The sequence below is a fragment of the Pseudorca crassidens genome, chromosome 7 (genome assembly GCF_039906515.1).
Source record: "Pseudorca crassidens isolate mPseCra1 chromosome 7, mPseCra1.hap1, whole genome shotgun sequence".
NCBI classification, from domain to species: Eukaryota; Metazoa; Chordata; class Mammalia; order Artiodactyla; family Delphinidae; genus Pseudorca; species Pseudorca crassidens.
In genome coordinates, this window is record NC_090302.1 from 63,277,438 (window position 1) to 63,349,526 (window position 72,089).

A 72,089-nucleotide genomic window follows, 5' to 3' on the forward strand; every position below is an offset into this window, starting at 1 on the left:
AGGGGCATAATGTGTAACAGAGGACTACAGTTAAAAATACTGTATTGTATATTTGAAAGCTGCTAATAGAATATACCTTAAAAGTTAACACAAGGAAAGAAAATTTGTAATTATGAGATGATGCATGGTAACTAATCTTATTGCACTGATCACTTCACAATACATACATATATCAAACCATTATGTCGTACACCCTAAACTTATACAATGTTATGTGACAATTATATGTCGATAAAATTGGAGAAAAATAAGTTAACAGAAAGTCAAAAAGAGAGAGAGAGAGAGAGAAAAGAATGAGCTATAATTAGAGAGGTATTGTTGGATGGAGCAGGGAGCCTTTCAGACAGAAAAGCTGAATGAGGCTCTGTTGGGAGAGATTATAGCATATTTAGATAACTGCAGTCAGGATAGATGGATTTAGGTGAAGGATCCAGGGAAACAAGGGAGGTGGCTGAAAGGTCAGCAAGGACCAGATTGGGAAGGGTCTCGAGGGTTGTGGCAACAATGCTAGTTTTTTCGCCAGAACGAGAAGTGGCCTTTTAAGGGTTTTAAGCTGGAGAGTGACAAAATTGGCTTTGCATTCTGCAAATATTATTCTTACAACAACAGAAAGAATAAATACAATATGGTTAGTTATTAGGTTATTATGTTAGTTGTATCATATATCTTTGTATATAATAATCTTCATTTCTAAGGAAAAATTATAAACAATTTTAGGAGGATGATTCCATAAATTATGATACATTCATTATACAGCCATTGAGAAAATGTTTCAAAAGAATATGTTATAACATGGGAAATGCTTACATTTAGGTCAGGAAACACACACACATACACACACACACACAAATATACACACACACACATATATATGGACACCCTATGACCATTTTATAATCTATCATTTACAGCAACATGTTACTCTGAGTTACTTTGGATAGTGTAGTTATAAATGGTTTTAGTCTCATTTCTTTTTTAAAATTTTATAAACCCTTAATTTTGATCTATTATCTATATATGTACAATCTTTCATAAAGATTTTTACATTCCATAGCCACACTTTCATCACCAAAGAAAATATATTTCAAAGAAATTCTTTGTTGAAAGATTTTCAGAAGTAAAAATAAAGAGGTATAAAAAATATTTTCCAAAAGATAGCCAAGAGCTCATCTCGGCCCTCTAAACGCACACACACAAAAACAAGGCTACGGTCCTGTTTGTGTGTGTGCGCACACACACACACACACACACACACACACCTGCACACGTATCTGTGCAGTAACCTCAGTGGAAACTTCCTCTGTTTCTCTCTCCCTGCCCTCCAAGCTAAGTGGCTGATGTCCTCACCCACTTTTGCCCACCCAGCACATTCCCATGACTCCCCAAACATGCCCCAATTAATGTAGAGAAGGTTGAATCCCAGGCTGGAGGGCAGGAACCCTCCTGCAAAATAATCAGATCATGTCCTGCCAAATACCGAATCTACATCTTAAACAACTTTTCCACTGCCCACCTGAGTAACAAAACAGATAAAAGTTATCCCTTACTGAATGCCACTTAAATGCCAAGTATGTTATATGAATTATTTTATGTCTTTATAAAAACCATCCAAATTAGGTATTGTATTTTCACTTTAGGCTAAGCTTCTTAAGCGAGAACACACTAAAATAAGCACCTTCAAGAACAATGCTTCTTTTTCGCTCACAAAAAAAGTGTTTCAACCCATTAGGCAGCCCTTCAGGGACCAGGCTCCTTCTCTCTTGTTTCTCCATATCCTGTACTGGATTTGTTCTTGTATATGTGCTGAAGGCTACACTCCACCACGTCCAGGGTGTAAGCCAGCAGAATGGAGTGTGGATGGAGCTGGACTAGGCTAGAACAAGCACACATGCTCTCTGTGCATTCTGTTGATGAGATTTTAGCCGCCAGGGAGTGCCTGCTTGCAAGGGAGGCTAGGTAACATAGTCTAGCTGCGAGCCCAGGAAGAAGGGGAGGACAGTGATATATGCAAAGCTAATAACCTTGCCCTAGATATTATGATTGCCCTTTTAAGGAGGAGGACAGGGCAGCTCAGAGAAGTTTGGTAACTTTCCCAAAGTCATACAGGAGAAAGTAGCTGGACCAAAATTCACTCAGTCATCTATCTGACTCCAAATTCTTTATCTTTTCACTATACCACTGTACTCCTCATGTGATAACACTCCTGCCTTCATAACCTCCTCTCAGCTCTTGAGAAACTGTTATCCAAAGTGAGGGAAGAAAACTGGCCCACTTCCCTTGGACTCTCTGCACCATGGGTTGGCAAACATGGCCTGCCAGCCCAACTGAGCCCACTACCTATTTTTGTAAGATTTTACTGGAACGCTCCTTTACATATTGTCTATGGCTACTTTTACACTATGATGGCAGAGCTGAGCACCTGCAAAAGGACTACAAAGCCAAAAATACCTGTTATTTGGCCTCTTACAGCCAAAGTTTGCCGACCCCTGCTCTAGACCATCTCTGTTCATCAAAACCAACTTTTCCCCCCCATGGAGAATTTGTTAACCAAAGGCACTGTAAATTTTTCTCAGATAAATAGGAAAGTATAAGGTGACCACTTGCTCAACAAAGAGATCAAATTGCAACTCACCAAATAAAGTAAGAATTCTACAGTGAAGCCTTTTAAGAAATTAGTGTTAAAATCAGCCTTTCAAACAGGACCAAAGAGAGGCAATATCAGTGCCATGCTGAAAGGCAACAGAGTAACTGTAAGAATAACAGAAACACATTCTGGAGCTGTTCCCTTTATACAGTGTTGATAAAATTGGTTAATACCATATGTTAGTCGTATGGAGGGAGGCATGGTCTGACTATGAATTTTGGAATTTTACCAGCAAACTTGTAAGATCTGAAGTCGCAGATTTGCTGAACTGCTCATCTCTGTGCAGGCTGTGGCTGGAGGTTGAAGGAGGCGAACAAGACGGAAACAGGAAAGCTGTTCTGTGTGCAGCTTGAGTTGAGTGGGGCTGGGCAGGACACCTTCTTGTCAATCTCCATCAGCTCTACATGTCAGCATTCAGAGGGAGAAAAATGCTTCTGCTTCCTTTGTAGATGTTTTCTGATAAAAATGGATTTTAACTGAGTGATCTGATTGGCTGTCAATCTATCCAGCTGTGAGATTAATAGGACCATAGCCCCTAACTGGGACTTGTTGGGTACATCATCATTCATTAAATCTATATACCCTTGAAAGGGAAGAAAAAAATTAGGAGAATTCCTCTGTGAACTTAATTTTGTGCCCACTTTTTCACATGTGATATTGAATGGGCTCGTTCTATGTAAATCTTTATGCCATGGCTTTTGCACGGTTTCTCTTTACTTCTTCAGGTCAAACTGAAGCCTGGAGAATCAACCCTGCTTTAGTGCCTTAGTTCTGAACCAAAACCCAACCCCAATTTGATGCGGGATACAGAAAAGCAAGGGAAGTGGTTGGTTTGTTTGTTTTTTGCGGTACGCAGGCCTCTCAGTGTTGTGGCCTCTCCCATGGCGGAGCACAGGGTCCGGACGCGCAGGCCCAGCGGCCATGGCTCACGGGCCCAGCCGCTCCGCGGCATGTGGGATCTTCACGGACCGCGGCACGAACCCGTGTCCTCTTTGTCGGCAGGCGGACTCTCAACCACTGCGCCACCAGGGAAGCCCATGGGTTTTTTTTGAGGCAGAAAACTCAGGTAACTGGATCCCTGTCTCTCATAACCCATGACTGCTGATTCTTAGGACATTTATTTCCCCCAAATCAGAAGGCAGAATATGAAATCTCAAAAGTTATAAAGCGATGACTTATTTCCCCCTTTGAGTCAGAAAGAATCCACCGCACTTGAGCAATATCCAAGTGCCCATATTTCTGGCAAAGAATTTTCCTCAGCATGTTGTACCCAGCCCTAAATTGAAAGTTTGTGGTGTTTTCTCAAAGCTTTGAGAAATGACAGAAAGAATCCTGGTGAATGTCACCCCAAAATTCTTGTCACTAATGTCTTTCTTTAATGGGTTCATATATAAGTCTAAACAATGATCCTACCTTATCCTCTCTTGCTTGTTGGAGATCAGTTTTTATCCTTGGTTTTCTCCCCCACCACCCAACCCTGATTCAGTGGAAAACTTCAGAGCTTGAGTTATTACAGCATAATTCGTGCCTAGATGCTGAAGGGGTAGTTGGCCTTCGGGTTTGCACGTAGCTACACCGAAGTCGTGAGTTATTACATAATAATTCATGTCATGTCTTATTGCTTAATTAACTTTCCTATCAGACGAAAGCATTTTTGCATCAGCAAATGTGGTGCTCTCATGACCGAAAAGTGTTCCTTTATTTTATACGGTGGGTCAGGAATACGGTGGGACAATTTATTAAAGATGAGTTGAATCTCAGGACTAGAATAAAATCCATCATCTTTTATGTAAATAAAATGCCAAAACTGCTCTCTGGCTTAGGGGAAACAGATAAAGTCAGGACTGCTGTTCTTCCGTATGCTAGTAACAAGAGGATTTACTTTCTGGCATTTGTACATATAAAGGAATAGTGGAATACTTTTGCTTTTTTTCCCTGTCCAATCATTTAACTTCCAATTTCAAAACATCTGCTCTCCCGTTGTTTTTTTGTTTTGTTTTGTTTTGTTTTTTAACTAGTTTTAGGTCTGCAGGTGTGATCACAAGGGATAAAACATCTGTGGTTTGCCTTAGAAAATGAAGAGGAATATATGCAAAACTGGTAGATGATATCAGCTGGCTCTAAGTAACAAACGTCACAGTACTCATTATAGAGCCTCACAAATTCACAAATCGGGAATCTGTAGTTCAGGGACTAGCACGTTTTCCCAGCTGCACATCCCAAGCTTATGTTCCATTCATGCGCTGGGAGAGAACTCTATGTTTACTTTTAACTTCTCTCAAGCTTGACTCACTCTCTGCTCATTACATAAACTATTAGTCTCTTGCAATAAAAAGGAGCACAAGTGACATCTTCAATTCAGCGGGAAATGTAGGTGTAGTAACAATTGTGGCAGATAAGGGAGATTTGTCTGACTTACTGGTGACCAGCAGGAAAAAGCTGAGGGCTGAGGTGAGCCAGCTGGTGGGTCGTAACGAGGTCATGCCAGTCTCAAGGGCCCTTACTTTATAATCCGTGAGGAATGTTGTGAATAAGGAACAAAGTTCCCATTAGTCACCAAGATGGCCTTCAAATATTAGGGGGGAAAACATCAAGATTTATTCATCATATCATTCCTGGCCAGATAGTGTGGGTGGGAGGAACACAGAATTTGGAAACGGACAGACTTTGATCAGAACCCTAAAACAGCTATATGCTGACTACGTGATGTCAGGAGAATTATTTAATGTATCTAAACCTCAAGGTCTTCAGCCATAACAGAGGGCAGGTCATTGCCATCTTTTGAGGTCAAGGTGACAATTAAGTGATATATATGAAGTGTATACCAGGATAAGATAATTATCATAACTACCTCAGATCTCCAACAAAGGAACGTGAACGATGGTTCCTTACCAGCTTTATTTACGGGCTTAGGCAGAAAGAAGAAGTAGCCTATGACAAATATTTCCTATGAACTTTGGTAATTTTGCTAATGGCCTTGCTCTAGGAACAAACACGGACTGTAGGAACCAGGCAGAGTGTGTTAGAGAGAAGGAGAGTCCATCTCATCACATTTCCCAACAAATGAGTCCATTGATAAGTGACAGATATCATAGGGCAGGCTAGTGGGGGAGACCTAGGAGACCACTCCTAGGCTTAGGTTTCACCCTCAAGGAGAAGCCAAGGAGTGCAGTTATCCAGGGGATTCCAATATCAGTCATTGGAAGAATAGGTGTCCTATGGAGGGAGCAAAGGAGTAAAAATGCTGATGTCAGGAGACCAGAGATGTGTCAGGGCAGATTCCTTAGAGACTGGGAACCTGGAAAAGAGTCTTCTCATTCTCAGAACAATCAGAAAAATTGCCCCCTTCTTCTGAAATATTTCTTTCAGAGAGTAATTAATTTGATTGGCTACCTAATAGTGCCTACTTAATAGTCATTCACATCTTAAAATGAATTCTTTCATTCAAATGGTGTTCTCCAAATACCACATTGAGAGAAGAATTTTGATAGCAGTCACTGAAGGAGAGCAGTACTTTTTTCAATCCAAATACTTTTTAGGCTCTGTCGCTCACTTTCTGTCCAAGGAGGGGATCACATGGTGGGAGGATAGGATTTCCAGCTGCCGGGGGCAGATGGATTCGGCTTATGGATTTATCCACAGTGAACATGGACGCTGAAGTCAAATTGAGAAGGCAGCTGTTGCTGAGGAGATGGCCAAGAAGGAGTGAAGTCAAAGATGCGGCCAATTCTGGTGGCTGAATCAAAGACAAGGAGCAAGTAAGCTAGAAAGCAGGACAGGATGAAGGAAAGGGTGCTAAAGGGCTCAAAATTTGGGATATATGTGCCAAAGATGAACAGTTCACCCAACAGTTGGTTTTTAATTATTTGCTAAGCCTGGTGCTTTCTATAACCACAGGTATTTCTGCAGTCGCATCAGTGTTACAGATAAGAACTGGCCATCGAGAGCACTGTTCTGCACAGAGCAGCTTCATGGGGGCCTGTCAGAGAAGTGACGGAAGGACACTGCTCATTTAGGAAAGGGGGAAGTAGGACGCTGAAAAACTAGGATTGGGACATGAAAGTGGTAGAAACCAACAGCTGGTTGAATCTTATTAAAATAACTTTGGTGAACCTTTGCATTAAAGACCATGACCTTGGGTCTTGGGACTGCAGTTGGGGTTTAAATAGCAAACCTGGACCTTGCTGCAGCCTTACTTAGTGGTTCCCAGACATCGAATATTTCTGAAACGATTGGGAGTCCACAGCCCCACTGGCCTGGAATAAGTCATCCGGAGCAGGAAGACAATGGTGAGTGTGAAGTGAACCAGGATCTCTGACTAAATGAGATATCTGGCTTCTCAATGATAATGGGAACCTGAGCCTCACAGGCAGGTGAGGCTACATGTGAAGGCATCTGAGGTGTTTATCTGATCTCTGCTAACTCTCAAATTTTCCTACTGGTCAGAGATCTTTAAAGTTATCCCAGGTGGGCTTCCCTGGTGGCGCAGTGGTTGAGAGTCCGCCTGCCGACGCAGGGGACACGCGTTCGTGCCCCGGTCTGGGAAGATCCCACATGCCGCGGAGCGGCTGGGCCCGTGAGCCATGGCCGCTGAGCCTGCGCGTCCGGAGCCTGTGCTCCACAGCGGGAGAGGCCACAACAGTGAGAGGTCCGCGTACCGCAAAAAAAAAAAATAAATAAATAAAGTTATCCCAGGGGCAGTTGGCTCTACATACGTGAGTAAACATGTGTGCATAACTCAGTGTGTACTCTCACATGTATGATCACAGACTGGTTCTCACAGAGCAGCTCAGCCAACTTTGCCAGAGCCGTTTGACCAAAATCCTTCCCAAAGGGGTAGGAGAACCAGCCACCTCCTACCATGACACGCAGGCATCGGAGCAAGGTCCACACTCTGGGGAGCGATCTGGTGGCGCCTTCCAGACCACAGCAGCTGCTGCTTCTGAAGCTAAGCTCCACCATCTCATTTTCCTCGCATCAGCAGCACACAGCTGCCTTCAGTCAACTCCCTGGGAAGGGAGCAGAGCTTCCCACCTTCTTCTCGAAGCGGCATCAGCTGCGCCCTTTCTCCTCTGGCTCCACCCACATTCCATGGCTACATTTACTAGCTGCTCACTCAGCCACCTCTCACTCCGTCTTGGCGGAGTGTCCTGGCCAGGTTTCTGACCACAGCTGTTCCACCTAGAGTGTAGCTAGGGGTCAGAGAGTGACCGAAAACAGCTGTCTGATTCAGGGTAGGCTGGGAGGAGAAGGAAAGTGTGTTGGATCCCAAGGTTTGATGAAGATGTATTTGTAAATGTATGTGCCTCTGTTTGCAGGTAGAAGTGGGTTAGCAATGTGTGGCCATGTGAAGACAAGGGTGTACACATCTGGTGGGGGAAGGGGTGGGCGGGAGAGGTGACTGAAAGTATATGCAGCCTGTATTTATGGACTGGCTAACGTGTGTACATTGTTAAATCTGGCTCTTGGAAATTTGGCAAGCCAGATTAAATTTAGGTGTGTCAAGATGATCTTCCACATATATTTAGAGCACCATATACGTGCACCAGTCTCATTGTTTATAGGGTTCAGGCATGGGAAGGGACCTGTTTAAAGAATATCTAAGCCTTTATTCATATACATCTGCGATTTTCTATTTAGCTCAAGTCTTCAAGTGTTGCTCAGAGCTTCCTGAGCCCTCTTTGAAGCACTCGGCCTAAGGCTGCCCTTGAAGATGAAGTTTATCCAGAAGCTCTGCTTTGTCAGTTCCCAGATGCGTTGATGCATGATGGCACAGGCCACATGGCTGTACGATGCAGGATGTGCAAGCTGCCAATTGACATCCATATGGACTTCATTCCCCTACCAGGATTTGGCCCTGATCACTTCATTTTCTCCTCCGTTACCACCGCACAGCTGAAACTAGTGCCCACCCCCCAGCCTAGTATGAGTCCTGGCATCTGGCATGGTGCTAATTTCTGGGGGATGCAGGCTAATCTTGGGGAGCCACCACACTAGATCTTCTTTCAGACTTCAAGTCCTCACTTGTTGATTGTGCTTTAGATCTGGCAAACACGGTTTTAGTTTGTCCTCCAGATATGGACAAGCAGAGTGCCCTATTGGGTAGACAGTCATAATTTGTGAGTTGGATTTCTCACTATTGTTTTCGTGGTTTGCTTTGGGGTACATGTTCCCAAGTTATTACAATGTGAGCACTTTTTAACTAAATCGCAAAAATAAATAACCCTGGGAAAAGTGTGCCTCTTGTCCTAGCTCTTTAATGAATACCACCAACTGAACTAGTACTTAAGGTCATTTAAGGCTCTTCCCATAATCTGAATCCCCTTACCTATCATTTCAGTCTCACTGAACTGCTGAACATTTGCTAGGTTCAAGATACCTTGCCAGGCTCACGGTGATAATGTGATGAATAAGGTATATATCTGCTTTAAAATTTCTTATAATCTCTCAGTATAATAAGGCAGAACCAGAGAAGTAAAGCATAATGCAAATGGTATGGAAGGGATTAATTCCTACTGAGGAAAGGATAGAACATTATGGAGAAGAGGGCACGTGAGGTTGACGTAAAGAATGAGTAGAGAGTTTTTTTCGATCAAACTTAAAGAAAGGATATCGCAGGCAGGAAGCACAACGTGAGAAACAACATGGAGATGTGATAGAATAAGGCTTCTTTGATCAATGCCCATATTATTCGCGTGAGCTCATGGTAGGAGCAAAACTGCAAAGGTAGGTGGGATCAGAGTTGTCAAAGACCATAGACACCAGTCTAAGGAGATTTTTCTTGACCTTGGGGAGTCACTGAAGTTAGAAATATTAGGAAGGATGGATGGGAAAGACAAGAAATTCTATCATGTGTACCAGTTAAGAAGTTAGTAACATGAAGTTGTGGTACGCACCAGGACCCCTTGCTACTGGAGTTACCAACTGGAGACAACTTAAAAGCTGAAAAACAATGATGCGTGACATCACCAACGTAGGACTTTCTAACAAGGAGGACTTTTAAGAATCAGTAAAGCAACCCCCTAGGAAGTGGGTAGAAAGAGCAAGAGGAACCATCTTTTGGAGAGAACCAAGTTTGTGAATCAGCTCTTACCCTCTTTATCCTCCGTCCATGTGAGGGTGGGTGGAGGGTGCAGTTTGGCTTCTTTCTTCCTGCCTAACCAAGCCAGGTGTCCCCTAGAGAGTCACTCAGGACATTTGAAAGCATTTTTGGGAAGGGAAGAATGTTATGAACTTTTGCTGCGCCTGGATGCCACCAGAACACCTTGAATGTTAGGTCCTAGGACAGAGGAAGGCAGTAGTCAGAAGATATGAAGGTTGCTCTCCACTCCCTCCCAGTTGCACTCAGATGGAGGCAGATGTAGCAAGGATTCCAAGTTTCCTATAGACTAAGTTGAGCTTACCAAATGAGGAGTAGGCAGCAGCTAGCTGCTCATACTGATCAATGATGGGCTGGTGTGAGGAGGATAGAGAGAGCCACCCACCAAGAGTGAGGGGAGGAAGATGCACCAGCCCTGTGAGTCTGCTGGGTGGGCATCCAAGGTCACCTAAGACATCACACTATGTAACTGGAAGCTGGTTACCAACACCCAGAAGTCAGGCCAGGTAAGGCATCAGCCCATGACGAGGCAAGGGTACCCAGCTTGCTACCTCCAATATGCTGCCAATCATGTGAGTCAATTCCTTTCACTTACCCTTACCTACCTGCCACCCCCATCAGCACAATAGCTGCCTGAGATGGGAAGAAAAGAGGTAAAGAACCGATCACACCCCTATCCTCTGTGTTCAGCCTCCAGTAGCCTTGCAAGTCTAACTTTAAGGTAAGATGCTTTGAATTGAAGTGTCTGAGATTTTAATAATATGATCAATATGATTGTGAGTTGCAAAAAAAATCAGTAAACTAACTAAGCTGGTGATATTTATTTATTTTTTTAACATCTTTATTGGAGTATAATTGCTTTACAATGGTGTGTTAGTTTCTGCTGTATAACAAAGTGAATCAGCTATATGTATACATATATCCCCTTATCCCCTCCCTCTTGCGTCTCCCTCCCACCCTCCCTCTCCCACTCCTCTGGGTGGTCACAAAGCACCAAGCTGATCTCCCTGTGCTATGCGGCTGCTTCCCACTAGCTATCTATTTTACATTTGGTAGTGTATATATGTCCGTGCTACTTTTCACTTTGTCCCAGCTTACCCTTCCCCCTCCACATGTCCTCAAGTCCATTCTCTACGTCTGAGTCTTTATTCCTGTCCTGCCCCTAGGTTCTTCAGAACCATTTTTTTTTTTTAGATTCCATATATATGTATTAGCATACAATATTTGTTTTTTCTCTTTCTTACTACTTCACTCTGTATGACAGACTCTAGGTCCATCCACCTCACTACAAATAACTCAATTTCGTTTCTTCTTATGGCTCAGTAATATTCCATTGTATATATGTGCCACATCTTCTTTATCCAGTCATCTGCCAATGGACACTTAGGTTTACGCTGGTGATTTTTAGAAGGGACTGGCATGGATAAGGTTTTCTGCTATTCATAATGATGGGGACTCAAGTTCGTATAACTGGTAGTAGTTTAGAGGAAAAAAATGTATCTAGTTATATATACTGGGAAGTTGAGACATCCCAATAAAAAAAATAGTTAAAACTGTAAGTGGCAAAGATCTTAACTAGGAGACTAGCAATGAAGAAAGATGAGTGATTATAAATATCACTTCACCGATGTAACTGAAGATTCTGACTCATGATTAAATATAAAGAAAGAGACAAAGAGATTCCAACTCACTGATTCTTAATCTTTTTGTGTTTATTGGGGAGGGAGGGGGTCAAGAAACCTTTTGAAAAACCCATGAAAAACTATGGCTTACAGTGCCAGGAAAATGGACATATTCACTCATAGTCAAAATGTTGCATATAATTTCAAGGACATTCATGAATCCCATGAAGTTCATCTATAGTCCCCTTACGGAAGTAAGAGTTTCTAGCCTGAGCAACTGAGAGAATGGTGATGCCACTAAACAAAGTGAGCAATTTGAAGAAACCCCAAATCTATCTAGTCACCGCCAAAACTCTCTTCTAACTTCCAAGCTCATTTATTCTATATCTCCATTTAAATATCCCCAGATTCTGAAGCTTAACCTGTCTGCAACTGGACAATCATTTTTCCCCCAACCTTGTTCTTCCTCTCATTTCCCCAACTCAGTTAAAACACCATCACCCCCCTCACTTGCTTCAGCTATATTCTTCAGTATTACCCTTGAGCATTCTTACTTTCTTCTCCCCAAACCAGTAAAACACCAGTTTATGTTGTTCTTAACTCCACTTCTCTCTGTTCCCACCATCACTTACCATGAGTATAATGAAGCTTTTTAATGTACCCATGAGCTTTCAGTGTGGTCTCATTCAATGTATGCAAACCACTCCAGCTAAAGCAATATTTCAGAAGTAACAATATGATCATATCATGTCAATACTTAAGTCAATCAATGGCTATCATGGCCCTTACGATGAAGTCCACACTCCATTGCTTAGTTACATGGAAGTTCCTGATCTAGCCTCTGTTTTTGGTTCAACTCCTGTCTCTTTATCCTCCACACACATCAGTTACACTGCAGCACAGATTTTTCCTCGAAGCACCATGTTTTCCCCCATCTCCAAATTTTTTTTCCTTATACCCTTTCTTTACCTGACCAACTTGTAACCATACTTTAGTTCTCCAGTTAGCTGACACTTCCTCAGGGAGCCTTTTTTTTTAAACCTTCCCCCAACTCTGGATTTGTACCTCTCCTTTGTTCTTTCCTAGCACCCTATGCTTAACCCTTTCTGCACCATAACATCCCAGTATTAGCAACTGCCTATTTGCCAATCCATTATCTATCTGGGGAGTGTCAGTTCCTTGAGAGCAAAGATGGGCATTGTCTTCACTGTCCGATCCTGAAGACATAGTGCAGTTCCTGGAACAGAGTAGGTGCCCAAAACATATTTGGTAAATGAATAAGCAGTAAATAAAAAGAGGAAAGTGGGATGATAACATGATGGAGCAGCAAACTCAGGGGAAATTTTCTTCAAACATTCTTTATCCTGGCAAACACTGGCATCCTCATTACTGTCTCCACACCTTGTTCTTACCACCTCTTTCTCTTGGAATGGCCTCTTCCCCCTGCCACCCCCCCCCCACACACACACATACTCCTCCCAGAAGACTTGCCTAACTCTTCAATGCCCACATTGCTTTCTGACTTCTCTAAATTCTTTTGGAACTTACTACTTTACATTTTAGCCTGTGATCATATACTGTCTTGTAATTTCCCTTAATTGTTCCATTTGAGTAAGTTTTCTCTCACATTGAGATAAGAAGATTTATTTTACTTGTGAGATAAAAGGCACTTTTTCTTTTTTTCACCAACTCTACCACAGACCTGGTACTTAGTGACATGTTGAGAAAAGCTGGTGCTTCATTTATATGGACGAATTACCATCATTAACAATCATACATTTCTACTCAGCAACAAGCCTTATGAAATTTTCCTAGTCATTTCATTTCCAGTCCGGGAGTGAATCAGAGAGCCCGGAGCTACTTGAGAAATAGATCTTTCAATGATAGCTGTGCTATGTCCATCCAAGCATTGAGTCTGAAAAGCCATTCATTCAGCAAGTACACACTTATTAGGATAAATTTTGTGCTAAGCCTTCTCCTATCCCACTCTGACCCCCAGACTCCTACCTGCCTGCCCTGTTTACAATGATGGTGATTGTCAGGTTTCCTAGATACAGAGCCTGAGACAGGGGTTCTCGTGTTAGTGTTCTCATGGGAAGAGGAGTGAAGGTGGCAGGATAAGGCAGGAAAGAGAGCTAAGTATGCATGCGGTCCCAGCTGGAGTCTGACTTCAGCCTGAACCTGCAAAAAACTCTGGAGCATGAATTTAACTTCAGAATTGGCCCTACCTGAGAGAAGTGTTGACCTTTCTAATCCCTCAGCTACTGGATGTAGGCTGGTGAGGGGGTGTATCCTCCAGAGTACAGAGGCTCCCGTGTAGCCAAGGGTGATTCTACAGAGAAGGGACAGCTGTAAGCGAACGGCGATCATTCTCGGAAGCTGGAGTATGCAGGCACTGGTCTGATAAACAGCATCTGGATGGGACACCAAGAGTACCCGTAAAAGATGAGGACAAAACTGTTCTTAGCAAGATTATGCTCCAGCTGGTAAATCTGGGAAAGAATCGAGAGCAATCTTTAACATGAAACATAGTGATGGCCTGGTTTTAGCAGAAGATAGTTGAGGGTTGCATGAGATAAGAGATATAGTTAGAAAGGTCATACATTGCTAGGGACTAGTCCTCCTAAATAGTTTTCTGTTTAGAGAACAATTTTTAAATTGTAGATAATTCTACAAGAAATCTACTCTGTTTTTAATCATAAAAGAAAAGTATGGGGATTTGGAGAGATGATTTAAGATGTGATCAATGCCAAGCTAACTAAAACTATTCCAGATTTATAAATGACCTAACTTTATTTTCTGTTTTCACTAATGCTAGTCCAGTTACCCTCAGCCTTCCATGAGAATCTATATGGAGCAATGGGACCATCTGAAGAAGGGCTCATTTTGGTTTAATGCCTGACAATTTTCCATTGCTCTATCCATCACAGAGTTCCCATTATCAGGCCAACATAAGCTATAGTCATGTTTTTAAAAACCATCTTCAAACTTTTGTTTTAGACTTCCTTGAGAATAAGCTATTTATCTCTGATACAAAAATATCTTAACTCAAAACAGACACCCCATTAGGCAGGGAAGGGTTTACTTGCTGCCATTCTGCTCCAGTGCTCGGAACAAACTCGGACAGAAGGAAAACAGAATTTTCATGCCCATTCCCATGTGTGCCCTTGGCAGGTGGTTTTCTCCTTTGGCAGAACTGACTGGCTGTGCAGTAGCACCTTTCAGGATTCTGGCTGGTGAGTCTTCCCCTCACCAGCCGCTGTGTGCACACTGGCATGACAGAGCCATCTATCCATTTCAGGGTGTGGCAGGATTATGTTTCATGGGACCAGGTTGCTGCTAAGCTTCCTCAGGTCCCTGCATGCCAGCCAAACACTTTGTAGGCTGAGAAAGAACCATTCCAGAGTACAAAGAAATGGCAGTCACTGACCCTAAATTACAACAAAGAGCATGCCATTAAAACTGTTTGTAGCAGCTTATGGGTAGTGCAGAGCAATTAGCCAGAAATTGACATTTTAATGGGACAGGATACAGGGTATCCTGTAAGAGTGAACTTTACCATTTGCTGGGTTTAAAAAAAAAAAGGTTTTAAGCTGCTTTCTGAAACTCAAGTCTTTAATTGTCTCAGGGCTCTATGTGAAAGATCTAACTAATAACCGCATACGTATTCATACACCTACCTGGCAATGCAAAAGAAAAATGCAGGGATTAAATAAAAGCCAGGGTCCCCTGATGAGCAGAGACATGTCTTATTTGTGTCTGTGAATTCAATGCCTGTGTAGCCCAAGACTGGTGTAAAGTAGGCACTCAATAAATGCTTGCTAAATACAAATTCTTTATGCATGTCCATTTCCCTAAGTTTCCTGGGACATAATGAATTATCTCAGCCCTACTTTGGATTATTAGCTCTATAAAAACTGGGGGAAATGCCCAGTTTAATTAATCTTTGGAAATGACTATATAATTATTTATATCAACCTTTCTAATCATTGATGTTTTCTTCAAACGTCACGAACAAGGACCTCTCTCGTTTTGGCGGTTGCAGGTGAAGGCTTAAAATTAGTCTCCTAGTTGGACTACCATTTAGGATCTGGTTTACTCAGACATTGGGTGCTGCCAGATTTCTGAGACTTGCAAGCACTAATATACTTTAATCAAGGAAGTGGTAGCTTGTCCAATATATTACTTCCTGAGCTGTCTTCATCTATGCCAAGACTTTCCTTTATACTCAGGACATAAAGGAAAATAGTTATGCAAAAGTTTTCGGAGAGAAAGGAAATACTGTTTAGATACTTTCATAATAACCTTCAAGGCTATCTTAAAGGGGAAGGTTGTCACTTCAATGGGAAATGTTGACCTCACCATTTTGAAGCTGTAGATATTCTTTAATTTTTGTTCTTTTTTTGCCAATGATAATGACTGTTAGGACATACAAGAGAGGAATTACAATTTTCTTATAAATTAACCAAGAAATAAATTTAAAAGCTTTTTAGCTTAATTCACAATTAATAATGACCAGCAAAATTTTAAGTGGCAGTGGCCAAAATTGCACTTGGTAAAATTTGCTGGAGTTTTGAAAAACACAAAACCTGACCTGAAAAATAAAAATAGACTTTATAGGAAAAATAGCAGTAAAATGTAAAACTGAAAATTTACGTGGAAAATCTATATTTGACTAAAAAAAAAATAAATAGAAGAATCATTTTTTTTGGTTCAAATGTTATTTTTGAATTGGTAATATATGAATATGCATGTGTATAAAACTCAGAAAACAACAAATATACGAAAGAAAAAAATTTATGTTACTTATTCATTGACTCCAGCGATTTTTATTTCCTTACTGGAAATAGCAATTAAAGTAAGTTCTTGTATAAGTTCCAGAGATACAATTCTAATATAAATCAAGAAATAGAATTGCTATGTCAAAGGGTATGTTCATCTCAAATTTTGATCAATTTGGATAAATTGCCCCTGGAAGTTACCCCAAATTACATTTCCACCAGTGCATGAGAGTGTTGATTCCTGACACCATTGTAGATCTTTTCATCTTTAGTGGTTCATAGGCAAAAAAAAATACATATATATATATATATATATTTGTTGTTGTTGTTATAGTTTTAATATGTAATTCTATTATAAATGAGGTTGGTCATTTTTCTTATGTTTAAGGGCCATATGAATTTCATTTTTTATGAATTGACTACCTCAGCACCATTTATAATTTATCCCACAACTTTAAATGCTACCTTTATTATATACTATTTTATGCGTTTGGTTTTATGGATTTTGTGTTTCCTTATTGATTGATCTATATTCATAGTCCAGGACTATGCTACTGTAATTATTATAAATTATAATAGGTTTTAATATCTGATAAGGCTAAAACCTTTTCATTACATGTCTTATTCAGCTTTTTCCTGGCTATTATTGTTGTTTTTTTCTTCTAGGAACTTTAGAATCAAGTTGTTTGATTCGAGAAAAAAAATCTTATTTCTATTTCTAGGGGGTCAAATTTTCCTGATAAATTTAGACTTGTAATATTAAATTAGGTAAAGATGATAGCCGTAAAAAACAAAAAACAATGACAGAGGATACCTGATAAAATTAACATTGGCCTCATCCTTGTAAAATATACTGGAACATTATCTCAGTAAAAGTAATTTTATTAAAATAGAGATAAAATTTGGAAGTTGTTTAATGGCTCTAAGGGAAATTGATCAAGATATTTGATTAGATGAACAGGGGTTCTTTATTTATAAAAGTTGATCATTATATGTATAATTATCATTAAAATAAAGAGTAAAACTGTCCTTGGAGTTAAAAGGTATGAAAAAATAATTTTTTACCATTTCAAAATGATATAATTATATCTCTCCTACTAAGTTGAGGAATATATTTTGATGGAAGTTTAGAGACTAACCTAGAGTAGTATCCTGTTAACAATTATTTAGGGAGTTTAGGTTTCCCTTGTTGATGTAGCAAACATTTCTAAAAATCTTAATTTGGGTAAATATAATAAAAATCTATTAATTCAATAACCAGTGACTAACTTGTGAATGTTTTCTGAATTAAAATTGCCTATAAATTAATTAAGCCTTTTTAGTGGTGACCTCCAGCTGATTGCTAAATTATACTGGAAAGAATTCTGAAGTTAGAGTCAGATGATCTAGGTTTGAATTCCAATTTGACCTTTTATCACATACATGAAATTAGGGACTGAGGCTGGGTAAGGAAGTTGTAAGAATTCTATATCATGATATGAAACCCTACTAAACAAACAAAAAAAACAGATCAATATATGTTTATGGAATAAATCAATGAAGAAAGAAAGAAAGGAATTAATACAAGCTTTGATTTACAATCAGCAAGGCATGAATGAATTTCTTGCACTGACCCTGACCCATTCTCCACTTTTCCCCGCCACAGCTGGTGTAAAAAACAAAACAAAACACGGCCAGGCTGGCTACTTACAGAAGTTCTATCTAAGATCTTGGATGCAAGAAAAATTAATTGACCCACACAGTTATCAAACCCTTGACTTTTCCTTCATTAACATAATCTTCTAATCAGCTAGGTTAATCTTGACTGTGAAACTTTTTATTGAAGTATAAATAATTCTCAGTGGTAAACTGACATCATTCATCTCGGTTGAACTCATTTGCTTTCAGGCTCACATTGAGTTTCACAACTGCAGACGGGCTGTAAAAAGTTTATGAAATACTAGTAAGGTGTTTCTTTAAAGAAACCAATACAAAGTTTTATAGGTTTTCGGAATAGGTTTACTTTAACTGATTTTTAGGGGTCTTTTTGGATGTTGTGTTCTAGTGCATGAAGTGCATCTGATGCCCCTCTCGGGCTGGCAATAACTAAGCTCTCACTGGGAAATCGCTGCATTTCTTTGGCAAAATTCAGGCCCAAACAGAAGGTAACTCTCAATTGTGCCAACGAATGAATCACGTGTAGATGCTACAAGACAGCACAGAAGCTCAGCCTTGGGCCGGAGGGAAAGAAAGACCAACCAAGAAAGCAAGACTGACAGTAGGTGGTGTAACTCAGGGATAGGATTGTTTCCCAAGAACAAGCGCCAGAGGCTAAAAGTACACTGACCCAGCAGCAGATTCAGGCATCCGTCTAAGCTGTTATTACTATCTGGGGGAGTCCAAGCTGGTGGATGTCACGTAGAGTGGAAGTCTTGAAGCAATGCTGTAAAGACTTTGGAGTCAGATATCTGGCTTCAAAATCTTAGTTCCCCGCCTCCTGTGTGGCCTTGAACACATTACCTCACCTCTCTGGGCCTCAATTTCCCCACCTATAAATAATATCTATCTTCCAGCATTGGTGTGAAGGAGTAGAAATCATGTGCATAAAGGACCTGGGGCAGGACCTGGCCCATAATCAGTACTACAGAAACGACCAATATGGCTGTGCTGCTGTCATTAGAATTAGGAAAGTCCCAGCACCTTAGTTCCAGGGCAGGCTGTAAATGAAAGCCAGCCAGAGCTCGGGGGAGAGGAGATGGGAGCCAGGCTGCTAGGAGAGGGGTCTATCAGAGTCAGGTTGCCAAGACTCACAACCCAGAGTTCGAGGCAGGCTCCTTCTCAGAAGAGGAATGGAGCTCAAACCAAGTCACGCAAGGGCAGTTACAAAGACTTGGGTCTCTTGGAGTTAATTGTGGGAGGAAGGATGCATCTTCAGTACTACAGAAACGACCAATATGGCTAGGGCCCAGGGTGAAAGTACAAACTGAGGTCCACATACAATAGAAATAAAACTTAAAATTCAGCTGAGAGCTAAGCATTTAATACAATATATTCTCTCCTTCTGCCTTGAAAATACACAATCAGTAGGGATAGATTAGGAGTTTGGGACTGACATGTACACACGGCTATATTTAAAATGGATAACTAACAAGGACCTACTGTATAGCACAGGGAACTCTGCTCAATATTCTGTAATAATCTAAAAGGAAAAGAATTTGAAATAGATACACGCATATGTATAACTGAATCACTTTGCTGTGCACCTCAAACACAACATTTTTAATCAACTATATTCCAGTATAAAATAAAAATTTAAAAAACAAAAAAAATTGAAATTTTTTGAAAATTAAAAAAAAACAAAAGAAGGACCTAGAAGTTCAGGCTTGAATGAGGAGTTCTCAGACTCCTTAGAATTCCACACTGACCCGTGGCCTCTGGTTCCTGGCCCACCTCCCCTTGTCTTCTCAGTCCAGCTCTGTCTGGCATTGCAGTGGGCCTCATGTGATCACATGCTAAAACCTAGCTCATATATCCAAGTGTTAGTCATACCCCTACAACACCCCTCCCTTGGCCACTTCTCCATCCATACCCAGCAGTGGGGAACACCTCAGGAGGGGACATCCAGGGAAAGAAACACACGCCCCAGGGTGTAGTTTTGGAGCCATCCAGGCTAGAAATTTTGGGGTACGGCCTGAGGTGTAGGTGACACCGGCTACTGCTGGCCATGTCGATCCCACAGATATGGACAGGAGGACCACAGTAGAATCTGAAGTATGGACCCACGGCCAGGCGCTCTCTTGCTAGAGTCTAAGGTTGGCACTGCCCACATACATCAGGTTTGGAATAATCCAACTCATTCTAGACCCTCCTACCTGAAGGCAATGGAGCACACTGGGCACTTCCAGGCCCACCTAGGTCTGGACCAGGAACTCACCAGCCGCAGAATCTACAACTGAGTATAATGTGGGAAGGTGGGGACAGACAAGGAGGGTGTTTCTTCTCACCCAGCACTTCATCCCTGGAGCATTACTAATCTAGTGGTTACCTTCTCCCAATTTTCCCTACAGGACAAATATGTTTTTAAAGAAATAATAAAAACCAATGATCGTATATTTTAGTAAAGCTCTCAGGGGCTTCCATATTAAGATGGAAGGCTGAAACATGCATCTCAATTTGCTTCATCTGAAACCGCACTAAAACTTCACTGAAGAAAAAAAAAATTAAAGGAATTCTTTAAAAGACAAACCCTCAAGGACAGAGAGAATGAGAAAGCAGACATAGCAACCAAGTTTTGGATCTGGAAATCAGGTGGTCCACTGACCCCTGACTTAGCCAATACAAATGAGCCTATCCCTGAGCTGACATTGGAAAAAGCTGAGAACCAGTGTGATTTGTGACAAACCATCTTCAAAAGGCAGAGGGATTAGTAGCCCTAGGGGTCACTGAATCCAGAAATGAACAGTGGAGGGCGTGAAATAAGGAGAAACTTGCTGGAAATTGGGAATGAATAAGATGTTAGCAGCACTGGATCAGTAAGAAGTTAGCTTTCGTGGAAATTCTTTAAAAGGTACCTTCTTCAGGCAGACGAACTGCCTGAAAAGACGAGTCCCTTCTAGGTAGGGGCATTTGGAAAGCAAATGCATCCACCAAGTGAAAGAATAACAAAGAAGCACCCCTTCCAGGGGCCATTTCTTGGGGGAAAAACACATGTACTGAATTTTAGTACCACCAGTCAACCTCCATCCTGCTGCCATCTTACCAGGCAGGTTTGTGCCGTACAGAAAATGCACAGGCTTATGCAAGAACTTGGAACCCCTGCAAACTCTCCACAACCTACCCCCAGGCAACTGCCCCTCCTCCATCCTTGCAGGGACATATTTGGTACTTCACCAATTTCCCCAGAGTGGGGCCTTGTCCACTCTCAGGAGGGGAGATACCAGTGAATAACTCTACTCAATTCATCTTTTCTTGGGAGCCTTCATCTTATGGAGGCAATTAGGTTTGTGCTTCATACTTCATTTATTTAATTTTGCTATCTATGAACACTTGAGTGAATATTTCCAAAAATCAAGGACTTTCTATAACTTAATCACAGTGCATTTAACAAACTCAGAAAACTTATTGTTGATACAATACTATTATCTCAATACCTATTCCACATTCAAAATTTCCTTGTCACAAAAACGTTTTTTCTTACAAGTTTCTTTTTCTCTAGATAAGGATCGAATCCAAGATTAGCCATTACATATAATTCTAAAAATAAATATTGTCTTCTTTAGAATATCTCCACAGTTGGTAAAGCTATTAACAAATTAAAGAGACTATTTAGCACAGAAGTCTACATAGTGATTAGTCTTGCTTAGTGCTGGGGGAGTCGGAAGGGAGGGACAGTCAGATATCTTCCATGAAACCAAGAATAATTTATTTCATAATCTTGGTGGTGGTTTCACAAATGTTCACTTTTACTCTTCTTTAGATAATACATATACATTTTATACACTTTTTGAATGAATAGTACAGTATATTTTTAAGAAGATAATCTGAGAGTCTGCTTTAGGGACAGAATAGCTAAGCTACTCTTAGTTAAATCAGCTCATACTACTCAGCCTGATCTGTCTTAGAAAATATTCCTATCTTAAGAGTCAACTTGGTGTCAGGAAAGAAGCATGACCTTTCTGTGAAATACCCTATGGCTAAGATAACTGGCCCAACTAGTTACTAGTTTGCAACTCTGAGCCTCCTTTCCTTCATCTGAAAAATTATGACAATACCAAATTCAAAGCTTTATTAAAGATTTTAAAAGATAAATGCATAGAGTGCTGATTCGTAGTATATTACCCAAAAAGATAAATTTCCTCTTCCCATTGGCTGTCCTGTCTCAATTCATTGATAAACTAGTTTAACACATAATAAACTGACTAGTTTTTATTGCTAGTTGTTCCTTATTTCTCAAGTCAAAAAATGACTTTTTTGCCCTTTTGGTCGCTTAGGACATAAAACCTCTTTATACTGAGATCAAATCCTAATTACCCTTAGCTTTTGCTGCATTTTATACTGTATCCACATTCAAAGGATGGAATTTTTGTTTCCATGCAAACCCTGATCAGATGAATGATTGGTATTTATGCTGTAGAGATTTGATTTTAATATTGGTTCCAGAGCCACTTTCTAGATTTTCAAGATCATATTAGGCTTAATATAAAGCGAGTTGGGAAAGTTTCCCAATTTTTCTATTTTTTGAAGTATTTGTAAAGTATTGTAATTATCTGTTTCATGAATATCCTGTAGAACTCACTCCTAAAACTGGTCACAGTTTGTATATGTTTTTGTATGTGTCATTGTGTATATTAACTGATTCAATTACTTTAATGATTATGCATTTGTTCAGGTATTTCTTCTTCATTATTCTGTTTTCTATGAGGCCATTTCATCTAAATTTTCAGAATATTAGCATAAAATATTTAAGCATATTAGTATTTACTTGAAGTTTCTTTTTTGTGGTAATTTTCTTCTTTGTTCCTACCATTTGTTAATCTCTCTCATTTCATTCAATCTTGCCAGTTACCTTCTAGATTTTTCAAAGAAGTGACTCTTTGTTGATTTATTGATTATAGCTACTGCATCTTTTAAAATTAATTTCTGCTTTTACTATTTCCTTCATCCTTCTTTGTGGAAATTTTGTTATTATTTATCCAGTTTATTAGGTTGCGGCCATGAATCACTAATTTTCAACATTTCTTTTTTCCTAAGTGGGTTTGTTTCCTTCAGTAATTTGATGTATCCCACAAGTTGGATATGCATTTTTTTCTCATTGTCATTCAGTTCTAAGAATATTCTAATTCTCATTTTCATCTGTTCTTTTCTCCCAAAAGTTTTCTGAAATTTGTTGAAACTTGCCTTGTGGCCCAGTGCAGGATCAATTTTCACAAGTATTTTCTATGTGATTGAGAAAAGTATTTATTCCTCAATTGTTTTATGTGTTTATTCCATAAGTTCCTTATTTATATGTTTTCATATTTTCTATACCCTTATCAATTTTTTTTCTGTTTTACCTACCAACTCTTATAACATGTGTCTCAAATTCTCCCAATTTGATTGCTGAATTACCTCTTCGTAATTCTCCAATTTTTTTTTTTTTTAGATTTGGAGGATACCTTATTCATGCAGTTTTTATGCAGTATAAAAATCTGTCTCATTACATTTATTATGTTTAAGAACTTCGATTTAATTTTCTCATCTTATCTTGCAGTTTCTATGTGACCTGTCTGTATATGCTGGCTTTTCCCCTCATCTTGTGCCTGATTTTTAAATGACTGACATCTTACTACATATTTTGATTATGTTAGCCATTAACTTAAAATTTTAATGTGTACCTTATATAACAGAATCTTAAGTTAATCATATCTGCCTCTTCCCAAACAATATCTGTCAGAATACTTTCACTCTGATCATTCCTTTTTATCTTGCATTTTAATCCAGATTTTAATTCTAACTTGTTTTTTAATTTTACAACTGGTTCCAAATACAGAGGTAGTTGGGTTTTTTTTCCAGTCAATATTTTATTATGTTTATTCCTATGATTTACCTACTTGTTCATTATTCCATTTTGCATTTCTGTCCTTTCTGGTGGATTCAGTTTATTTCTTCCTGTAGTTTGCCATGTATCCTACAAATATTCCCTCGGTGCATGTACTTCGGTAGTAAATGCTCAGTTTTTCTTTGCCCCAAATATATATACTCAACCTGTGAATGATAATTAAGCTTGTCAGAGCTTTTAAGATCTAATTATACTGTTTTCTAGTGTTGCAACTCAAACGTCTGGTTTCAGTCTAATTGTTATTTCTTCATAGGTAATTTTTTTTCTCTCTAAATTATTTCAAGTAGTTCTTTGTCTCTGGTGATCTACAGTTGTATTTACCCTATTTAAGTTCATTCACCTTCCTGAATTTGAGGATTTGTATCTTTCATTAATTCTAAAAATCTTTCAACCATTATCCCTTTGAATATTACCCCTCCTCCATTCTCTCTGCTCTTTCATTCTAAATTTTGTTTGAATATATATTAGGCCTCCTCATTCTTTTCTTCATCTCTAATCCTTTGTCATTTTTCTATCCTTTTCTCTCTCTGTATATTATTATGGGTAATTTATTCAGAACTAATTTCCAGTTCACCAATTTTCTCTTTACCTTTTACTAATTTACTATTTAAATTCTTCATCGAAGTTTTCATTTTGGTGTTTAATTTTTTCTTTACGTCTATATTTTTTTCTTCCAAATATACCTATTATTATTTGATGACATTTGGTTTTTATAATATCTTGATTTTTTTCTATGTTTTTAACTCTAGTTTCTATTTCCGTCAACATTTTCTGCATACATATACATAAAATTCCTTAATAATTCTAGTATCTGAAATCTTGAGTGTCTTTACTGATAGTTATTGTTTCTGCTGACTTTGTTCATCATGGTTTGTTTCCATTTGTGTTTTATAATTTTTGTTTGTCAATTTTTTTGATAGGGCTTTATCTGGAGTAGTATTTGCCATTCTCAGTTAAAGGTTCATGTCTTCAGAAAGGATTTCTGTTTGTTTTCCCCAGATGCCTAAGGGGTGCTGAAATTGATGACCTCTTTATGTCAATGTCATGGCTTGACTTTTCCCAGATTGTACCAGTGGAGTGGGGAGCTGTTTTCTTACCATCCAGATCCCTGACCAAGACAGTCTAATTGTCACCTGTCTTTGTCAGGGATTTTTAAGCCAACTGCTACACTGAGTGAGCTCTTTAAGATCCCCACACTATACCAGAGGGTCTTGATTTCAACTCTTCATTGCTCAGCCTAAGGCCTACTCTCTATCCCTGAAAGCCTCTTAAAAGACAAAACTCTTGGTTACCTAGATCTGCCAATGCCCTTTGGGCACATAGATTTAGTGCCTACTTACTAGTCTAGTTTCATATTTTTTTGTGATTTGGGGCCCTCAAAAATTTTTTTACTTTCTTATAGCTTAACTATGCATTTGAGAAAATGTTTCTCCTCTTTTGTCATTTATTTATAGATATGTTCAGATGACCTCATTTGCCATACTGCAGAAAATAGAAAGTTTTACTAATTTTATTAACTCTCCATTCTAGACCCATTCTTTGTTTTTTGGGGTTTTTTTTTTTCCCCCTTTCTTGCCTTATCAACCCATCTCAGCTACGGCAGTAGCTACCAGAGCAGTAACAATCTCTCATTTCTCAGCAAAGATCATCAAATTCCTTTTAGGGTCAAGTTTTCCAGGCCCTTACCTAAAAATCTTCCTTTACACAGACTGAAGTCTTGACAATAGCACGGCTAAAACTCATCTGCATTTCATTTACTGACTCTGATTCTTGTCAGCCTAAGTATGCTCTCAAATTCATAGATGAATATGGGAGAGAAAGGGGGAGGTGGTGGTGTCAACAAGTTTTAGAACAGAACTTAATAACAAGTTTGCCTTTTTCAATCCTGCCCAAAGCCAGCTAAACTACATGAGGTTGAAGAAATATACCCTAAATTTGGCTGAAATAGAACGCAATATGTAATCAAACATGCAGTTAAAAAAAGAGTGCTTGAGTTATGATATAAACAGATAACATATAAAACAGGATTTATAGGTAGACAGATATGTATTCTAAAACCTTATCTCAGACCCCTAAGAGCTCTTCAAGAGAAAAAAAAAATCAAATCTTGGAGGAAAAAAATTAACATATGGTTTTCCTGACAACTTGTCTCAAAATTCACATCTAGCAGTCAAGCAAATATCCTCTCAAAGTTTTTATTTTGAAAAGTTAGGAAAGATCTGATGAATTTCCAGTATATCATTAGTTTTACAGTTGACACAGCCATACCTGAAAGCTGCCCTCTTGATGCACACAAACATATATAAATGTCACCAACACAAGAAGAGGTGCTCACCAGAAGTACCTAATTGCTCAATGAATCAAATTAATATGAATTCTTTCATATATACTGTAGTCACATCTGGACAACTTTCATACAAATTTACTCCAAATTATTAAATCTATGCCATAAATTAACAACGAATGACTAGCTAATGAACTTTCAACAAAAGGACTACAAAGTATTCACATCAGTCATTTCCAATATTTCACACCTGTCAAGAAGCACATGTTTTGCTAGAGGACAAATAGCAAAATACTTAATTCTGCACCTCTCTTGCCCCAAAATGCCTGCTTTCTGCTCAAATTAGAGTAAAGGAGTATTACTGTCAAAGCTTCCAGAAAATGTTACCTACATTTGTTCTCTGCTCTGTTACTTTCCACTAAGTACTCAACCCAAATCTACAGTCTCTGCTTTCAATATTCCACAGGCACTGCCCTGGCAAAGGCCAACAAACACCTGTTTTTCCAAACCCAGTGAGCCTATTTCCATCCCTGTTTCTGACTGTTTGCCCAACTTCTTCTGCCTGATTTCCTTAACGCTCACTCTCTTCACCTAAACTTTCATCTACGTCCCCTTTCTGTCTCCATGAAATGCTGCTGCTTTCCTGGGCTCTGACTTCTTTTATTCTCAAACTGCATGATCTATCGAATACATATCTATACTTTTGACTAAACTTCCATATTGACACTTTTAAAATCTCTATCACTAGCTAATATTTTTCTCTTGGGCTCAACAGCTGCATTCTGGACACTTTCTATGTATGTCCCATAAGTAGCTCAGACTACCCAAGACACAAAGTGGACTCATTATTTATCCTGAACTCTCTGTCTGCAAGTGAACAGTAACATTATCATACTACCAACCCAGGCAGACATTGAAAGGAGAAGCCTCTCTTACTCTCTAGAGGTAGTTACTTATTGTAACCACCTACCACTCCCAACTCCTTAATATTCTTTCTGCTCACTGTTGCTGCTGTCATGGTTTAAGGAAGTCAACAAACCATCTATGGGCTTTTGCAGCAGCCATCTGACTCATCTCTCTGACTCTAGCCTTATATATCTACTTTCCACCAGTCTAACCTCTATGCTGCTGCCAGGGTGGTCTTTCTAACATGCAAATCTGATCACATCATTCCTTGGCTTAAAATTCTTCAGTAGCTCCCATAACCATGTTTCCCAAACTAGTCTCTCCCTTAGAGATTCTGAGTCATTAGATCAGAGCCAGGGCTTATGGTCCTGTATTTTAATGAGAGCCATAGGTGAGTCTTATAATTAAGCAAGGTAACATTAATCCACAGAATTAAATCTCAACTTTTTGCATAGCATGTAAGTCTACCTCATCTCTCCTGCCTTCTATCCCCAGAACACTTCAGTACACACACACACACACACACACACACACACTGCAGTCAACTTTTAATTACACTGAGTCACACAGAATGCCCCCAAAGTGCCATAAATGCTGTGTTCTCTTACACCTCAACACCTTTGCACATGTTGCTACCACTGCCTATCATGCAGTCTCTAGGTTATGAAACTAGTCCCGCAAGTCTCAGGACTAGCTCTTACCTCATCTATGAGGACTTTTCTGATTTCCTCAATCAGATTTAAGGATACCTTCTATTATAGTCCCATGAGTTTTGTGTATACCCCCCATTATAACATTTTAGCATCCCCATCATTGCATTCTGTTTAAATGTGTATTGACTCACTAGACTGGGGGATTTGAGAGAAAAGAAACTTTTACCTTTTATCCATAACACTTTACACAGAGCCTAGTATTAAATGAATATTTAGGGAATTACCAAATAAATGACGGAAAGCCATGTTAAGTAGAAAGGACTGGCTTGGGCCCTAGCTCCATTCTGTCAATCACTAATTGTCTCATCACAGAACAAGTAACACACCCTCTCAGAATCTCAGCTTCCTCATATATAAAAAGGACAAGTTAACACATGATTTCTATTGGCCTATTTTTTTAACATTTTTTATGGAAAAGTTCAAACATATACAAAAGTAGAAAGAATGGTATAATGAATCCCCTTGTACTCACACCTAGCTTCAATCACTGACACATAGCCAACATTTTTTCTTTATACCTCCAGCTACTTCTCCCTCTTCAGATTATAGGCAAATTCCAGATATCATATCATTAAAGCTATAAATATTTCACTATGTATCTCCAACAATAAAAACTAAACTGTGAATATCTTTAACACCATGCCATAATCTTATGATTCATCTTGGTAGATCAAATTTATGGTCATAATTCTTCACATACATCTCCTTATTAGAATTATTCATCCATACCCTTGCCTTGGCCTCATGTATATCCCCACTCCTTGAATTTGGGTTTGGCTATATGAATTGCTTTCATCAAAGAGATGTTAGCGGACATGACTCAAGCCAATCTTGAAGTGTTCTTGCACATTTGGGCTCATCCTTACATGTTCTTGCTTTTTGGACAAGAACATGCCTCTGATAACTACTGGTTCAAGGAGGATAAGAAACATGTGGAGAAATTTTGAACCCAGCTTGAAGCTTGGAGCCACCCCAACAAACTCCTAAATTTACAGCCTACAGCAAAGCTATCCCAGACGATTCGCAGACATGTGAGCAAGAAATAAATGCCTATTGCTGTGTGACACTGATATTCTGTGGTTGTTATTCAGAAAAACCTGAAACAACAAGTTAAGATTAACAGTATTTCCTTAATATCAAATATACAGTATGTTAACCCAATTATTTGTTTGTGTAGAATTCTTTACATCTTTAGAGGTAGAACTGACATACAACAAAATGCATAAATCTTAAGTATATTATTAAATGAGCTTTGACAAATAGAATATAACTCTGCAATTCAAAACTCTGTCAAGGTAGAAATATTATGATCTCTGAAGAAAGTTCCCTCATGCCCCATCCCAATCTACTCCCACCCATCATCTACCCCTTCAGATAACCACTATTCTAATTTTCTTTTTGCCTGTTCTAGAAATTCACTGAAACAGAATCTTACAGTATGTACACTTTTTTTTTTAAGGCTTATTTAACTCACCATAATGTCTTTGAGATTCACCCTTATTGTTGTGTGTATCAGTAATTTGTTCCTTTTTATTGATAAGTACTATTCCAACTTATTTATATACCACAGTTTGCTTATCCACTATTGATGTACACCTGGCCTGTATCCATTTTGGGCTCTGATGAATAAAGCTTCTACGACCAAGTCTTGTTGTTTTTCACTTATCCTGGGAAAAGACTTAGTTGTGGAATAATTGAATCATAGGTTAAGTATATCTTTATTTTTATAAGAAACTGCAATTCCTCTTTCCAAAGTGGTTATATCATTTGACACTCCCACTAACAGTTTATAGAGTTTTGGTTTCTGCATATCCTTGACAACATCTGATATTGCCAGTCTTTTAATTTTGACCTTTCTGATAGATTTGTAGTGGTATTTTATTGTAGTATTCACTTGCTCCTCTCATTCCCCTGATGATACTGACTGCTTTTTGAATGTTTTTTTGGGTCATTCATATATCTTCTTTTGCGAAGTGTCTGCTCAAATTGCCCATTTAAGGACTGTTAGAATGCACTCAAATTTAAAGATCATCAACTTAAAATAATAATGTATATATGTATATATAGGTTGGTATATATGAACTTCATGGTAACCACAAACTAAAAACCTTTAATAGATACACACACACAAAAGAAAGGAATCCAAACATAACACTAAAGATAGTCATCCAATCACAAGGGAAGAGAGCAAAAAGAAGAAGAAACAAAAAAGAACTATAAACACAACCAGAAAACAATTAACAAAATGGCAGTAAGTACATACCTGTCAATAATTAATTTTAAATGGACCAAATTCTTCAATCAAAAGACAGAGTGACTGAAAGAGTTAAAAAACAAGACACATCTATATGCTGCCTTTAAGAGACTGACTTCAGATCTTAAGGCACACACAGACTGAAAGTGACAGGATGGAAACAATTCTTTCATCCAAATGGGAATGAAAAGCAGGCTGGGGTAGCAATACTTATATCAGACAAAATAGACTTTAAAACAAAGACTAACAAGAGAGAAAGAGGAACATAACATAATGATAAAGTGATCAATTCAACAAGAAGATATAAAAATTATAAATACACATGTATCCAACATGGGATCATCTAAATATATAATGCAAATATTAACAAACATTAAGGGAGAAATTGACAGTAACACAATAATACTAGAAGACTTTAACACTCGATTTACATCAGTGGAGAGATCAACAAGAAAGAAAATCAATAAGGAAACAATGGTCTTAAACAACACATTAGACCAGAGAGACTTAATAAATATAGAAAACTTCTTTCAAAAGCAGAATACACATTCTTTTCAAGTGCACATGGAACATTCTCCAGAACAGATCACATGCTAGGCTACAAAACAAGTCTCAATAAGTTTAAGAAGATTGAAATCATATCAAGCACCTTCTCCAACCACAACATTATGAGACTAGAAATCACCTATAAGAAAAAGACTGCAAAAACACAAACATGTGGAGGTTAAACAATATGTTACTAAACAATCAATGGTTCACTAAAGAAATCAAAGAAAAATTTAAAAATACCTGGAGGGACTTCCCTGGTGGTGCAGTTGTTAAGAATCCACCTGCCAATGCAGGGGACATGGGTTTGAGCCCTGGTCCGGGAAGATCCCACATGCCACAGAGCAACTAAGACTGTGCACCACAGCTACTGAGCCTGTGCTCTAAAGCCCATGAGCCACAACTACTGAAGCCTGTGCACCTACAGCCCCTGCTCCGTCACAAGAGAAACCACCGCTCACCACAATTAGAGAAAGCCTGCGCACAGCAACAAAGACCCAACGCAGCCATAAATAAATAAATAAACATTTTAAATACCTGGAGACAAATGAAAATGGAAGCATAATGATCCAAAACTATATGGGCTGAAGCAAAAGTAGTCCTAAGAGGGAAGTTTATAGCCATATAAGCCTACCTCAAGAAATAAGAAAAATCGCAAACAATCTAACTTCAAACCCAAAGGAATTATAAAAAGAAGAACAAAGCTCAAAATTAATAGAAGGAAAGAAATCATAAAGATCAGAGCAGAAATAAATGAAATAGACACACACAAAAATAGAGATCAATGAAATGAAGAGCTGGTCTTTAAAAAAAAGGAAAATTGATAAACTGATAGGCAGATTCATCAAGAAAGAAAGAGAGGGTCCAAACAAATCAGAAATCAAAGAGAAATTAAACCAACACCACAGAAATGCAAAGGATCATTAAAAATTACCATGAACAATTACATAGCAAGAAAATGTACACCCTAGAAAAAAAAGAATAAATTCCTAGAAATGTAAAATCTTCCAAGACTGAATCAGGAAGAAATAGAAAATATGAATGGACAAATTACCAGTTAGGAAATTGAATCAGATTTTAAAACTCCCAACAAACAAAAGTCCAGGAACAGATGGTTTCATAGATGAAATCTACCAAACATTTAAAGAAGAGATACTACTGATTCTCCTCAAACTATTCCCCAAAAATTGAAGAGAAAGGAATGCTTCTGAACTCACTCTATGAGGACAGCACCACCCTGATACCAAAACTAGACAAAGACACCACAAAAAAAGAAAATTACAAGGCAATATCACAGATGAACACAGATGCAAAAATCCTCAAAAAAGTATTAGCAAACTGAATTCAACACTATATTTAAAGATCATACACCGTGAGCAAGTGGGACTTACTGCAGGAATGCAAGGATGTTTCAATATTTGCAAAATCAATGTGATCCATCACATTAACAAATTGAAGAATAAAAACCATATGATCATCTCAATAGACGCAGAAAAAGCTTTTGACAAAATTCAACATCCATTTATGATAGCTCTTCACAAAGTGTGTATAGAGGGAACATACCTTGACATAATAAAGGCCATATATGACAAACCCAGAGCTAACATCATACTCAACAGTGAAAAGCTACAAGCTTTTTCTCTAATATCAGGAATAAGACAAGGATGCCCACTCTCACTACTTTTATTCAACATCATATTGGAAGTCCTAGACAGAGCAATTAGGTAAGGGGAAAAAAAAGTAAAAGGAATCCAAATTGGAAAAGAACAAGTAAAACTCTCACCGTATGCAGATGATATGATACTATATATAGAAAATCCTAAAGATCCCACCAAAACACTATTAGGAAAAAAGAATTTAGTAAAATTGCAGGACACAAAATTAATATACAAAAGTCTATTGTGTTTCTCCACTACAGTGCACTGTCAGAGAAATTAACAGTGCACTGTCAGAGAAATTAAGTTAATTTCATTTACAATTGCATCAAAATAGTAAATAATAAATAAAATAAATAATAAAAAACAATACATAAAATAATAAAATACCTGGGAATAGATCTAACCAAGGAGGTAAAATCCTATCAAAATAGCAATAGTATTCTTCACAAAAATGCAACAAATAATTCCAAAAGTCATATGGAAACACAACAGACCCAGAATAGCCAAAACAATCTTTAAAAAGAAGAACAAAGCTGGAGGCATCACTCTTCCCAATTTCAAGCTATACTACAAAGGTATAATCATCAGAACAATATGGTACTGGCCTAAAAACAGACACATGGATCAATGAAGCAGAATAGAGAACCCAAAAATGAACCCACACTTATATGGTCAATTAATCTTTGACAAAGGAGACAAGAATATATGACAGGGAGAAGACAGCCTCTTCAATAAATGGTGTAGGGAAAACTGGACAGCTATGTGCAAAAGAATCAGACTGGACTATTTTCAGATGCCATATATAAGATATGGAAGCAAACTAAGGGTCCACCAATAGATGAATGGATAAACAAGATGTGTATCTATCTATCTGTCTATCTATCTACCTACCTATCTACCTATCTATCTATAATGGAGTATTATTCAGCCATAAAAAGAATGAAATCTTGCCATTTGTGGACAACTTGGATGGGCCTAGAGGGTTTTTTCTAAGTGAAATAAATCAGAGAAAGGCAAATACTCTATGATTGTACTTACATGTGGAATCTAAAAAACAAAACAAATGAACAAACAACAAAACAGAAACAGACTCATACACTCAGAGAACAAACTGGTGGTTTCCAGAGGCAGGGGTTGGGGAGATGAGTAAGATCAAGAGGCACAAACTTCCAGTTATAAGTCACAGGATGTAATGTACAGCAGACGGAATACTGTCAATAATACTGTATTATAACAACTTTGTATGGTGATAGATGGTAACTAGCCTTATCGAGGTGGTCATTTTGTAATGTATAAAAATAGCGAATTGCTGTGTTGTGCACTTGAAACTAGCATAATATTGTAAGTCCATTGTATTTCTATAAACAAGGAAAAATTGTTTGCTAATTTATTATCAGGGTGATTGTATTTTATTATAGAGTTGTAGTTCTTTATAAATCTTATATACAAGTCCTGTGTCAGGTATATATTTTTAAGTATTTTATTTAATTCTGAACTATATTCAGATATTAATAGTTTAATTTTAAAATTAAACTATTTATTTTGAGTTAATTTTCTTCCCAAATGGTAACCTTTTGAAATCTATGGCACAAAATCACAACCAGAATACTGAGGCCCATAAAGTCAAAAAAAGCTAATGAAAAAATAAAGAGAAATTCTAAAAATATATTCAAATAATCCTCCAAAAGCTGGAAAGAAGGAATAAAGGAAAAAATGGAATAGAAAATTAACATGAAAAAGGTAGACCTGAAGCCAGTCACATCAATAATTACATTACATTTAATTGACTACACACGTTAATTATCCTAGCAAGTTTCCTGAAGGAATTGAGAAGCTGGTTCTAAACTATATATACATATAAAAGACCTAGAATGGGCAAATCTTTAAAAGAAAAACAAAATTGGAATCCTGACACTATCTGACTTTAGGACTTACTTTAAAGCTGCACTAAATGAAAGCAGTATGGTATAGATCTATCCTTAGACCAATAGGACAGAATTCAGAAGTAGACTCAGACTTACACAATCAACTGATTTTTTAACAAATTCACCAAGGTAATTCAATGCGGAAGGTTGCTTTTCTCAAAAAAAGAAAAAAAAAGTTTTTTCCCATGAGGAAAAAAATGAAAATGAAGCCCTTTTCTTTTTGCAACACATACAAGAAATAACTTGAAATGTATCAGAGACCAAATAACAAGAGCTAAAATCAAAGTTTCTAAAGGGAAAAAAAGGAGAAAGTCTTTGTGATACTAGGTGAAATAAATATTTCTTAAACATATTACAAAGAGCACAAACTATAAAATAAAGAAAATGATTAAATGAACTTCTTCCAAATTCAAAACATGTGCTCTTTGAAAAACAAGATTAAGAAAGCAAAAACAAGACCCATACTGGGAAAAAATATTTACAAAACATATATATGACATAAGTTTGTACCTAGAATATACAGAGAAAACTTACAACTCAATAATAAGACAATCCTATGAAACCTATGAATTTTTTAATGGGCAAAAGATTTGAACAGACCTTTTGCAAAAAAAGATAAACAAATAACAATTAAATACATGAAAAGATACTTAACACCATTAAGCATTATAGAAACACAAATTCAAACCACAATGAAATACCACTACTCATCACTAGAAATACAAAAACTAAGAAGACAAGACAATTCCAAGCGTTGACAAGGATACAGAGCAACTAGGACTCTCGTAGCATGATGGTTCCATATGCACAGTGGGTGAGGGTCCTTGGAAAACAGTTTGGCAGTATCTTATACAATTAAATATACACTTACCTATGTCCCAGCCTCTCCCATCATAGACATTTATCCAAGACAAATGAACAAATATGTCAAGAAAATTCATGGACATGGGTGTTCATAGCAGCCTTATAAATAACCAAAGACTAGAAACCATACAAATGTCATTCAACTGGTACATAAAGAAATTATGGCATATCCTTATAATGGAAAAGATTCAGCAATAAAAAGGAACAAACTACAGGTACATGCACCAATATGAATGAATTACAGAAGCATTATACTAAATGAAAGAAGACAGACATGAAGGTGATATAGTGCAGATCAGCTGTTGCCTGTAGCCAGGGTTTGAGGAAGGTAACTGACTGCAAAAGAGGTAAGAGAAAGCATTTTGAAGTCATGGAAGATACTTGATTGTGCCAATATCAAACTGCACATTGAAAGTGGGGCAATTTTATTACATATAAATTATACTTTGAAAAACTAAGAAAATACATACAGGGGAAACATTGAATCAGACAATATCAACACTAAAATCTCCTAATTCTGAAACTATTTTGTTTTTTTATTGTATGGGAAAAAATAATGAATGGGTGACTGAGCATGAGCCCCACCCATCCCTTCTCTTTACTAGAAATAAATGAATCAGTCTGGATGGGGTATTCATCAAAAATGATGCCATGCTAAAATGGAGCATAAGAGGAGTACAAATTAAAGTTATTTATTATCTAAAAATTCCTTCCAAAGCTTCAGATGATTCACAAAGAGAAAGTTGACACAAGCATGTGAAATTCAATAGATATTTAGGCCTGGTTTTTCCATTCTAGTTCCCTTTATTTTGGAAGTGGGAAGTGGTTTATCACATCTTTAGCCACTCTCAAACACAGTACACACTCCTTTCCCCCAAGTACCACCTTGACCGGTATTGGAAAGTCATCAGTGACAATGTCATTATAACTCTTTCATCATTATTATGTCCTTGCCTCATTCATCTGAAAAAACTGACTCCGTGCTGCGTGACAGGGATAATGTGAAGAGGAGTGTTTGGGAGTTATCCACGTAAACAAGAAAATATAAATTGATATAGGGGAGATATATATATATGTATACTTTTATATAAAATATTAACCATATATGCCAGTCTTTACTGGACACTATCTGTGGAACACAGCTGTAGCCGCTTCATAAAAATTATCCCATTTAATGTTCTCAATAAACCTAAAGATTTATATTATTATCCCCATTTTACAGATGAGGAAATGGAGGATAAAAAAGTAAGAAACTTGTGCAAGCTGTGCATAAATGCTATGTTCTCTCTACTAAGCATGTGTTGTCTATTCTACATATTATAAGAATACCAAAAATAGATAAATGAATAAATAGATAATAAGCGGTATTGTTCCTGCCTTTAAGCAGCTGACAATCTTATAGTCTAAGAACTCAGAATAGGTACTATGACTGGCTTAGAGCATAAACAACACACTGAGTGTATGTGTATGAATATACATACGCATATGTAACAGGTGGGTACACGGACAGACACGTCTAAAGAGACAGCTAAAGGCACCATTTAAAATAGAATACCCACAATTCAAAATTAGATGTTCAAATTAGAAGTTTCTCTTCTCAAGGAATCTTTCTGAGTTGCCAGGCATATAGCCAAAATCTGATGGCAAATACCTTTGCTTTATTTTCAAAGTTTTCATTTTACTTCTTCTGTTATAAACTCCTTAAAGATAGGTGCAGTGCCATATAAGTACTTTGAAGTCCCCACAACGTCTTATCGAAGCTCACGTGAAAATATTGTCTAAATGCTAACTGAGTACATGGGCAGGTTTTTAAGAAACAAAAATGGTCATTTGGGTTCTGATTCTTAGTAACCCCTATTTATTTTAATCTAACGTTGGTGTCCTCTTGTCCCTAACACCTATATTCTAATTAAATTCACACTAAAGTTTCAAATTCATAAAGGAGAATACAGCATGCTTGTCACACAAGTGGCTTCAGGGAGAATCATTTCAACCTGAACACTAATAGACTAGCCTGGGGTCCAGGAAAAGAAACAAAAAGTAAGGAAAAAAGTATTCCACTTCCCCAGACTGCTGTTTTTAGGGAAGTACTTCCAAACTGAGGTTTGCTTCTTATCCACCCATCACTTCTGTACTTTGTTTTGACTGTGAACTCTTAGTCAAATCATTAACCTCCCAGAATCCCAATTTTCCCATCTGCAAAGTGTAGGTAATTACAGTAATCCTAATTTTGCTGGGCTGTTGCACGGTTTATCTGTGGCAATATGTGTGAAGAAAAATGAAAAAGTCTCAAATATCTTACGAACATTTACCTGTTCTGAGAATGTGCATTTAAACAGCATTGCTACAGCCGAGCTCATGGAGGATAAATGGAGGACATTAGCTTATGTGAAATCTAAGTCTCCCTGATTCTTCCCTTTAAGAAGCCTAAAAGTTGGGTGATCCAGCAGGAGAGGAAAGTGACACTCAACATGAGGATGGAGTGAGATGCAAAGATAGGAAGAGAGTGGAAACAGGGAGAGCATGGGGAGAGAGACTGTTTAATGTTTGAAACTAGTGCCAAGCTAAATTAGAAACATGAGTCTGCATACCTGTAACTTACCTCATCGGTATATAATCTGTAACCTGAGATCCCCTCACAGAGAAGTAAAAATAGCAAGGCTCTTCAGAGCCTGGGGCTCTGCTGAGTGGGGGAGGGCAGGCACGGGGAAGGACAAAGGGACCAGAAAGAGAATGTCAATCCTCTGGTACGGAGAACTCCTCCTTCTCTATCCCCTGGGTGATGGCAGGGGGAAAGTAGCCAAGAGAGGGAGCATCAAGGACAGAACAAGGCAACCTTCAGGGGGAGAGGAGGTCGCGCTGCTCTGGCGTCCCCCGTTTCTGTCACAGGCGCTATGACATTTCCTCAAAGTGAAGTGTCACTGAAGTCCCAAGCCTGCCTGTCCTGCCTTCATCCAGGAGAGTAAACTAGTCTCCAAGAGGCAAGTGCTGGTGCAGGCGCAGAGCGCACCAGTCTGCCTCTCCAGGCATGGAGGTGGCTCCTAGCAGGGTGGAACCAGCCATTGGCTCAATGGTTGCCCCACCTTCCAGGAGTACTTATTCCCTCACTGGGTGAGTGAGCTTGAACAGCCCCAGCGAAAATTGTGTTCCCGGCCTTCAGTTTAGGGTCTGGACTCTCTCACACCAACTGTATGCCACATTTTGTCATCAACTGCACAAGGATTTGAGGAAAGCTTTGTCCTTAGTTAGCTCCTATTATATGGAGAAAGTAACTGAGTAGCAGGGAGATGAAGCTAATTTTTAATTAATCACATTAAAAATTAGCACCTGGGAATGCCGTTCCACACTTTTTGGAATGATCATATATTGTATACTATTAAAAGCATGAAAACACACTGCAGAATTCCTAATGCTGATTCAACCTTACTTACATTTTTTTAAGAAACAGTTATCACAGAAGATGTTAGATCTCAGGATGGTCCCAGAATTTCAAACCCTCTAAAAAATTAAAGCCAAACCAAAATATTAAAGTACATAATCTATGCCCTTTGGCTAAGCAAATTTCACTCTGATATTTCAAATATGTTTTAGGCTTACTTTGTAAAATCTGTCTGTTCACGTAAACGGGCTTTGTTCATCCACTTTGCGAACTCAAATCATCTTCCTGTTGCCATTTGAAGAGAAGGTAGAACCTTGGTTTCAATCTTCCTCTTGTGCATAAATAGAGTTATCAAAGCTTTATTTACTTTGAAGAATTCACACAGAAGGGCTGTGAGCTCTCCCTGGCTCCCTTAGAAGAAATATCAGGGAACAGCTGGACAGAGTAAAAAGAGAGAGAACCATACCCACCTGGCCTGGAATGCTGGCTCTGCCTCACAAGCTCTATAACCCCCAGAGAGTTAAATTACATTGTGAACTGCATTCAGTTACTTCTCTTGTAAAAATGGAAAGAGTAGTGCCTACCTCATTTGGTGATTTTAACGATTTAGTAAAGTGGCATTTGTAAAAGGCCCTAGAGCTACATTATACAATAGAAAGATACTACAAGCCATCTACATGATTTTAAACTTTCTAGTAGCCACATTTTTTTTTAAGGGGAACTGTAATGACAACACATTTTATTTAATTCAATATATTTGAAATATCATTTGAGGACCTAATCATTAGAAAACTTTACGTCAATGAGGTATTTTACATTCATTTTCCTATTAAGTCTTTCAAAGCCAGTGTGTCTTTCATACTTACCACACATCTTAATTCAGACACTAAATTCTAATAGAAAATGCCTCATCTATATTTATATTTCTTTAAACTTACATTTGAAAAAGCAGATTCACATACCTAAGTTGTTCCAAAAGTGATTAAAAGTTTTCCAAAATTGAATCAGGTATCAGTGTTTTAAATTTAAAACAATTAAAATTAAATAAAATGAGAAAGTCAGTTTCTCAGTCATACCAGCCCGCTTTCAAGTGGGCAATACCCACATGAAACTAGTGGCTACTGCACTGGACTATGAAACCATAAAGTAATGTCCAGCACTTAGTAGGTAGTCAATGAATGAAACATTTTCATCTATCCACTAATATCTGATTTCGATGTTTTCTCAGCACTGAAGTTTCAACTCTGAGAGCGGTATAAGCAACATCTATAACTGGCTTCCCTAGTTTGAGAGTGGATTCCCTAGGTTGAGGAAGACTGAGGTGGCATAATTTCTATTCGTCATCCCACGTATTACCAAAACGGTCTTCTGGAACTGCAGCCATTAAGTTGCCCTAGTTTTTTGCTGCATTTCAGGCTATACCGTCCTGGCTTCCCATATCTCAAGTGGCAAATAATACCAATGTCTCCATGGCATGTAAAACATGAACACACAAGAGAGAGAATCAACCAGACACCACCAAACACCCCTGCTTTGGAAATTCATGAACTCCGGGCTAAAAAAAGGTATCCATGTGCCACTTAAGGGAATCCATAACTCACTTTTTAAAAAACACTCCACGTTAGAATTTCACAAAGAACTTTTTGAATGTCACAACTATTAGTCGGAAGCTGTCCATCCCATGGATACATGTCTCACTTTTAAGAATGCAGGCTGCTAAAAAGACTAAGTCCATTCTTCTTTATTCCTCAAGGATATAGAAATCTGAGAAACAGAAACAGAAGATTCAACAGTTTGGCCAGATCATCAGCTCACTCTGTAAGTCTGTGGTTCTTACAAGGGCTTTGTACCTCAAGTCTTAAGGACCATGACACTTTCCTCAGATCTCCTGAAAAGATACAGAGCTCTCAGATGTTCAAAACTACATGGCACCATGGTTCGTATCTTCCTAGATGCAATGAATATCTGCTGTTGCTGCCTGCCCAGCATCCCTTCCCCCCCATGCCTCTGGTACCATCTCCCTGATAGTACTCGGGAGGAATGAACCTTCCACTGGCTGTAGCCTCGTGGGACTCTCAACTTGTTTCATCCTCCCTGCCAACAAGTATGTGTTTAACTCAAATTAAACCAACCAGGCTCTCTATCCTTGAAATCTAAATCTTAAGCAAACTGTTACAAGGATGTTATAAAGGATGTTACGAGGATGTTCAAATGGCTAGCGCTCTTTTATTCTGACATGTTGACATTTTGACTTTAAAGAGATTCCCCAGAAATTTTGCCACTAGATCCCAAGAGCTTTTGTGCTGCTTCTCCTTTCCAAAGACTGGTCTTAGTCTTGGACTTTTTCTTGAATCCCACAGTCCTCTAGCCTTCAATAAATTCTTTCCTTTCGTTTCTGAAGTTACCCACAGTTATTTTGTTGCTTGGACTCAATGATTCCTAACTGAAATAACAGGTAACATTCTGTTATCAAATAGGAAGTCTCTCAGGCCCAGGCTTGCTTGGCCAAAATGAACTTTCTGTTCCTTCTCCAATCATGCAGACAGGGAGATGCCCATTAATGAGCTCATGAAGTTGAGTAATAATTTCAGACAACTGCTTTTCAGTCTCCCAAAGCCCTGATTAGAATCCTTTATTTGTCTTCAACTCAGGCGAACTTTGCCATGAAGATGAGATCCTTGAAGGACGTGAGGAGAATCTTCACAGTATTCTGACCTGAGAAAAACCCTTCAGACTGATTCTAACTGATATCATTGTAAAATACAGCCACATTGAAAAGTCAAGCAAAACTAAACTAGATCCCAAGCAAATATTTTTCCATTTTTAGGGCATATTGTCTTCATATGGAACTCCTCACTCATGTTTCACCTCCCTGCTACTGTTCGTTTTTCATTATCAAGTCGTACAGCCTTTTATATTTCTACCTCAGTAGTTACTTTGGGAGGTCATAGAGCTTTAAGCTGTCTATACCATCTGAAACCAACAAAACCGTACAATAAAATGGAATATTGTCTACCAGCAAAACATTTACTGGCTTCTTTACAGAGAATACAGAGACACTGTTAATGATGGAAAGATATTTGTGTGCTCAGAGAAATACAGGCCTAATTGTTCTACGAAGCATAGCAGAAAACCACTGCCAGAAGGTATACACAGTACAGGGTACAAGCTAGATTTTGTCTGTCTACTTTACCAAAGATCATTATAAAATTAAATCTCATAATTCTATAGCTACCCCCTGCTTGCATTTACGTTTCTTCAGGAATGTTTATTTTTCCTCTGTAGCATTAGTACCAGCACCCCTATTTCAAGCACCTATGTTGATCTGGAGATCAAGCCACAGATCCTTCTCCTTCCTCATTAACTGAAGAGTTGCCTGGGATCAACCACGTTTTACCACATTCTTCCAATTTATTATCCATGTTTTCATAATAAATACTCATTTGGAAGTTCCATAAATTCTTTCAAGTCATTCAGGTCCCATTTGAAATCCTAATGTTATAATTTGCAGAGCTGAAGCCCAGGGGCCTATAACGGTGACTCGAATAACAGTTGGATGGTAAGAGCTGCACAGACTCAACTTAGGCAAGGAAGAGTCCTGCCCAGTAAGTCTCCCATTACCTTCATGCATCTCATGCATTAACCCCATTCTTGGGGACTAATGTGGAATGAACTTTTTATATTAGGAAAAAAAAACCATTATGGAATAGTCTATCTAAAGCACTTTGTAGAAAGATAAAGTACTTAGGTATTCACTTTGGAAAAAGGAGTAGTTACTTCATTATTACTTGTTAAAAATGGTGAAGGGTTGGACTTCCCTGGTGGTATAGTGGTTAAGAATCTGCCTGCCAATGCAGGGGACATGGGTTCGAGCCCTGGTCCAGGAAGATCACACATGCTGCAGAGCAACTAAGCCCGTGTGCCACAACTACTGAGCCCACATGCCACAGCTACTGAGCCCACACACTGCACCAAGAGAAGCCACCGCGATGAGAAGCCCGCGCACCACAACGAAGAGGAGCCCCTGCTCACCGCAACTAGAGAAAGCCCGCACGCAGCAACAAAGACCCAATGCAGCCAAAAATAGATTAATTTTTAAAAATTGGTCAAGGGTCTGAGATTTTGCTCTTCTTGCAAGCTAACAAATTAGCCTGCCACAGTTTTAGGCATGGTGGCAGAAGACACAAGACTGACTCTGACTGAGTCAGAAACAAAGAATTTTATTATTTGTAGCAAACATCAAATGTCAAGAACAATATATTTGCAACAGTCCCCCTTACCCCCAAGTATCACAGAATGACACAGATGGGCCCGCTGGGCTGCATTACAGAAAAGGAACGCTGACCTTAGGGAACTCACATGTTTTATAATGGGCAATAGGCATACTTGCCCTCCAGGCATGCTCTGGAGGTAACATCATCTTTATCATACTGAAACATGCCCTTCACTCAAGAGGGAGATACTGTGTCTTCTGAGGCTTTTCACTATATAAACATCTTTGTAAATAGGGTTCAGAGTCAAGGCAATCAGTGCCTCTGTGCATAAGACGTGCAGAAACACAAGAGACCCAAGAGAGGACTGTGTCCTCATGTTACCGACCTATATCCAATTTTCTGAAAATTTTAGAGACTGTTTTTAAAGTGTGACCAAAATTGCCAATACCTATTTAACCTTAGTTCTCAAAGAGAGACCCATAACTTAGTCTTCCCACTCCAAGCATCATGATCTGAGATATAATTGTCAGAAGGACCCATCTGACTCAGGAATCTCTCCTTAAGGATAGCTGCAAATCTTTTTATTTCCTTTGAGATGTTAAATGTGTTCTGGTGAATGACTGACCCTACCCTGTTGAATTAACTTTATATATGATTTACTAAAAATGTAGGTATACTTGCCATTTACTCTGAGAATAGCATGGTACTCACTGTGGTGAACACTTCATACACATTACTTTTTTAAACCTTTATAAAGATCTCAGTGTTATCTCCACTGTTGATATGTAAAAAAGCCTCAATAAGTAAATCACCCAATGTAACTAGTAAATGACAAGATTGGGATTTGAACAGAGGTCTGGCCAGCCCAATTTGAGTACTTATCTACCTCTCCAAATAGCTACTTAGTGCTTAAATGTATGTGGATACATGGGAAAAGAAATCATAAAAGCATCAATATAATGAGAATCTGTTATTAACTATCAATCCTATCTTTCTAAGGTATTGGTAAAACTCTTAATTGGAAGCAACTCGTGTCATATCTTAGTTCTGCAGCTCAAGACTGAGCTGTAATTAATGATCCTTACTTAAACTCATTTCTATACCCTCAGGGCTGCAATGAGATTCCACCAAAAAGATTTGCCCAGTCAAAAGTGCTACGATACCTTATACGCTGGAATAAAAATTAGTCTCCGTTTGATCACTGGCCAGAATCAACTTGCTGATTTTTCTTGAATAGTACAGACATGATAATAGTCCAGTGATAAAATTAGTGTTTTATGTCACATGTTAATCATCTTCAGCCTACAAATCTACATCCCTTCTGATCTCTACAGGTTCCTTGGAAGTAATTAATTTTTTGTCCAAGGTTACATATCCAATCAAAAGTTACCGTTGCATTGGAAATTGAGAATGGAGTAGGAGACAACATCGCAGTATGATTCTTCATCAAAAAAATTTAATAGAAACTGGTTCCATACCTTGATCAAACAGGGAGAGGAGCCATTAAACTCATCTATTATTGTTACACCAAATCATGCTGACTCAAGGTCAGCAGGAACAAACACACACCCCTCCAGGCAAAAACTGAAGACTATTGTTTCAAAGGACGAGGCCTGAGCTTTGATAAGAGAAGAAATATTCTCTCATCAACACAGATGGTCTTCCCTTCCAGAAGAGAAAATGTTTACCTTTGAGAAAATATTTGATAGCTCCACTAATAAGGAAACCACCATGTCCCTGTTGGAAAGTTTGAAAAGAAACTTGAATTTGTATCTATGTTTACCCTCGCTCATCGGACTGAAGTCCACCTTCCATGCTCTGCTCCCACTTCGGGGGACAGCAAGAAGTAACGCCTTTCTGGCTAAAGCCCCGGGTACTCACAAAGGGGAAAGATTTTGTGCTATGGAAGAAGTGGCAAATTTCTCTAGGGAGCTGCTGGAGCTGTCAGTGTGAGAGACTTGCAAAGGGGGCATGTGGAGTTTGAGTACCAACCACAAGGCAGGAGAGCCTGGTGCGGAATGTAGGGAACTCTCAGAGAGCCAACTCCTTGCAGAGACCTAAGGCTTAGGGAGTTTTCCTTTCGGGTAGAAAATTGAGTCTGCTAGATGTATAACCTTTGTTTCTCCGACATTATAATGTTCCTCTGAAATTAGTCTAGACTTTCAGTAAGTAATCTTGCATGTGCCTGTGAATTCTAACCAATGAGACTTTGAGATTGAAATAATAGGACTCCCCCCCATTTCCTCCTACACTTAAATGTAGAAGGCGATTGTACCCCTCAGAGGGCCCAAAGTCACACGCAACAGCTAGTAAGGACCCTGGATCCTGCAATCATGTTCTGCAGGGAACAGCATGTGATTATTCCCAAGTCTAGTAAAGGCATCTTTGGCAAGAGGGCTCACTGACCTCTAGGCTACATCTGCAAGTCTCAAAATTTAGCTTTGAAAGTGCTTTGTGTAACTGTTATTGCTGTAATCCTTTCTGTGTGTTTGCCATTGCATTTATTTCTGCTAATGTTGGACTTGCAAAGTGGTGAAACCCAGAAATGATGGGAAATAAATGCCCCTTCTTCCAAAAGAAGACACTTTATAGATCCATTTGCCTTTGCCAGGAAGAAAATTGGGTGTGTTTTACAAAACTAGGATGAATCAATAAAGGAAATAATTAAGAAGAAGATGTGTCAACAAGGGACTACTATTTAAGGTCTCTTGTTAGATGCTTTATTTATGTGAATTTAATAGTTCAACCACACATTTGTGTTTCAAACTGGAGTACTAAACAAAAGAACAGAGGTTCAGCAATTTTCGATGATGTACTCAAACTCATATAACTATTTAGGGAAGACCTAGGATTTAAACTGAGGTCTGAGTTGAAATGCCACGCTAGTTCTACAACCGCTTGCATGTATTTTGTAAACTGTAGGCGTAAAATATCTCATGAAGGTGGGCTTTCATGAATTTGTCTTTGGAGAGGTTTTCAGGAAACAGAGAAGAGAAATTTGGAGCTGGCTTGACAAGGGAATAAAATGATTTCTGACAGATATATAGCTATCCCATCCTCCCTCCAGATAAGGGAGTGCTTGAAATCCATAGTAAATACCTTTAAAAAAAAAAATGCCAGATCATGGCCAGCTTTGTTCTCAAGCAAACCTTTCCCTACTAAAAGAACCCCAGGGGCTTGTCAGGTGACCTGACATTTCTAACCCAGGACGGATAAAGTCAGCAGAATATAGCGCCAGAGACAGGCGTGAGAGTGTCTCAGCAGTATTGTTCCTAGATCTTTTCACCAGGCATGGAAGGTGTCACCCAGCCCTAGAGCTAGCAATATTTAATTACTAGCCACCAGGGCTCTGGGGATCATTAACGCACAAATAATTGTTCAGATGTGCATGTCAACAGCCAAGTGGTGAAAACCAGACGTGATGGGAAACCGGAAGACCATGAACAAGGTTCCTAAATAAAAGCATTGAGGGAGGGTGGGAGATGGGTGGACGGCTGGCAGTCCGCGGGAGAAGCCAGGAGCGCACAGTTATTTTCTCGTTTTCCCAGTGTGCAACTTAAGATGTCAGCGGAACACTGCCCATTCTCCCCAGGATCTCTGCTCTATTCGCTGTGGACTTTCCAGGGGCTGAGGCCAGAGATCAGGGAGGTTTTTAAGGAGCCGTGATGGTTACCAGCCAAGGCTCCACTCTGGTCTGGAAAGCAGTTTCCGGAGAGGTTTTCTCCAATGGTTCCACGGAAAAATTATGGATCCCTAGCGTATCATGTTCTCAAAACAATTGGTAAGGGGATTATGACATGTGCATACAATGAAATGTTTCACCTGATCTCAAGCCTTTAGTTTATTCATTGACTGGTTACTATGTGCCAGGTGTTCGGCTAGGTGCTCCTTGTGCTACATAAAAATATCTCACCTTCACACACACACACACATACACACACACAACCAAAAACAAACCCTCAAGGGGCTATTACTATTCTCATTTTATGCACAAGGAAACTGAGTCTCAGAGAGATTAAGAACCAAAAAAAAGAACCAGTTAGTGGTGTGACTGGGTTTCAAACCCATGTTAGTTTGATTCCAAAGCCAGTGCATGTTCCATTACACCAACAGCTTCTTGCTAGTGGGGACTTGCAGGGGGACACGGGGGTTGCTGGAATTATTTTTAAGTTTTGTATTAAAATTCTTTAACCCAAAGAAATGTATAAATGCATCTGTAGTTATGCATTTTCAAGCACCTGTGATCAGAGAGTATTTTCAAAACGAGTAAGGAATATTCTCGAGAGCCGCAGGGATGAAGCCAGCCAGGTCTGGGGACTGAATCTCTTAGTGGATTAGCTGCACCCAGAAGGTAACGAGCCTTGGGCCAAGTATTTGCACATAGAGAAAAATAGATCTTTTGACTTAAAAGTCTGACACCAGCCCTCTCTTAAAGGAGGGTGGCAAGGCCCTACTCCGGAGACCTTTGAGCCTCTTCCACTCAGTTGCTGTGGGCTCCCCCTGACTGAGCCAACTCCCACCCTATCTGTTTCCTCCCAGGAATGAGTGGAGGTCCTGGGTCTGGCCTCGGGGGACGCAGCCGCTCCACGTCCTTGCCTAAACTGTGTTCCAAGCAAATCCTAGAACTGGTATCTCAAGGAGCAGCTGCCCTTTTCTCCTTTGTGTAGCCGGTGTCACAGAAGGATCAGAAGTCCTTTCAGAGATGAACTTGGCCTTACTGTCCATTTGTTCTGGTCACACCAGCCATCTCTCCAAGTCCCAAACGTACCTCATAGCTTAATTCCTCAGCCTTTGTACACACTGTTTCTTTCCACTCAGTGCCCAAATGCTCTGTCTCCACTGAGTGAAAAGCAAATGCATTCATTTTCCTTTTAAGCATCAAACTGTCCATTTTCCCACTGCTGGATTGGTGAGTTTGGCTTGGAGCTATGACCCAAGCCTAGTCCTTGGGACCCACCACAGGGGAGAGTCAGGAAAAAACTCCAGAAGACTGCAATCAAATTGGATGAAAAAAAGGAGAAAATACCTTTCTATCTACTGTTACACTCTGTGGTGGGGAAAAATAGGATGATTTAATTTGGGGATTGAATTTTCTCTGATAACCAGGGACTGGGGATCCTTTTCCAGCTGGCTTCATGAACATGTATCAAACCTAGCAATGTAGCAGCTTGAGGTCTTCTCATTAATTTACATGCAAGTTTTTACTAGGAAATTTATTACTTCAACCTATTGCTTTATAGCCTTAACATTTTTAGGAATCATATCTGGAAAAGATGTATAAGTGTTATAATATGGGTGAATAGTACACAGAATGCTCAAAATTTTAAATAACAGCTAAAATTATTTAGCACTTACTACATGCCAGACACTGTTCTATACACTTCAAAGAGTAATTTGTTTATTCCTCCCAACAACCTATGAGGCGGGTGCTGTAAATATCCCCATGCTGTAGTTTAGGGAGCTGAGCAACAGAGAGGTTAAATGTGTGCCCCAAGGCCATGGCCAGCTGGGATTCCAAGCCGGGTGCCCAGGCCTTAGAGTTCTTATTCTTAGCATTACCTACCTCAAGTCTTTAATTTTTAGATCCTCCAACATTAAACTACAATTAGTTTCACTTCTGCTAGCATGCCATACGGTCTGATAATGACAGAGTAAGTATTAAAAACAAGAAGAACAGACTGAGTAAGGTTTACTTGTTCATGCATCGGCTCTGTAAGTCGGTTAACATTTACCCACTGGCAGTTCCACGCCGAGTATGAGAGAGACAAAAATGACAAGACTCAATTCTGGTTGCAAGAAACTCAGCCAAGTGGGGGAACTACCAGAATTCTGAAGTTTATAAGCAATTGCTTCACTCCTCTTCCTCTTTTCTTGCCTCCCTCCTACCTTCAAGCCCATCTGACTTTAACATGACTCCAGGAACATAACATTGTGAGCACAGCTGGAAAAATATCACTTGATAGAAAAAGAACCCAATTGCTTTTACACTATCAACTCTAATGCAGATTCTCATCCAAACACACACTTATTTACGTGCTGGGCTCATTGGTACTGGATTTGCACTGAATATTCTATTCACAGTAACTTGCAAGACAGGCATCACCAGCTATCATTTTTCAGAGAAGGTAACTCTGGGAAGCTCAGGTGAGTTGGATGGCTTTCTGAGGCCACAATAAGTCACAGAGCCAGGAGTCACCTGACACTAAAATCCCAACTCTTTCCACCAGGCTGTCATGCCTCTTCTTTACACATCTGTGCGTATCCAGTCTTTTCTCCTGAATATGGTTTTGGCTTTGAACGTCGGCTTCCTTTCCTTCCGTGGTCAGACTGAACAAACTCCTGTGGTACAGCATGTATAACATTGGACTCAACTGACCTGGAAGGAAACCGTAGCCTCCTTTGCCAGCCTCCTCGTGGAGGCTGGAGCCAGCCTGAAACAGCCAGATCCCTTCTTCTCTCATCTGAGACTCACCCGGGCCCGCGTCGAGATTTCCAGAGCCAAGTGTACCTCCCAAGCAGCAGGCAGCCTCAGCCAGACCTGAGTCTATGTGAGAAGCATGTGCCTCTGCGTGTGAGAGAACGGGGAACGATCCTTCTGCCCCCAGCATGGGGTTTGGTCCCATATCCTCTGGACTCTTGAACTCAGGACCACCACACAGCTCAGGCTGGCTCCCTGAGCATCCTGTCCCCCTCCTCCACAGAATGTCCTTGCGGCCACAAGCTCCCTCTCGGAGGGGCCGGGGCCAGGGAAGATGGTGTGGGCCAACCCACCACACCCCTTCCCCTCTCAGGTAGAGCAACGCAGCCTGGATTTCCTGTTTGGACTGCTCACTACATATTCCCACGTCATTCCGTATTTCAATAGCTTTTATCTAACCCTGGAAGGCACTCAGAAAACCTTATCCTTGTTCAAGCTCCCCACTTAAATATGAAAGGATTGGGCCGTAATCTTCTTTGGTCTGAAATTCTGCCCTTCGATCATATTCTTTATAGCATTTAGCCTAATAATCAAGCTGGAAGCATCAGAGTCTAGCTTGGAACATCCAAAATGAATGACCACCTCTACAAGGGAGAAAGGGAGGGGCTGCTCGTTGCAAGAAGAGTGAGAAATGACCCTGGTCCACTGTACCTTGAACTTGAATCCTGAAAACTGAATTCTGCTTTTCACCATGACCTGGGTCTCCCTCTGCAAGACTGAGTTTCAGAGATATGCTGATTCGTTTCTGTGAGTTTGTGCTTTTACACACGCACACACACACACACACACAACACCCTAAATCTTCTCAAAGAGTGGAAAAACATGACATTTCTTAAGTGTGCCTGATTGTTGTATGTACTTCAAATACATTGTCTCAATAAACCTTCAGAATGACACAATTATCCCCATATTAAAAATGAAGAATCTGCACCTAAGCAACATCAACTAACTCACCCACATAATAAACACATATACCCAAAATAAGAGTTGGGACTGGGGATTTAAACAGAAACATGTGCTTTTGACCACCATGGAGTTTTGCCAGTGCAGCTACAAAACAGAATGACTTGCTCAAAGTGGCAAGTACAGTGGAAAAGTACAAGGGAATTGACATTTGCTAAGGACCTACTATGCATCTGGCACCGTCTTCAACCTTCTATTGGCTTCAAATAATCCATGCTTGCAGGATAAGGTGTTACTGTATCCAGGTGGCAGCTGCCCCTAAGGTTTTGTGACATGCTAGGAAAGGGGAGATTTAGGGTTCAAACCAGGTCCGTCTGATTCCCAAGTTAGTTCCTCGTGATGAAGGATGCTGTGACTAATTTCAAAGCTGACTTTAGGCTGAGGTAGTTTATTAGGTGGAAGGCTCTCTCTGCTTCCATATTTCTTCCACACTGACATCAGGGATGCAGTCATAGGAGACAGGCTCTCCCTTACTGTTTCTATGACAAATGACTAAATTATGAATTTCTTGAGAGTATGCATCATCTCCTCAACAACTCCTAGTATACTGTCTGAAGCTAAAATGAGCTCAAATATTGGATGGATGAATAAATGAATATGTATTTCTGGACGTATTAACATTTTCTATCCCAATACCTGTATGCAAATTTTCATTAAGTGGTCCCCTCAATTACCTGTATCAAATTCATCTCATGTACTAGTATAATTGATTTATCAACACATCCCAGACCTCTTGAATCAGAATCTCTGAACTGAATCTCACGAATGGCTGCATTTTAAGAGGTGATGATTCCAAAGCATATGAAGTTTGTAACCTTTGTTGTGGAACAAATTAGCTTAGCAAACATCTCCTTTGGAAAACAGGAGGCTGGAGTAAACCCCAGGCCTCTATACCTTGGACTGGTCTTACAAAGGTGTAAAGGAGAGCAGAAAGGGGAACCTCTATGTCAACATCTAACCTGTGCCCAAGCTGATCAGCAGGTTGGACATTGGTAAATTGCCTTGATGTAGTTTTAAATCGTTTTCAACCTTAATTGATACTTTGTTTTTAAGTAAATTGTGATTCTTATGAAAAGAATACATATATATAATTTTTAAAGTCAGATTGTGCTAATAGTCTTGTAAAAAGACACTTAGTCCCCTCTACTTCGTGTCTTCCACATCCTTCTCCCAGAGGTGACTACTTCTAAAGTTTTAAACTTTTTTTTTTTAATGTATCCCTATTTCTCTAGAACCACATGTATTAACTCACATACCTCAATTCCATCATATTTAGACTTTGTTAGTCCTATTTTAATAACTGAGGAGTTTATACTGTCTCTTCCCCTCCCCCTTAGAGTCATGTCACAGTATTTTCATTAATAGATAATGTGAATATTGTTCAGTGCTCAGTCATGTAGCAGACTATGGTTATACATCTTTTCTTCTATAGCTCTTTGTTTTTCCTGAGATTAACAATTCCCTCATTTGAAAAAAATTCTATGTGTCCATTCAACTCTCTAGTTAAATCTCCCCTTACCTACTAAGATCTTTGAAATATGTCATTTAATTTTTCATGTGATCAAGTCCCTTATGTAATTTATCACTTTAATTTTTTTTAATATAGATAATCCTACTTGGATTCTCCATCCACCTGCTCCAACCTATATATGTTGCTCTTTAGACTTTCGCTCCTATTATTTTGTAACTTCCTTTTGCAAATTTCCTTCCCTTCTGACAATCTCTATTGGATCCTACTTCTGGTATTTTTTTCTTTCCTGATTTATTCTTGTTTTAGTGGAAAACATCCTCGAGTAACTTACTGAGAAAGAGTATATTGGAATGAAAATGGTTTAGAGCTTGCATGTCTGAAAACACCTTTAATCTACCATCACATTTGATTTGCAGTTTTTATGAGCAAAACATTATAAATTGAAGATCACTTACTTCCAAATTTTGAAGTATTATTGACCTCTCTTCCAATAACGCTGTTGAGAAGTCAACCGCCATTCTCCTAGCAATCTGATTCCTCATCCATTTTATGTGTGAATCTACTTTCTATTCTTTGGAAATTTTTAGATGCTTGTTTTGGTTTGACTACATCTCGGGATGGAAATTCAGAGGGTTCTGTCAGTTGGAAGATATTTGCTCTTTGGGTTTCTTGTTTTCCTTCTTTGGCATTGTTCTTTTTCATATTTTTGCCCTTTTTTCATCATTTATATTAGATTTATCCTCTAATTTCCTTACTCGTTCTCCTTGTGTCCGTCTGTTTTGTTTCATTTCTGAATAACATAATTATACAAATATTTTTCAGTGAGGGTTTTATTTAAGCCATTATATATATATATATATATATTTTTTTTTTTTGCGGTATGCGGGCCTCTCACTGTTGTGGCCTCTCCCGTTGTGGAGCACAGGCTCCGGACGCGCAGGCTCAGCGGCCGCGGCCCACGGGCCCAGCCGCTCCGCGGCATGTGGGATCCTCCCGGACCGGGGCACGAACCCGTGTCCCCTGCATCGGCAGGCGGACTCTCAACCACTGCGCCACCAGGGAAGCCCTAAGCCATTATATTTTTAATTCCCAAGAGCTCCACATGATTCTCAGATTATCTTTTTATAAAACACACTGTTCCAGATTGCAGATATCGCCTATCCAGTTCTAAGATTATGTTTTTCCTTATTCTTTCTTGTTGATTTGAGGGAAAAAAGAGTTAGAAATCTTTCTACTGCAAAATTTTAAACGAATCTCTTCATTCTATAGGTGCTAACAGTTTAAAAAGTTACATTTTACATGCCTATTTTTCACACGTATGATCACATAGAGTTTCACAAAATGCCCTAGGAGGAAAGCAAGAACCCATTTTGTTATTAGCGTGGAAAGTTGAAGTGATTCTAGTTGGGTGGAGCTGGCAGTAGACACCAGGTGTCCTGAATCCCAGTTTAAGGCCTTACCGTAATTAGAAAAATGGTTCCCAAAGTTTATTCATCATTACAGTTACCTAGAGCTTAACAAAATCCTAGGCCTCACATCAGATCCACAGAATCAAGAATCCTTTAGTGTGAGACCCAGATATTTGTAATTTATTTTAAAGAAGTCTCCCAGAGGACTACAAGGCCAAGTTGACAAACTACTGCCTGGCTATAGTGTTGTATCCTCAAACCTTCTCAGGTGATGGTGACTAAGCCTTTTCATCTGTTTCTCAGAATAATATTCCCTCAAGACTAGTTCGTTTGCAATTTGGAACAAAAGGGAAGGATTATAGCTATGCCAAAGTTCTATTGCATCATTTCTTGGATGTGCCCATAAAACTGCAGTCTCCTTTGCCTTATATTCTATTTGTCATAGACTGAGAATAAAGGTCTTTATCTGGTACAACTACATTTTATTTTTCCTTATCCAGCCTCATCCAATGCCACTGTTTTCTATTTTGACCCATAAGGCTCCTCCAACTCAAATGAAGAACATATATTCTGTACTCCAGGCTGACCGTCTTCCTGCCTTCACCCCACCATGACATGGGCTATCACATGCCCTTGTCTTTCCACATATTCCAACAATAAATGGTGTGGTGTTCATGTCCTATTCCCTGTGCTTCATCTTTCCAAAAACTCCATGATAATATGTGGGATAGATGAGGGTAAGGAGCTCCCACGTAACATACAGTTTGATCTCAAGTACCCCATTTTCAGCTTGTTCTATCCCCTCACCCCACACAAAGCTCCCCAGCTATTTTTACACGCCTCCAGCATGACATTCACCAAGAGTGTCTCTGCCTCCTTCATTCTTATCACAGTCACTGGGAGTCAACAGCCTTAAAACAACCGTCACACTCCAAATTCATATTTGTTAAGGGAGACTAACCCTAATGCAACAGCCTGACACTCATTTTATTCCCTCAGCCTTGAACTGCTGGGAAAATTAAGACATTATGTTACTAGTCTAATCTTGAACTTCCAACATAAATAAAATGTGACAGCAGATATCACTGTTGAGAATCAGATCCTTAGTTACTTAGAACAATACTCTAACAGGGAATTTGCCGGGGGAAAAAAAAAAAAAAAATATATATATATATATATATGCTTTTAGGCAATAGATCTGTCCTTTCTTCTCATTGCAAACAGAGCCGATGTAACATAATGTCAGCCCCTCACCTACTCCCCAGGCAAAACTCCAAGGCTGTAGAGTCAAAGTTGTCATCGTATGATAATTCATAACTGAATTACACTTTCCTTTGCCACACATAAAAAGGGGCAAAGGTGGAAAATCAGCTGCGTTTAGAAGTAAAAAGGGTTACTGCCGTATTGTAGGGAGTTAGAATTAGAGAAGGGTTTTCACTAAATGACACTTTCCACGACCAATTTAGAGTCAGTAAAAATACCAGATAGTATTTGTAAGGCCACGGCCTCTCAAAAAGCATTCGAAAGAAATTGCCTGAAGCGTCTTTATGTGCATAATTGTTTATTCTCAGAAACGCAGCCCAATCCTCCACACATATACTGGGATATCACTGTTTGCAGGCACACACAAGCCTGGGGGCAGCCAAAAATAAAACATACAGTTCCCTGCGTAGGTCATATTCTATGGCTAAGAAACCTCCAGAACATGTCGAAACGTTCTCGCCCTGGAGAACAGAGATCTTAGGAGGGCATGGGCATGTAACCTAGAGGTCATAGACAAGAATACTAAGAGCTTGGAGGAGTAATGGAGACTCCCTAAAAGTGCCTTAAAGATCAAGGTCCCCATGAGACGGCTGCCATGGGTCAACCTTTGGGCCACACACTTGAATAAAGAGGTAAAAATTATTAGGAAGTAAGCCCCAGACTCAGCTTGTCCTCTCGATGTCACCATCTCTGGTACCATGTAATTACTAAAACCTGGTTCAACTGTGCATAATTATGAAAATCTACTTAAAGCACAGGGCAGGTGTGAATTCCTGAAGATGTGCACAGTTCATACCAACCAGGAACCAGAGGTCACATGGGAATCTGAATGAGTATTGAGGCCTATGGAATTCGGCCGCTGTTAATCATTTGCATACCCAAACCCCCAAAGTAATAAGTAACAGCTGATGTGTGCATAGCATTTCATAACACTACCCCACTTGATCCTCACTTCTATGTGGTCTGAACAAGGGACCATCAGTTCCATTTCACAGACGGGAAAGCTAAAGGAATTATCCGCGATCACATAGCTGACAGCCGAGATTCCAAGCTACGTTCTCTGACCTCAGAACTAAAGTGTTTTGTTTTCTTTTTTAATCAACAAGGAAAAATTTGATTTTAAACAATTCTAAATTTTTTCATGCCTTCCCTCACATCGCCACTCCACACCCTTTCACGATAATGTTTCACATGAGAATTTAACTGTTTAATATTTCAGGCTAGAGGAGACCATCCATTCACTTGAATCCCAGCAGCACTAACACTGCATTAAGTCATCTGCAAAAGCGACCAGTGTTGTGCACTGGCTGAGGCCTCCCTCTTTGCTGTACGTTGGTGTGAAATTCTGCAAGAGGTGACATCCTACAGAATGCAGAGTGTTACAACTTTCCCCCATCGTGGGTTCCAACCCCACGCTCTGACTGCTTTATACAGAAAGCAAACGCAGGGGCTGACCTCCGTTAATGTGCAACCCCCATTCTAACCACCTCTGACAGAAAGTGGCCTTGGGGTGCCCTGCCTGAAATAAATAGGGTTGGATCAACGCATTGGGCTCTTCTGGCACCACAAAACCAGAGACGTTCCTCCCCCAGTGATTCCCTGTGCAGCATTGAAAGTATGGATCTTGGATGCTGTTTCAGAAGGAACCACGAGCCATTTATTCTCAGTCTGAAATTGGCAGCCTTTCTATTTTGGGGAATTTTTAATAGGACTAGCAGGGGAACCAACATTAGGGCTTATTCTCTCAGTGTGGGGTTAGATGTGTAACGCATATGTTTGCCCTGAGGACCCTAAACCACGTACTATAAAACTTTGTTAAAATGCCTTTCTCCTCAACTATTAACATTTTCCTGTGTACACTGTTCGTTTCGAACAGTCCCGGCCAAAATCTCATAAAGCTATGTTCCCTCACAGATCGTTACTTTTGTGCTAATTAATTAGTCAATCCAGTATCTCAGATGTGAAATTCCAAGCTCCAGTTACTCAGTTTGGCTGAAAATCTGTTTTTCTAATTATTGACTACTTTCTGCTACTTTAAGTCCACCACCTAAGTTCTTGGACAGAGCCAGCTTGGGGGGCTGGGGAGGTCTCCAGGGGCAACGCCGTCCTCGTTGAATGGGGGAGTGGGAGGAAGGCCTTGCAGCTGTCAGAGTCACTGAGGATTTGGGAGGAAGCAGGAGGGAGAAAAAAAAAGATTTGCCGGACAGACTTAGGAGAAACACTCAGACCTTTTGACAAAATTTCAGGGAGGTGTAATGCTCTGAAATTACGCACTGACGCTCTTAATGGCAAGGCAGTCTTCAAAAGGTACCTGTCAAGGGAGTAACGATTTAGACTCATCTGGAAAAAATCTGCATATGTATCAGTGTTGTGTTCTTCTGCCTTTGAGTGGTTTCGTTTTATTTCTGAATTCCTGAAGCGGACTGAATTTTTATTACTAATTTGACAGGAATTCAGGCGGATTGTTTTCTCATTACTCCCAGTATTTACAATTTACATTGCATATTTGATTGTTTACATTTGGGGATACGCATGTACACACACACACACACACACACACACACACACACATATATGTATATATTCGTATATACATACGGGAGAGATTTTGAACTCTGCCCAAGATGTAATTCAGTGCACTGTCCACAGAAGGAGATTTGACGTGGCACAATGGGCAGTGATTTGTGAAAAATCAAGCTGTAGCATGTTTTTACCCCACTAAGCTGAACAATAATAAACTATCTAACTGTCACCTAAAAAACAAACAAATACAAACAGATATGTATCAGTAAAAATCAGGGGTCTATGAGGAGATATATGTATATAATAAATGTGGGAGATAAACATTTATCTCTCCTATGTTATTTTATATATAGCCCATGTTTATTATATAAATATAATTATAATTACAGTAGTGATGTTATATATACATACATATAGCTATATATTCTTGTATTTCTTCTCTGATTATGTTAATTTTATGAGGATAACAGAGAACAGGAAAGGTCACTAATGTTCCTTGAGCACAAACCATGCTGCAGGCACTGGACAGCATGTCCTGTGTATGCTGTTTCATTGTGACTTTCTAACAACCAAAGAAGTAAAAATCATTATCCCTCAGTGACAGATGGCAAGCTCAGAGGTTACATAATGTGTCTAAGGTCAGCTTCCTAGAATGTGGTAGAGATAAGACTTGAACTCAGCTCTGTCCTGAGAAACACCCAGGCTCTCCCCTCTAACAAATGTTTCTTGGAAAAAAACAGTTGCACAGCACACATATGCACACAGAGTTTGTTCTTAAAATTTCACTTTTAATTCTTATTATGGATGTTGATGTATAACACTCAAAGACCAGTCTCTGAGTACACACAAAAGCATCACTGCCAGAAGGTGTTTTTACAGTGGTCAAATGGGGGAGGCCATTCCTTAGCAGCAGGCAGTTGTAAGTCAGGACTTAAAAATTAAACAGAAGGACATCCTGGAGCAATAAAGAAGGGGAATAGAGGACAGAAGCACCACAGTCGGAACAAGAACAGTTAGGGACCAAAGCCATGGAACTGCCATGCTTCAGGCATTTTTTCTGGGGATTCCATCTCCCTTAGTGCCTGGTGCCCTCCCTGGCACACATTAACTCATCACTTGTCAGGAGGGTCTCGAGCTTCAGAGATGTCCTAAGTTCACAATACAACCCTATAGCCACCAATTCTCTAATAACAGGAGAGTGGAATCTATTAGTGACAATACCTAGCAACAAGCTAAACTCTTCTCCCTCACTTGCAGATGAGTTCTTTAGCTTTCAATAGAACTTAGAAAGCTCTAGACCACAAAGATAACTGTTAGCTGTTTTAGGCCTCATGATAGAAATTCTCTCATTATTTGCATTTTAAGTGTTTCCCAAAGTTTAATGATGCTTGTACCACCAGTATGATTTTGCCCTATTCTATTACAGGTTTAGTATTTTTATTTAGTTTTTTAATATTGACCCCTATTTTTTGCTGATGTGTATTTCTTTTGTTTTGCTGGGGTTTTTTTTTTTTTTTTTCCCTTTGTTAGGTGAGAGCTGAGTGGTTTATTGAATTGTCTCAGCTGAGTGGGGTAAGATCACGCTCATTTTATTTTTCATAAATCACTGCCCATTGTGCTAAATCAAATCTCCCAATCCTGTCGACTGAGGCCTGAATCACATCTTGAGCAGATTTCAGGATCTTCCTGGCACACTTGGTTATTAAAGTTATCATTTTCCATTTGCAGTTATGAGTTATTATCTAGTTTAACACTTCCTTTTCCATCCCACCTAAACATGTTGGTTCACCCACTGCAACCCCAAGTGGGCGGCTTCGGGGTCTTGAAGGGGGGACCTTGTGGGCTCTTCCACTCTCCTCACCCATCCTCGACCTTGTTGGCCCAGGGGTGAGGCTGGGGTCCGTGATCTGCTCTGGGACACATCCTTCACTTTCCATCTTCAAGGCTTAGTTCCTCTCAAGGTTGGATGTCTCTATCCTCTGGCTGTTGTCAGTCTGGATACAGGGCCAAGAAACTCCAACTTGTCCTCCTCCAAATCTATGCAGCTCTGGGCTCCAACAGAACACCGCACGGCAGAACCCCTTCCACTATTTTCCCCCAACACTTCAGTGGTTTTAGGATATTTACTATGCTGTGCAACCATCACCACTCTATATGTTTGTTGGAAAAGAAAGCCTTATATCACAACTGAATCTTCTTTAATATACTGTCATCGTTAGAAGGCAACAGTAGACAAATGTTACAAGACGATATTATTCGGTTCTTGCTAAATAGTGCTTCCCATCAAAGGCCTTGGGCTTCAGGTCTGCTCAGTTTGCTGAAGAGAGAAGTCATCAAGGGTTATATTGATGTTGAAGACATACCAGTAGCAGACAGATTTCCCCCTTTCTCATGAATTGTCAAAAGGGTCCAAAGTGAAATATTTTTTCCGAATATGTGATTCAATACGAGTATTATTCAATGTTCGGTCCACTTAAAAATCACTGATGACATGTGTTGCACACTATGGGAGACGTTGTGCCCGGTATTTCCTGCTGTGGGTAAGCCTGGTCTTCCCTTTGTCAGGATCCCTGTACCTCCCTAGTTTTCTTTAGCACTTTTCATGTTTGATTCTTTACAATTACACCATTACACCCTTGTGGGCTACACAGTGAAGCCCACATGGAGAGTCACTGAGAAACCCAGCTCACAACCAGAACCAAGGCCTCTGACGTACGGTCCCATCAGGTTATCCCAGCATCTCTAGCCATTCCAACCATGGTCCCAGTCATCATGGCACAGTGATGAGCTGACCATCCCTGCTATTTCTGAATTACTGGCCCATAAAACTGTAACAAAAGAGTTATCGATTTTGGGCAATAGAATTCGGGGTAATTTGTTCCACAAAAGTAGATAACAGAATGACAGATTCATAGGGTGACCATTTGCCCCAGTTTGTTCAAGCAGTCCCAGGATACATGTGTCATCCCGACATCATTAGGAATAGTGCTGGTCTTACCCTCCAAAGTATCCCCATTTGGATAATTTTACGTTCACCATTCTCAAGTGCCATGTTTGGAACTTGAACCACGGTCTTGCCAAATTCTTTTGTCTTATAATATCTTAAACTCTACACAACAGGAGGAAGAGACACAAGCAGAATGTTGCCTATAACTGAGCATACACATCACTTTTGAGCATTCATGATTCTTTAAGCAGGCATGTAAGAAGCAAAAGCGTTAAAGGGAGATGTAAAGAAAACTTCAAATGGCAGCAGTGAAAAGGCAACATACTAGAATTTTGTTTACACTCTGATATTGGAGAACAGAACAAAGAGGCACGAGGAAGAGAAGTCAGACAACATTTTTAAGATTTACAGGACTGAAGGACAAATCAAGAGCTCAAAGATGAAGTACAGTGTTGTTCATACTTCCTAAGAGCTATTATTTCTTCCATGTATCTATATAGCTGGCACAACTGCATACATTATTTCGTTTAATCCTCGCAACAACACTATGGGGGTTGGTATTATTATGATCCCTATTTTACATATGGGAAAACTGAGCTTAGAAATGTTAAGTAATTGGCATAAATATCCAATGCTGATAAAGAGCCAGCTTGCCTACCCAGCAAGTCTGATTCCAGAGCCTGTTCTCTTAGCGTTTAGCATGAAATACCTCTCTGCTAAAATATAACCTAGAAAAATGAATTTGTAAGCACATAAAATATCACAAGATACTTGATAAAATATTTATTATTTTCTGAAGAACATGAATCCACATTTTCAGATTAATTTATTTCCTTTAGATGACTCTAGTTATTGTATTCTGACAAGTTTTGCATGCATTGCAAAATCAAACGTCATTAGGTCTCTTGTCTGTGGTAACATCAATTTTGAGATGCTTGACACTTTACCAATAAGTTAAGAACATTTTATTTAGATTATATACTAATTATAGCTGTGTATTACACTACTTAGAATGTACATTATTCATAAGAGGCCACATCAGTGTCTCATACAGTTCTTCAGGGGTTGGTTCTCTCAGTCTGACACTTCACAACCTTTTTTTTTAACTTGAAAAAACATTCTTCTGATATTCCCTGTGATACTGAAAGTGATACAGAAATCATATTTGAGTCTTAAAAGTGATACAGAAATTTGAGTCTTAAAATGACATAGATGGAAGACTCTAAGGCAAATGCTCAGGAACTGAATATTTGAAATAAACATATTTGCACATATATGCAGTGTTTTATTCAACTATATGACTCACCTCAGGAGAAAGGGGAATGGCTACAACTACTGGAAAAAATGTTCACTAGTAATTCACAGGAAGAAACTCAGTCTTAATACCTTTCCTCCATGGGGAGAAGGAGTTCACCTTGAGCTCAAATCTAGATAACACTCTTCCCAGGAAAAAGGACCCAGTACACATCTCCTTTCGTTGCTATAACATGGGGCAGGACTCTTCCTTTGGCCAGAACAAAAGAGGAGAGGACAGAGCACTTCCATTAGAGAAAGACAGACAACTTCAGGCTGTACGGATAGAAAAAGCAGCCAGACATTCTGCAGAGGATTACAGTTGCATAATAATAGCCAATATCAAGATAGAGTGACTTCCATAGCCATGCTCACTTCTAAGTACTTGAAATATACTAACTTGAAATATACTAACCCTTTTAATCCTCTTTACTAAGTGTTAGGGATGATTTCCATCCCCATTTTGCAGAAAAGTTAAATAAATTGCCCAAAATCACAGAGCCGAGATTTGAACCTACCCTGTCTGTGTTCATAACCACAACATCATGCTACTTGTCAGGGGAAAAAAATGCGTCCATTTTAAGTGAACTTTGAACAAAATATGAAAGCCCAGTGGACAAAGCCAGAGAACATAAACCAGGTAAAATATTTAGGGGATCAGCAGATCCTAAATGAGGAAAAAGAGAGATCTGGATGAAAAAGAACACCACCATCCTCTTACCTTGTATAAGAGTTTTGAAAAAATCTCCTAGTTCAGAGGTAAGGTGGAAGGCAGAAGGAGGGTAGAGGGATAGACATTGAGAGAGAAGGGCTGGAGGGGGCGGAGTAGACATTAGAAATAAATACCAGGACCTCACAGAATAGAATTTACAACGGCCCCTGTAGAATTATGTTTCAGTAAACCATATTTTGTGTCATCCATAATCCCATTACTCTCAATAAATCCTTTTGTTTTCTGAGTAAAATGCTGAGTTACAATTCCATTATTTCAGATATTTATCCTGGGCAGACGCATATGGCTATTGGCAGTCAAAATTGGAGTGCTTATGTGTTCAGCAGGGCCCATTAGGGAATGTGGCCTTCACAGAGACTAATTCTCTCTCTGCTTGTGCTCTGTATTTTAGAGAGGGATTCAGAAAGATCTCCATATCACAATAGCTAAAGCTTAATACAAGCCAACAACTAAAGCCTGGGGGCTGGGGGTGGGGGGAGAATAATCATTTTATTTGTAGGGATAGACACGATAATTAAGTTGCAAAGAACTCAGAGGTGCCAGGAGAGAACTCTCAACCTCATCAACAATGATTCAACAGAACCCACAAAGAAGCAAAAAGAATCAGGTTTTCTAAGCAGAACAGGAGGCTACAGAGTAACAGTCTACAAATGTGAGAGCAAACATTATGCCTTAACTTGGTGACATTCAAGTTCAGGGTGAATTCCTGACTCCAGGTTTTGTAAAGCACTGAAATGTGTTCCAAAAACAGGTAAGCATCCCCAAGTCAGTGATTTTTTTCTATTTCATCTTTTGAAATAACGAATACACTGGCCCAGGGTGATTTGAAGGCAATCTTCCCTTGAGACTGGGACTTGGGGACCTGGTGTTTCAGGGTCCTGTGATGCTGACCATCGTGGGACCGGCTTCTCTAGAAGCACAGCAAGTGTTGGCAGGCACGGCTGCACCCTCCGTCCCTCCATGGGCCATGATTATCAGAACCCACAACAGTGCCAAGAGCAGATTTTTTTTTTTTTTTCTGTTGCCACTGGAGTAGGGTCCTGTATCCCACAAATGTAAACTAGGATTAATTAGGACTTTTATTTAGAAAAGAAAAAGTTCGCTCTTAAGGGGAAAGATTCTGAAGGACCTCCCTCAATACTATATAGCAAAAAACACAGAACACACCATCTGAACCCTGCTTGGGAAATTTAAATAAGGAGCTTTAGAAACATAACGTGATTTGGCAAGAGCCTGGTTTGAATGTGGTTGTGAGGTTCCGCTAGCAACATATGCTTTTACTAAGCTGCACTGTGCCTTTCTTTCGCAGCCTGCACTTTCCAAACGTTACTTTCCTTATTTTCTACGATTATCATCCTGAACCCGAACCAGAGTACTAAACTCTGAATATAAAACGATCCTATCATGAAATTAGAGTGCATCCTGAGGAAGAGAGGGGGGAAAAGACCTTTAAATGTGACCCCTTTCTCTTCTCTCCACCCCTTCTAAATACACTCACAAAAACTAGAGCAGTGGAGGGGAGAAGGAAGGGGGAGAAGTCTGCTTATGATTATGAACTGAACTTTGAACCGTTCCTATTGTTCCTGCCAAGGATTTTTGAATGCTAATGTAAAAAGATATATATAAAGTTAGATCTGCTAAGGTATTTTAAGAGTCTATGGTAATGCACCAACCTTTTTTTCTTAGCCTCATTGTTAAAGATAATATGCCTTTCTAACAAAAATGCTTTCAAGATGTAACCATATTTTGAAATGAGTATCATAATACATCCTTTGCAAGCCTGGAATTTGGAAACAAAGAACTTGCTTTAATCCATTTTTTGTTGTTTTTTTTTTTCTCCCTACCTGACAAGCAGGGTGACAAGGCTGCTGGAGGGCGTTTAGACATGTCCCCAGTCTCACTTGCTTCTTTTTTTCTCCTCTTTCTTCATCATGTGGGCCCTGACAACTTTTCTTTCTGAAGCCACATAAATTAACTAGGGTTAATACTATCGGCTCTCGTCCTAGCTCCAAAACAAGCCAAGATAAGACAGGATCCTCCAGTTGACAGACTTGCAGTGTCTCTGCAGAACCAGTAATGCCATCAACTCTCCCTGCTTTCCTCCATGAAATAAAAGCTGCGAGAGCCTAGGCTTTCTGCCCTTTTCCTCCCTTTTACTTAGTTAAAGGGGTATTTTCGGATTATGTACGAAGGAAAAATAAGCCAAATGTGTAGTCCCCTCTGTTGTTAATTCCCATTCTGTTTCTCAAATGCTTCTAGTATTGGAGTATCACCTCCCACGAAAGTCAGCCTCTGCATGGCAAGTCCTGACTGAAGGGACTTTGCCGGTTGAAATGGTTTTTAAACATGGGTGAGCTGATAGTTCCCCGATGAAGTCTGGGTCAGCAAAAATAATTTGTGATTTTTCAAGTAGGTACATAGAGAGGGACAACCACAGAAGAAGGGAGATGTGTCTCAGTTTGTGAAGTAAATGATACATCAATATACCCATCTGATCAGGGGGGATAATCAGTGATGACTCACTGACAGGAGGGATGTAAACGTTCCTGGGAAAGGACTCAGGGACACAGACACTTCCCAATATATTTTAGTTGAATCTGGATCTCAGATCAGACTTTAAGAACCAGATTTCCATATGGGCCTTAAGAAAAACTTGGTTTGATTTTCCTAAAAGAGGTTTCGGTTAAGATTTCAGGCCTTCGGAGGACAACTTAAGGATCTAGTTTATTCACAGAGAGTATTAGTCACGCTAAAAACTTTCCATTGTCAACACCCTTCGGGCCTCTAGAAAGAAGAACACTGTTATGAATTGCAAAGCCTACCAATCTTCTCCAGCAGTGTACTACATCGCATTAGGGGAAACCTGATCTCAAATAGAATAAATCTCTCTTACTTCCAGTAGACATAGGGACTTACATAAGGGGAATTTCTAAACAAAATCATTTTAGGGTCTTGGCGTTTTTCTCCTATATTCTGCCTAATTATTGGTGGTATCTAGGTTCCAATAAAAAGCCCCTGCCATGGAAAGCATATGAGCCCCTCTTCTTCTTCCAGCCAGACTCAAAACACCGGCAATATTATTCTAACTTTGTGGAATTTAGCAAAACCACTGCATTACCAGACAGTTATGTATGCAATAGTGTCTAATTGGCTAACTTCAGGAATAATAGAAAACTGTGATAGTCACATTCTGATGAAATCTGGATAAATGTGGCTTGAATCAGGCTATATGATGACCCTAAATTTAAAATTTAAAAACAAAAAGCAAAATGAGTAGTTACAGACTTTCTTCTTTCTTTTATTTTCTGTGGACATTAAAAACAAAACAAAAACCTGCTCAGCTTTTCACTACTCTGAAATGGTATAGATTAGAGAAGATTTTGGACGTTTTGAATTTAAGGCAAAAATAATCCTGTTAAAATATATTAAATATATTAAGTAATTTCCATACATGACCAAACTTCATTATCAAAATATCAAAATAACGATGGAATAAGTACAAATGGTAACCCCATATTACACATAAGGACACCAAGGCTTAGAAAGGTTGAGTGGTCAGTCAAAGATATACAACTAGTCATTGAGAGTGACCTGAAAATCATATGTGTGTGTGTTTGAGAGAGAGAGAGAAGAGGTTGAGGGAGAGAAGAGGTTGAGAGAGAGGCTCTTGCTCTTCTCTACTTTGCTGTTAGCACCATCTATAAAACATTAAATCTTTGAGGGATTATAACCCTGGGCTTGCAAACCACTCCCAACATCACTTAATTAATCCCCACCCCCTAATTGATAGGGTGTTATAATTTATGATAGCATTTTCCACAGTACCTTCCTGGAGGAAAGGAACAGAGAAGAAACAACAGCAACAATGACGACAACAAAAACCAAAAACCAACTCTGAGAGCAGAGGAATCCATCACCAGAGGGAACCATCAGAGACAAGAACAGGGTGCACTGCCTTGGTGTTCCCTCCTTAGCAGGGCCTCAACTCCCACTGTGAATTCCACATTCCTCAGGGTGGAAGAGAAAAGAGTTTTCTTTTTCTCTTTGAGATAGCATCATTTTCTCCAGAGAAATGGACCTTTGGTAGACACTTGGTCAGCATTCCAGCCAACCATGATGAGGAAAAACAATCAGCTATAACAAAATAAAAATAGAATGTGTCAAGAGATAAGAAGGTGTCTGGTTTGAACTTCTGACTCGCTTTTTTACCCTATCGCAGTGTGATCTGTTCCAAGTACTGAGAGCAGTGTGTTGAATGTCCAACTGAAGTCAGTCTTCACACATCACTACATCTGAAAATGGCAGGGGAAGCAGTTAAAGAAGAAGTAAGAAAAGGAATGAGATGGCACAGGCACAAGGCATAACGCTGCTGTATTTGCTGAGATCCTACTCTGTGCAATACATGGCATCTTATAAAAGAAAAGTGGGTTTGGGAGCTAGTGAGAAATAGGCGCCAATCCCAGTGTTAAGATCTCGTACATGTGTCCCATTGGGTACGTTATGTCACCTTTGAATATCAGTTTCTAACGTCAAAAATGGGGAATGAGAATCCCTAATTTGAAGAAGTGTCAGATGGGAAAAAATTTCCCTTTCTTTGTGTGGGGAAATCTGATGGTTGTCACCAACATCCATCACCCCCCTCTTCCATGGTAACTGAGTTGGATTGTAGCTACTCGGCTAGAAACTAAATTTCCCAATGACCCTGGCAGGGAGGTGTGGCCATGTCACTGAGTTCTTGCCAGTGGAATGTGGGTGAAAATGATGTGTGTTTCGTCCCAGCTTCATCCATAAAATTTGCACGCATACTCCAACCACCGTTTCATCTTCCTGCTGGGTGGCATTGCATAGCACAAAGCAACCCTGAGGATGACGAAGTAGGTCATCCCGGAATGAGAGCCCAACAAGGAGGGCTGCTGAACTGTAACATTTTCCAAGGACAGTTTTGAGCAACAACAACAAAATGAAGAGGTTATATTCCTTAACATATTAAATTATAACTGAGTCTGTTTTTACAGTAGCTAATCCTAACTAATATACTACAGGTTGTAGTACATACAGCCTCATTCCTGTCTTGAGGACCTTGCAGTTTAGTTGAGCATTTAAGATGGACCCCAAAACAGTATGTGGACAAGGGTAAGCTAGTGGTATGGAAAAGACAACGCTCTTTGTTAAACACATGATTCCATTTTTCCTTTGGCCACCAAGCATTTCTACATTTCCTAGCTCTCTTTATACTTCCATGGGACAATGTGACTAGTTATAGCCAACAGAATGTGAGATCAAGTCACGTATGCCAGTTCCAAGTCGGACTCCACAAATGCCCAATGAAATCCTTGCACTGACACTTCTTGCTCTACTAACTGGAGAAAGTCCATCAGAGGCCTCTGAGGTGACCTAAAGGACGTGGTAGTGGAAGGATCCTACCTCCTCATGGAGGTATGCAACCCAACAGAGCCAAGAAAGTCGGTGCTGGACCTCACCTCAAGGAGAAATAATCTTTCCAACATGATAAGCCAGGGAGATGTGTTTGTTACAGCCATCAGCCTATCCTGACCAATACAATGATGTAAATAAGTGATGAGAAAAAGAAAATCCATTGGGTTTAGGAATGATCAGAGAAAGTTTCTTTAGGAGTTAGTATTGGAGCTCATGTAGTTAAGCAGAAAGGAGGGAGGAGGATAGATGGTGAGTACAGTTACTGGGTTCAGATTTTATTGTGGTAATTGTCCCAGCTTCTCCAGGCCAAAAGCTTACTGGGTAAAGCATTTTCCATTTAACTTCTCAGAAGTTTTTAAGGCAAGAAACCCTTCTTTTCTAATGAAGTCTCATATAAGATCTTAATATTTCAAGAGATACTGGTGGCGTCACTAGTACTGAAGTGAGGACAGGACTCTCTCTGGTAGTTCTGCCTTCTGTGGACACTTTCTTGGATACTTTCTTGGAATCTTTCAACTAACCACGTGCCCCTGAATCATTCCTGTGGCACCCTCAAATGCTGAGGAAGAGAGCTTGCCCACCACTGTATCAGACCACATTCAGATATGATCTAATAGTCTTCCTCTAACTCTTCATGGGGAATTACAGCGTGAAGTAGATTATAAAGAGCACAGTGGCAAACTCTGGGGTTGACCAGGAGGCCAATCCAATTACCCAGAGGAGACCAGCCTAAGACAACCTCATCAACAGAAGTTAATCTACTTGAATTACCCAATCTTTTTATTTCTGTACTGTGTGCTTTTGCTTTTTAGAGTTAAATTCTGCAAGGCTTTTCTATGAGAATAATCATTTCAAAACCAAGTTGAAGTCCTCTCAGAAACAGCTGTTTTTAACAGGTCTGTTATAAAATAACCAAGTCCTGGGGGTGTAAGGTACAGAATGGCAACTGTAACTGATCAACTGTACTACATACCTGAATGTTGCTAAGAGGACAGATATTAAAAGTTTTTACTACAAAGAAAAAAATTCTATAACCACGTGTGGTGAAGGATGTTAAATAGACTTATCATGCTGGTTATTTCACAATATATACAAATATCAGATCATTATGTTGTACAACTGATATGATGTTATATGTCAATTATACTACAATTTTTTAAAAGCCAGTCTAGAAATGGAATATATGAACACAGTAGGGAGAGGAATTATTTGATTTATGTTTGCTTCTTACTCTTTATTCTGAATTTTCTGAAAATGCGATTACTACAATCCCCTGTGTTTGCATAGAACATTCCAGTTAACCAGGTGGATTTTCATTTACTGGTTAAACTGATTCCATGAGGTATGTAAAACAGTGGAGGAAACCAAGGTGAAGTCAGTAAATGCTGCAGGTAGAACAGGAACCTAGAGCTCTCTGTGTTTATTCAACTCAGCGGTTCTGCTTCCACAAGAAAGGATGGGCACTTTCCCATCTCCACAATGATGTTTTCTTTTTTCGTTTTTGCTTTTGTTTTTCCTCATCTCACTTTTCTGTGATTTGAGCAATCTAGAAGCAAATATTCCTATTACGGCAGAATACAATAATACATCATTGATGATCTCAGAAATGACACCATTATGAGAAAGTGTGTCATTCCTGTATTCTCAAGGAAGGGAAAGTTACATGATAAATATTTTGGCAAGCAGCAAAAAATTTAGCATTTCAAAAGCAAAGCTTCTGTTCCCTAAAATTCATTTATAGGGACCTCTTTATTGCCTATGGCATGTAAATAAATTATATCCTTTTTCATATTAACGATAATAATAGTTGCTGTCTATTAGTTGCCTACTCTTCGTGAAGCTAGACATTAACCACCAAGCCTTACAACAACTCCAGAATTAAGTATTAATGTCCCTGACTTACAGGTGGAGCAATTGAGGTTTGGCGAGACTCTCTCTTTTCCAGCTCTACCCAGCCGCTAAGCAGTGAAGTTGGTATTCAAACATATCTCATCTTTATTCCAAGAATTATACACCTTCCACTGAACCACAGTTGCCACATTTTTTTCCACTCAGGGAGAAATAGGTTTTACAGGTGCTCACCCAGCTCATTTGCAAAACACATAGTAATATTTTCTGTAAAACAAGCAGAACGTAGACCTGTGCTGTTTCTGTGAAAATGGAGTGAAATACAAGCTCTCTCATCTGTCAATGTCAGAGTGATGACCAGAGGCCCAAATGTGAATGCTGAGAAACAAAACAGTTATTCCTAGCATCCTCTGCTGATGTGTTCTTGCCGTAAGTCCTCCCACACTGCCTCTAGTAGTTTTTAATATCCTGAAGTTTCTTAAGAGTGAATCACACTCTTTTTAGAGTGTAGAGTTCTTGGCTATACCTCCAGGAGGGACTGCACTGGGTGAATGACCCACAAATGTCCTCAAGTTGAGACTGGCTCTTCGTCTCATCAATCCATGACACATTTGATTCGTTCTGGTTTCAACTTTTCCATTTCACCAAAATTTGCTTCCTCTCTCTTAGAGACCTTCATCATAGCCCCACCCAATCTAACTCACACCAAACCCTCCCACTGGGTTCGAGGATTTAATGTTTACCTACGGGCCCTATTTCAAAAGCTATATATGTTGATAGAAAAATTCAGTAGCTTCTCACACCTGGAATTTAAGCGTGAACGGTTGAGGGTAGACTCTCATGGATGGGGTTCTTTGGATGGTACTGGAATTAGGGGCTTTTATTTGTACCTGCCTTCAATGGATGGTTTGTAAATTTCAAAGGTAATGTTTTATAGGTAGTTAGGCCCCCTAAGACTCTGATAGAAACCAATTCCTTTCCCCAGAGAAATGCACACACACCCAAATTTTTGGCAATATTTTCAGGGGACTCACAGAACTACTGAGGTTTCGAATCCTAGGTTAAGATTACTTGCTTTTAAAGGGTAGAGAAGATAAAACAACTCCCATTCCCCTTCTTATGTTGACATGAAGCCAACGAGTTAGAATTTTTTTAAAAGAGTGACCTACAAATGCGCCGTTTATATGATGTCATGCTACAGAGCAGAGAGAAATGAGAGCACCCCTACCTTCAGCCACTCCAAACAGCCACATTGAGGACCTGGGCATGTATCCTTCTATGCTGGAAGCCTTACAAACCAATTCAGAAGGCAATGGTCTGGCACGTTTAGAGAACTATTCATTCATTCATTCGTTCGTTCCTTCCTTCCTTCCACAGATCAAGTAATGTTTACTAAGTGCCCATGCACCAGGCTAAGGCAATACACTGAGGATTAAGATGAGATGAGAAAGCCCCTGATAAACTCTCTTGTCAACCCCTTTCCTTCTCCACTTTGTGCCCAGCCTTACTTTCCCCTCCTAGAACTTTCAGAGCCAAATACTTGTCAAATGAAACAAGGACAGTCTTGAAGCTTGAAGATTTTTCACATATGGATAAGATAAAAAAAAATGTCGGGGGTGTTATTCCTTACCCTATAACCCACTGCATCTAGAAAGGTACCATGGAGAGAGCTAAAAAAACGGAGTTGAACCTGTGAAGTTAGAGGTGGGTGTGACTATCAGGGAGGACAGTAGCTCTTATAAGCCTCGATGAGAAAGAGGAAGCTGACCTAGCTTATCACACCTAGATGCAGATCTGATGATAGTCGGTGATTATTTCAAGTAGCTTAGTTTTCAATAACAGCAGCACCAACTGTTCTACAATTTATGGGACACTTACTATATGGACGGCACTGTGCTAAGTAAGTGCTTTACATAAATCATCTAATGTACTGTTTATAACAATCACGAGTAATAGACAAGGATTCTCTGTGTCTTAGAGCATTTAAACAGGTTTGCCAAGACAGTAAAGATACAAGATTTAGAACAGAAACCCAAACTCAGTGCTGTTGGACCCAGAGTCAGTGCTCTCAACCATTGCAGTATTTTTCTGCTCTCAGCAGAGCCCAGGGGGAATACTACATCAATCAGATACATTTTTAAAAATTATGAATAGAGTATGGAAGAAGAGTAGACAAAATTATGAGTTACCTCTTCAGTGTATGAATCCATGCATGTGTGTAAGCAAGAGGGAGTAAGGGAATGATTTTGGTGAACTGAACTGAATACCACCAAAGCTGTTAACATCTATAGGTGAGGAGAGACAGAGAAGAAGTGACACAAAGGAGCACAGGGATTGCTGCACACACGCACACACACACACACACACACATCACTTTATTAATCTCACAACTGTGCTGATAACACCCCCTTAAAAGGATAAAAGTTGTGGGTATCCTAATAGCCATGAAAAAGGCCATTTTGAGACTCCTCTGAAGTATTTGGTCAACTCTAAGGTTAAGGACACTCGATCCATGTTGTCAAGCTACAGCAGAGATAGAGTGACTATCTTCAACTTAAGGACAAAACTTCTAGATGAAAGCACTTTTCAAATGTCCTCTAGTAACACAAATACACACATAATCACACATACAGTTTCCCTTCACAGTTGGATAAAAGCCAATCTTTCCTGTACATTCTTTAGAAAAACATCAATAAGTAATATTTAGACCTGGTAAGAGTCCTCTGTCAAGAAATGTTCCAGAAATCCTGGAATGTTGGAGAACAGTGTTCACAACTAGATTTGAGACAAAGGAAACATTTTGCTTAAGGGAAGCCAAGTGTTGTATGTCTTGAAATATACTTGTTGATAATGGGTTCTGATGCACCAGATAGAAAAGAAAATTGTCTTCAGCAGATTTTGCCCTTTCTCACTCCAACTCCCATCCCTGGGCCCCTGCAAACCCTTGGGAAAGGCTTAATTCCATACACACTGTTTTAACTTCATAACATATTTCTTATTTCCTTAGCCTAAAACTCAGGTCATAAATTACTGATTGTGCCTCTTTAAGTCTCTCCCCCTTCTCATTACCACTGTGCATATCACATTACTGGGGAAACTAAGGAACTAGTGAGAAGTTGGGGGAAACTATTCAGTTTATGCCAGAGTTCAAACAAAGCTACTAATCACTGGCAAACCCCTTCAGGAGTGACAATGGTAATGAAGTGATTTCTTAGGGAATTCCTTAGGAAAGAGCAAGTCACAAAAAAAGAAAAAAGGAA